This window comes from Cucumis melo, chromosome 5 (assembly GCF_025177605.1).
Source record: "Cucumis melo cultivar AY chromosome 5, USDA_Cmelo_AY_1.0, whole genome shotgun sequence".
Classification (NCBI taxonomy): Eukaryota; Viridiplantae; Streptophyta; class Magnoliopsida; order Cucurbitales; family Cucurbitaceae; genus Cucumis; species Cucumis melo.
In genome coordinates, this window is record NC_066861.1 from 18,944,221 (window position 1) to 19,016,309 (window position 72,089).

At 37.1% G+C, this 72,089-nt stretch overlaps 2 protein-coding genes across 2 annotated transcripts; one reads left to right on the top strand and one right to left on the bottom strand.

Annotated features, from left to right (window-relative positions):
• The first annotated feature begins 1,131 nt into the window (after positions 1-1,131).
• On the top strand, positions 1,132-1,566 carry LOC103485948 (uncharacterized). The gene has a single exon (XM_008443727.2). It carries the CDS (start codon positions 1,132-1,134, stop codon positions 1,564-1,566), a length of 435 nt encoding a protein of 144 aa, XP_008441949.2.
• Positions 1,567-23,538: 21,972 nt separating this feature from the next.
• Positions 23,539-42,031, bottom strand: LOC103485879 (uncharacterized). Its single transcript, XM_008443611.3, has 10 exons — positions 41,872-42,031; positions 41,146-41,502; positions 29,049-29,159; positions 28,465-28,555; positions 26,231-26,299; positions 25,598-25,675; positions 25,421-25,504; positions 24,853-24,903; positions 24,126-24,350; positions 23,539-24,021 (listed from the first exon to the last, which is right to left on the bottom strand). Exons 1-10 carry the CDS (start codon positions 41,958-41,960, stop codon positions 23,893-23,895), a joined length of 1,284 nt encoding a protein of 427 aa, XP_008441833.2. The 5' UTR covers positions 41,961-42,031; the 3' UTR covers positions 23,539-23,892.
• Between the last annotated feature and the right edge of the window lie 30,058 nt (positions 42,032-72,089).

Below are 72,089 nucleotides of genomic sequence, written 5' to 3' on the forward strand. Positions count from 1 at the left end.
TGGGAAGTGACGACGAAGAATTACCTCCATCAATTAGTAAGAAAAAGCAAAAGCATGTGAAAAAGTTGTTGGAAAACACTGTTTCGTATCAGTCAAGTCAAACCTAGAAGATATACAGGTCAGTTATATGTTTTTGAATAAGAAAGATTTGGTAAAGAAGCTTGTGGTGTTTTCCACACACATAACTTTCAATTTCGTGTGCATAGATTGAACAAGAAGTTGTATGTCCTTAGGTGCTCTGATTCTGCTTGTTCGTGGCAACTAATGACTATCAAACTAGATCTTCATATGTTTAAGGTTTTCAAGTATGAGAGTCTGCACACGTGTCAAAAAGTCCTGAGGAAACAAGATCATAAACAAGCTAAGAGTTAGGTTATAGCAAAATTGGATCAATCAAAGTACGAAGATGTTAGTCATGGTTATAGGCCAAAAGAAATAATTCAAGATTTTCGAAAGGTGTTTGGCATCAATCTGTCGTATGAGAGGTCTTAGAGGGCTTGAGAGGTCGTAATTTTAGTGGTAAGGGGGTCCCCTAGAAAATTTGATGCTTTATTGGCTTGTATGAAGAAGCATTGAAGATTCCAATCTAGGGACTCATTATGATTTAGAGGTGGATCCCGACGGATATTTCAGGTATGTGTATATGGCACTTGGGGCATCCATCCAAGGTTTTTTTAAATTGTATAAGGCCAGTTTTAGTGGTTTATACAGCTCATTGCAAGGGGAAGTATAAGGGTATTATGCTAATGTGGGTGTCAATTAACACTAATAAGCAAGTGTATCTGGTCGCATTTTGGTTGGGTGACAAAGAGAAGGATGAATCATGGACCTGGTTCATGACAAGGTTATGAACAACTATTGGTAATGTGAATGGGCTAGTGTTCGTATTCGATCGACAGAAGAGTATCGCCAAATCCATTACACAAGTCTTCTTTGATAAGTTTCACGTACTGCATCCATCATTTGAGTTTGAACCTTACAACGAAGTTTAATAATGATAACATTGTGTGAATTTTATGTTTGTTGCTAAAGCATGATGGGAGTTCATATTTTAGTATTATTGGAATAAGTTTGCACTCTACTCGAAAATGAAAGAGTATCAAATTAAAGTGGGTTTGTCGAGCTGTGCTCATGTACTTAAAGGGCATGGGATATGATCAGATGACGACAAATATTGTAAAATACATCAACGTAGTTTTGAAGGATGCACGGGCACTGTCGATGACCGCTTTCTTGGACCATATAAGATCTACGCACGAGGCATGGTTTGTCGAACGTAAGGAGATAGCATTGAACCGAGAAACTGTATTATCTGATCACAGTGAGTCCCTATTGAAGTTGGTTGATTTGAGGTCCAAAAGGTACGTAGTACGACCAATAGACCACTATGAGTTGGATATTGTGGACGATCATATAAATCCTTGCATCAATTTACATGATAAAACTCGCATGTGCGGCAAGTTTAGTTACTATGAAATTCCATGTTCGCATGCACTTGCTGCTTGTAGGGTGTGGGACATCGAGCTGTACACGCTATGCTTTCGTGCCTACTACGTCACATCCTAGTTAGCCAATTATACCGAATTTGTCTTATGTCATGTCTTTGAATGGAAAACTACACAAGAGTTTGTCAATAGAGTCATCTTACCACCACGAATAGTTGGTCAAGTTGATCGTTGGCAATAAGGATGTAAGAATAATTCGAGTAACCCGACAACCCAAACTACCCAACCCATATTATATGGATTAGGTTGGATCTCGGGTTGGAGGGATGAAAAATTTGGGTCAACCCAACCCAACTCGAATTAATATAATATATATATATATGTGTGTGTATATATATATATATATATACATATATTTTATTTTATTATTATCTATTTATTTAATAAAAGTTAAACAATCTTATGAGTTGAAAGATTTTTTTTGGCTTAACTTAATGCAAAACATATTTGATTTATGTTTAATGATTTCCATTTACAAACATTAAAATTTAGAAACGAAAGAAAAACAATAATAATACAATCCGACAACCCAACTAACCCAAATTATATTTTATGGGTTGGGTTGGGTTGGAAACGTAATTCGGGTTATTCGAGCTAGCAACCTTACCAACCCAAAAATATGGGTTGGGTTGAGAATGTCTCCCAATGCACAACCCGTTTACACCCCTAGTTGGCAAACGATGCGTATCCCGTCAAGCAGTGAAATAAAGAAGAAGATTCACTGGTTTTCTCGATGCAAACTGTAGGTCACACTAGGAAGATATGTATAGTCAAACTTGTTGAGCAATAATACATTTTTGTTGTTGTATTTTGTTATATTTTGAATTTATGAATGAAGTTAATATAAGACTTATGTAACACCCCGAATTTTCGAGGTAAACTTTTATCGTTTTGCGTAAATTTTTCGGAAATTTTAAATTTTTGAGTAATTTCTGAAATTCCTAAATTAACATTTGTAAATTTATATAATAATAATATAATATTAATTATATTATTATTATTATTATTTATTTTAATCTTTATATATAATTTAATATTAATATTAGTTATTATTATTATTATTATTATTATTATTTATAATTATTATAAGTTAATATATATATATATATATATATATATAATAATATTTAAAAAAAAAACCCTAAGGCGCGCGCGGCACCCCCCTTTCATCCATTTTCGTTTTCTCTTCCTTGCGCCGCCCCCCCCAGTTCTTCTTCTTCCTTTCCCCGACGGTCTTCTCCTTCTTCTTCATTCTCTTCTCCATCCGACGCCACCACCATTCTCTTCAATCTTCTCCTTCTTTTCCGACAGCGCCAGCACCGCCTCCTTCGTCTTCGTCGTCGTTGCCTCGCAATGTTGTCCGTGCACGGCTAGCTGTCGACGGGTCCTCCCAGATCGGTCCGACGCTTTCTCTCCCTTCATCTCCGTCATCTCCGATGCTCTCTCTCTCTCTTCATCTCGTGCACTTGAACAAGCTGCCCTTCCATTTTCGTCGTGCTTCCCCCTTCCGGCCGTCGTCGAGTGAAATAGAGGGAAAACAGCCGTCGCGTGTGCGCCGACTGTAAACGATCGAGTCGAGCCAAATCAAGCAAGCCGAGCCGATCGAGCCGATGCGTGCAATAGCTGAACCGAACCGAGCCGAGAGCCACAAGCCGTGAGCCGAGCCGCGAGCCACAAGCCGAGCCACAAGCCGAGCCATAAGCCGAGTTGAGCCGAGCCGCGAGTCACAAGCCGCGAGCCGAGCCGTGAGCCAAGCCGCGAGCCACAAGCCGAGTTGAGCCGAGCCGCGAGCCGAGCCGCGAGCCGAGCCGTGAGTCACAAGCCGAGCCGAGCCAAGTCATAAGCTGAGTTGAGCCGAGCCGCGAGCCGAGCTGCAAGCCAAGCCAAGCCGAGCCGAGCCGAGCCGTGAGCCGAGCCGTGAGCCAAGGCCGAGCCGAGGGTGAGCCAAGCCGAGCCGAGCCACCTAAGCCATATTTTCCTCCCTCCACTTCGGGTCACGATGAGTCTTCGGTAAGGATTATTTTGATGAATTTCCTAATGTTGCTACGTCCGATTCGAATTTGAATATTGGAATAAGATTTGGTCCCACCTTTTCTCCCTTGAAGGTATTAAGGAGTTGACGTTTAAGTTCTCGGGTTCCGCGGCAGGCTTGTTTGGAGATAGCTTTCCTTTCCTTGGGTAAGTCAACGGATGTTGCTTAGGACCATTTAAAATGACTTCTACTAGTATCATCAATTAAAACCTTTGTGTTTTCGTTTAGGTGGATCCGTTGAGCGTGGACTCGATCGAGGGGCATAACCAAGTTTCAGGTAAGGGTTTTCCTACTACTGGACCTCGGAGCGAGGCTGGAAACGTAGTAGTCCATAGAGGATTACACGTTAGTAACTGTACCGAATAAATATATGTGTGTTTGACTTTTAAGCATTGTTATTATACTCGTGTCTGATGTAAAGGTAACGGGACTGCTAGTTGTAGCTTGTGTGCTATCGGGTATAAGGAGTTACTTGCTAGTAGACCCCGATGCTGGATGTTCGGTATAGTGTGGTTATGTTATTGGGCTACGTTGTAAATTGGAATTGTATGTCGATGGACCTTGAAGTTTTGGTTAGGTACGTGGTAGTCATTGGTCTGGACAATGATCATGGAGTTTGGACGGGGAAGGACAGTGAGTCCGATTTTTGATTGATTAGTTGATTGGGTCTAGGGGTTACCATAATTGTGTGCGAGTTGGAAACGCGTATAGCAACTGAGGGTGTAGTTGTTTAAACCGATACTATCTGACTGGCGAAGCCTATGGCGAAATTGTAATATGAGTGTTGATGGGGTATGACTGTGGTAGACGGTTTAGTATGGACTGAGGGGTAACGGTTAGCTTTATCTATGGGGTAGTGTACCTTATGGATATGTGTATCCTGCGGGAGCACTAGACTGATATGTGCATCCTCCGGGAGCACTAGACTGATATGTGCATCCTTTGGGAGCACTAGACTGATATGTGCATCCTTCGGGAGCACTAGACTGATATGTGCATCCTTCGGGAGCACTAGACTGATACGTGCATCCTTCGGGATCACTAGACTAATAGGTGTATCCTTCGGGATCACGAGACTGATATGTGCGTTCTACGGAACCACTAGACTGTTATGTAGGGTACCCCTGAATAGGAAGTTAACTGTTGTTCCCTAACGGGCCCAATAGTGGGTCTCTTACTGGATATGTTTATACTCACCCTTTTCTCTTCTTAAACTTTTCAGGTAAGGGCACAGCTAGGGGCAGACCGACGAGAGGCAGGAAGGATGCGTGAAGGCCATATGGACGCGTCTGATTTTTCTTATTGCTTCCGCTGATGTATTTTGTTAGAATATTTGGTTTTGTGATTTTGAGTTGATGACCTGAGTTTTTATTTGAAACTTTTGTGACTGTGATTTAAAATAGGGCCCGATACTGTTTTTGAAATATTTCTAACGTTTTAAGAAATCGTAACCGGTCCGTTATGAATTTTGTTTTGTGTGGTCGAGTCTTAGTACTGAGTAGTGACCTCAGCTTAGTCCGGAAAGTTGGGTCGTTACAGTTGGTATCAGAGCCTAAGTTTTAGGTTCTGTAGACTGACTTATAATGTAAGTCTGTGTTTTGTGTCCTTATGGCTAAAACGATCCTTGCCACTCGTCGGGTACGCTCTCATGAAATTATATGTATAACTCTATATGCATTACCTTACCTAAGTTAAACTGCGAAGTTAATTACCATTTATGACTAAAGGGATCATTGGTGGTTGTTAGGGAAATGCCGCCAAGGAGAGGTGCACGTAGGGGTGGCCGAGGAGGTCGAGGAAGGGGAGCAGGACGTGTTCAACCTGAGGTGCAGCCTGTAGCCCAAGCCACTGACCCGGCTGCGCCAGTTACTCATGCGGATCTAGCTGCCATGGAGCAGAGGTTTAGGGATTTGATTATGCAGATGCGGGAGCAGCAGCAGCCTGCCCCGCCAGCTCCAGCACCAGCTCCTGCTCCAGCTCCGGCTCCAATACCAGTTGCGCCCCAGGTTGTGCCGGATCAGTTGTCAGCAGAGGCTAAGCACCTGAGGGATTTCAGGAAGTATAATCCCACGACATTCGATGGGTCTTTGGAGGACCCCACCAGGGCTCAGCTGTGGTTATCGTCTTTGGAGACCATATTCTGATACATGAAGTGCCCTGAGGATCAGAAAGTTCAGTGTGCTGTTTTCATGTTGACTGACAGAGGTACTGCATGGTGGGAGACTACAGAGAGAATGCTAGGTGGTGATGTGAGTCAGATCACGTGGCAACAGTTCAAGGAGAGTTTCTATGCGAAATTCTTCTCTGCTAGTTTGAGAGATGCCAAACGACGAGAGGCAGGAAGGATGCGTGAAGGCCATATGGACGCGTCTGATTTTTCTTATTGCTTCCGCTGATGTATTTTGTTAGAATATTTGGTTTTGTGATTTTGAGTTGATGACCTGAGTTTTTATTTGAAACTTTTGTGACTGTGATTTAAAATAGGGCCCGATACTGTTTTTGAAATATTTCTAACATTTTAAGAAATCGTAACCGGTCCGTTATGAATTTTGTTTTGTGTGGTCGAGTCTTAGTACTGAGTAGTGACCTCAGCTTAGTCCGGAAAGTTGGGTCGTTACAACTTATGTATTTCTTTTTCACACACGAGAATTCATCAAAACCTCATTTCCTTTTCAATTCATTCTCATACACGAGAATGCAACGAAGCTATTATTCAATATGCTTTACATTTGTACATAAACAATAAAGAAATTAAATTAAGAAAATTAAATTGGGGGTCTATACATCTACAATAAGGAAAATAAATTGGGACCTATACATGATTGATAAAGAAAATTATATTGGGTGTCTCGGTGCAACTTAAAGAGGATTTGGCTCGAGATTTAAAAATTAATAATTCTGTTTTTCAACTCAAGAATATCTCGAGACAACTGTGGCCCGAGATTTTTAACATAATGCTTCTCTTTTTCAACTCAGGGACATCTCGAGGCATTTGTGGCCCAAGATCATTGACATATTAAACTCGGGGCTCTTAAGGCAACCTTGTCTTGAGATCATTTCACCTAATGTGTCTGTTTTTAGTTCGAGACCATCTCAGGACAACTTTGGCTCGAGATCATTGACATAAGTGCTTATGTTTTTTAGCTCGATGCATCTTGAGGCTACGATGTTCTGGGAACAGTTAATCTAAATGCTTATGTTTCTCAACTTAAGGACTCTCATGTCAAATTTGGCCTAAGAATAGTTAACCTTAATATCTAAATCATTTAAGTTACATGATTTCAATATATAAATTATTTTTGACAATCTCATTAGAAGTTCTTTAAGCATATCACAAAGATTGAGACAATATTCGACTAACAATACGTAAATCATTTAACCTAAATGACTTCAATTTCTAAATCATCTAACTCACATGATTTCAATATATTTTTTTTTCTGCGAATCTCATTACAATTTCTCTAAGCACACCACAAAGATAGACAAAAATAAAAAATCAATTAATTATATTTTTAATTACACGAAGGCTTTATTTACCCATAATTGTATTGTTAGTTGTCAAAGAAATAGGTGGATGTTTTCTGAGTTTAGGGTTAGGAAGGAGGAGCGGGTTATATCATATTCAAAAAATTTACAACAATGAATCTCACAATCACCTGTCATTGTTTGTTGGGGTATATCTCATACACGATATATTGACCATGGTGTCGGAGGTAAATTGAGCTTCACCGTGAACACGCCATCGTGGTGCAACAAAGCCGAGCCAACTCACCTCATGTTGTTGAGTTCTTTATCAAGATTTGCTTCCGAATGTAAAATTAATAAACGAATCCCAAACATTGATTCGTCCCAAGACCATGTTAAGCACAATCAAAACCCAGTGGCATCCCTCGATGTTGTAAGACATGTATATGAAGTCGACGTCCATCTATGCCTTGTCATAATTCGACAACTTTCCTATCACGTGTTTTAATATGGAACCATCTCTAACCTAGACGTACTCAACATCAAGCGTACGAGTGCCCCTCTAAATCTCCTCATACAGATCTGGGCTATGCGTTAAGAAATTCTACAATGTAGGGTAAACCATAACACACAGTACTAACAAGTTGAGAATAACAATTGAATTGGAAGTTGTTTAAACATACCGCGATGACTCGATCAGCTGTAGTGAATCGTTTCTTCACGTTCGAGGGATCGACATTGACCTGTAACTTCTTTTGGGTGAACAGGAACAATGTGTCGATCGTCTGCAAATGGTGAGAAGCAACTAATTAATGTCCGGTGATGACATACATAATGGAAAGCGTACCAAAATTGAAGTACATACATCTTCGTTTGTGAATGTGTACGAGGTTAGGAGTTTCAAGAATCGTGGAAATGCCCTCGATCTGCTAGATTATTTTTATGTTCTTCTCTTTGTAGATCGAATGCGAGATGGGCTAAGCGATTTGGTCATCACGCCTTGCATCAGTTCAATAATAATTTCGTTTATTTCTCATTTAAGGTTCTATATCTATGACTAGGCTATGTGAGGAGACTTGGTTATGCGATAGAAGGTGCTAACTATGCCTCTAGGCGAGGATCATGCTATAAAAGGTACATATCCTACCTAAGCGTTGCTACTTCTTCTAAGTCTATGTTGAGTACAAATTTTCCTCTCGCTTGCCAAAGTGTAAGCAAAACGAGAGGTTTCCTAGGTAAGCCAAGATCGAATACAGGGAATTTCTTATCAATCTTAGTTATAACACCTACTTCCAATTTCAAGCGATATAAACCTATACAATATAAATGTAAATGTATGCTAATCCTATTGTTTACATTAAAGGGTTATGCAAAAGTTGGAATGGAATAAAATGATTATGGAATATGAACTAACTTGCATTAAAGAAAGGTGTAGGAAAGACTGCGCTTTATAGGTGATTTAAGCCATGCGAGATGTCTTCATGCGATATAGATCATTTAACCTCTCGACGCCTAAACACCACAATTATTTTCCTTTCGGGGCACAAATGATGGAGATGTTTTACGTGACATATCTCTAGGTTTCCTGACTTATAAGCATCACACATTTCCTCTCTAATTAAGGTGAGTAACATCTCGATGCCTAAACGCTACACTTATTCTCCTTTCGAGACACAAATGATGGAGACAAAACGCTAGAACTAAGTTTATTTCCAAACTCTTTTCTACACATGTTTAACGAGATCTTTGCTACTTATTCTCTCGAGTAGTTGATGACTAGTGTTTTAATTCCTTCTTTTGAAGAGAATCAGACATTAGTATTAAGCTCATTTTAAACACAATGAGCCTTATAACTAAAGAACTTTTATCAAGTACATAACACATACTTAAACTAATTATAACACTTCAAAAATATGCACAGTATAGAGATAAGAGAATGACAGTGATAATAAACATACATTGCATTGATTAATGTAGGCCTCTCGGCCGTGGTAATAATAACATTCAAACAATACATTAGAACGATACAAAAATGGAAGGGGTCTTTTCAAAAATATAAAAAAGCGGCAAAGTATTTACATTGTATAGAACAATTCCGAAAATGGAAAAAGCGTAGAGGTCCACCGTGTAAAATACAAAAAATGTCGCATCAACAATATGCGTAATATATTTGGTAACGCGATTTGGTACACGATTGTTTAACTAATTGGGTACACCTTTAAATTTGTTTACACGATCGTTTAGATTTGGCTACCCTAAATCTAAACCATTTTTTTTCAAATTTTGGTATACGATCGTTTAGATTTGGCTACACGATCTTTTAGATTTGGGACCAAATCTAAAAAAAATTTCAAAATTTGGTATACGATCGTTTGGATTTGGTCGTTTAGATTTGGGGTTCCAAATCTATTTTTTTTTCAAAATTTGGTATACGATTGTTTAGATTTGGCTACCCTAAATCTAAACGATTTTTTTTTTAAATTTGGTATAAATGATTTTTTTCAATATTCTTTATACACGATTTTTTAATTTTGGTTACTCTAATTTAAATGCCTAACCAATTTTTTCAAGATTCTTTATACACCATCTGTTTAAAAAAGAAAAGAAGAAAGACGATACAATGCATGCAGTGAATGAAAAAAAAGAAAAACAAAAAGAAGAAACAGGAATAAAAAGAAATAGATTTGGTTACCCAAATCTAAAAAAAATGAAAGATGGAAGAAATCGCATACAAAGGAAGAAGACGATAAAAAATCGTAGGGAGGAGAAAATGATGGAAAGGAAAATCTGGAATATTTAAAAAATGAATAAAATTATGGGCTTTGTTACACGGGCCGTAAATATTTTAGTAGTTTATTATATTGAGGAAAGTTTCCCAAAATGGAATATAAAGAAGGGTATCAAGCTGCAGAATGCATTGTTGTGGGTTCCTTGGCTCTTTTACAAGTTAGGAGAATGGTTTGTGAGCTTCTTTCTCTAATCTCTCTTTAAGCTCTCACCCAGAAGTTGATCGGAGAAGATGTGAAGGTAGGAAAACTTCTATGAATTGGGGAAGAGTTATAAAACTTTCCTTCTACCAACCCCTGGGGAGAGAGCTTTACATGGCGAAGTTGAAGATATTTATAGGCATATTTGGGCAAAATACCCATCCTCTGCTACACAACTTGTCCTTATCCTCTATAATTGTTAGGAAAGAAAGCAGTCGTTTCACGTCACATTAACTCTAACTACCACTTTTGTGTTTTAGCAAATCACCAAAATTGTTGTCTGAATGCCTCACGATTTGGAGCGTGAGGTAGTTACTCATTGCTAGGTCTTTGAACGCATTCTTTTATGATTTGCTTCATTTCTTCTTTTCATCATCCTACGTTTAAAAACACTTAAAAGCATAGTTAATCAGGCATTGTGACTTATTAAGAATCACTCTTATATTTATAAATTTGCAACAAAAGCTATGTGTTTTGGTCTTTTATCTCGCATTCTAACTCCATTGTTTTACCTACAAGGCCAATAATAACTTGTATTTCTAAAATTTATCAGGATCTAACTGTCTTCCATAACTACATGTCTCTCTGAGGGTCAGAGAGGTATGTCGAGAATTGTTTATCGAACTTCATAGGGATCTTACAGACGGGATTGTAGGGGCCAAATTCCCCCTTTCTTTTCTTAGCCCTTTATCCTTGTTTGATAATTGGGGGCCGAAATTTTCAGGTATACCTTTCTTCCTTGTCATCCTTTCCTTAGGTACGACATCCAGAAAAATAGAAGGCAAGATGACCTCCACATCAAACTTGATGAGCTGCTCAATTCGTAATTCAGTTTGTTAGTTAGTTTTATTATTACTAAAATCACCATATAAAGGAATGCAAATTGTTTGAACCATTTGCCTCATCCTTCGACTCTAGCATGAGTTGTAAATATGGTGGTGGCACATCCTCACCCTCTAATGGTATGTCGATCAGTATGATACCATCTTCGAGGCTATAACTGACGGATGTTTCTGTCTCCACATTAGTGGACTGGTCATCGATGATCAAAGCACGAACAACCACGAATACTTACAGAAGGGATAATCTTACACTTAAAGCGACCATTAATAACGATCGAAAAATTAACATTAAAGATGCAACCACGAATCCAAGATCGCCAAATATTATTAAAACCTTTTATATAAAGAATGACATCTAGAAAACCTCAATTCATCGTATCAAAGGCTTTTTCCAAATCAAATTTAAGAACCACATCATCCTTCTCGTTTCTAGACCAATCATTAATCAATTCATTAATCATATAGAGGCATCTAAATTCTATTTTCAACAAAAGCGAGTTGGTTAGGAGCAATAGTGTTAGGGAGAACCCTTTTAAAGCGATCAAATAAATCACAGGCAATGATTTTGTGCGCACATCATATAAGACTAATGAGATGATATCCGAAACACACTTTGCATCAAATTTCTTAGGGATAAAACAAATAAAAGTCTTGTTTAGAGAGACATTCATAGTACCAGACAAATGGATATCGATAAGCATTCTCATAATGTCAATCTTTAATGTAGACCAAAAAAGCCTAAAAAATTGAACAATGAAGTCGTCAGAACCAAAGGACTTACTAACACCTAAAGAGGAAACAACACGGTAATTAACTTTATCTTTAATGAAAGGGCATTCAAGGTTTGCAGATTATTCAGTAGTAATAGGGCTCCATAATTATCATGAGTAGGGATAAAATGTCAGTCACTTTAATGTATAAATTAGAGTAGAAATCACAAAATTTATATTCAACACCATCAATATTTAAAAGATCGTGACTACTTTGAAAGAGGATTTTAGAAATAGAACTCTTGCGCTTGCTGGCAACCACAATACGATGGAAAAATCGTATTGTGTTTTCATCTCCTTCAGTTAACCATTTAAACTTGCAACATTAACGGCAATGCATACGTTCACAAACAGTTTAGTTCTCAATTCGTTCTCTAATCTCATGTTGAGTAGAAAGTTGTTCATTCGAGAGTGGTCCAAGATCCATCAAATTATTCATATTGCATAGATTAGATAAATTGGACAATCAATAAGATATTGGATGCTGATTTTTTTGCCAAGAACGAAGAAAAAACTTAAGTTGATTTAGCTTCATCGTTAAATTATGTCTTGGTTGGCCATTCACATGTATAGTAGACCACCAAGATTCCACCAATTGGCGAAAACTTTTGACTTGCAGCCATGAGTTTTCAAGGCCAAAAGGACAAGGTCCCCATTAGATGTTTCTAGAAGTGAGAGCCAAAGGGTAGTGATCAGAGGTAAAATGGTTAATCGTTGATAATTTGAAGAGCCTAACTTGTCAATCACAACCTTAGTAATAAGGAATCTATCAAGAAGGGAAGAATACTGAGATTGTCCACCACTAGACCAGGTAAAAGTTCCATTGCTCACAGAAATATCCCGCAAGTGATAATCATTAATCCATTGGTTGAAAGTACACATACTCGGAAAGATAGAGTGATCATGGAATTTCTCTCGAGACCAATGAGTTACATTAAAATCATAAATAATAATTCAAGAGTCGCCTCTTACATCAACTAAATTATAAAGTTCTTGTCAATAATCAACATGATAACCATGAATAGAGGGCCTATGCAACATAGAAACCCATAAAGATAAACCATCAGCTAGGATGACATTAATAGAAATAGTATAGCTACCTAAAAAACCTCTTGTATAGTTCGGAGCCTGCCAAAGGATAATGAGAAATGAACGATTCTTAGTTACGTACAGTAGTTGTAAACATAGTTGTGCGCAATCAATGAAACTAAAGTAACATGAAGGAAAACAAATAACACATAAACATTTGTTAACCCAGTTCAATGATTACACATCTACATCTAGAGGTTGTTTGCCCATGATAAAAGATTTTATATATTGCGCATGTAATAATCGTTGAATACATAGTTACGACTGGAGGTACAACACTCTACACATTTATCACTATGCTATCTTAGAACTGATTCATGAGAACTAAATATGTGATAACATAATAATCATAACTCATAAGAAGAACATAATATCTCTCCCTTAATCTCAGAACTATGGATGATGTATTCAACTCAAGCCCAAATAAATTGGTGTTTCTTCTATCGGTTTTCTTATTATTTTCCATAAAGAACTGCTTAAGAAAAACTTACCGTCATAAGCTTATATGCTTTTTCTTCCTTGCTTCAAACCACACGCCATCTTACACATGATTTAACCAATAGATAAGGAACAAATCACAACCACTTGAGGGACCATACTTGAAAAGAAAATCTTAATTGATTCTTTAACAACTCCATAACCAATCAATCAATAATGAATTAATTTGAACGTGATGAAATAAAGTAGGTGGGACCATTTACTAACAAACTCCCCCTTGAGGCTACCTATTTTTATTTCTACAGATAACTCATTAAAGATATAAGTAGAAAAACCAGACAACTATGCTGCCAAAAACACAACACTCAAAAAGCCACCAGCAGAGATCATGACAGCAAGAATTATCACATCAAAACACACAGCCCATGTAGCTATCAAAACGTTGGCTTCATTGCAATAAACACAGAGGTAAACAAAACCGAACCATCTACCAACAAATCATGAAAGCAACTGAAAACCAAAAAACAAAAACAAAGATAATTAATAAAAGACTAACACCCCAACAATAGAAGTCCAGATCAAAAAACAAAAACAACTCCTCCTTGCTTGTTGCAAAAATAAAGCTAAGCCTGAGGATCAGAAGATGAAGTAGTAGACTCCAAAGCCACCTGACAAAGATCATGCAGAACATTCTCTAACACCGTACACCGATTAGAGAGTTCATTAATTTGGTGAGTCAGAGAGCAGGACTCAACAACTAGTGCCTACAAGGCGATTTACCAAGGCCACGAGCACCACAAGAGATTGGTCTACAATAGAGCTGGCAGCAGATGAACCCTATAACCTTCAGACGTTGTATTAAAGTCAATTATAACATTAGGTATATGAAAGCCTTGAAATAATCACATGCTCAGGGAGATAACTCTAGGTGTAGTACCAACAACATGAATGGGGGTCAGAATGGTTGGGTGTTGAGATAGAAGAGAGCTACTCAGGAGCCTTGGAAAGCAGATGGAAATGTGAATAACAAACGTATCTACATGGTGTAACAGACGATTGAAGACAAATTCCCCTACATTTACCTTCATCCCAGTTCCAAAAATATAGATAATATTACCCAGAGAAGTAGAAGTTGTAGAAGCATGAGTTGAAGGGACCCAATTGGAGATACCTATCTTGTGCAAGATGACATATTTGATGGTCAACGATGCAACAGAAAGTTGTCCACCCACTGGCCATATAGGCATCGTTCCATCAGTAAGTTCTTCAGCCAGATGCTCGAGAGTAGGAAAGGAAACTAAGTAATCAACAGGCAGAGTGATCCCCAAAAACTGATTGAAAAACTTCGACGAAATAGTAAAGCACATACCCTTGATATGTACCTTGTGAAATTCATCTACACTCAAATCATTGAAGTCGGAGGGCAGGTTCACAACCAATTCCTGGATCAATCGTGGGTACAATGGACCAACCTCGAAGATGGTTCTAATCAACCCAACATTACGAATCAATTCAATAATGGTAGAACAAGATTGATACTGGTTAGATATGTTGGATTCATTTGTAATTCGATGTTTGAATACATACTTCCATTTGTGAGCCCTCTCTTCATAATGAAAGGGCGACACCGAGGGCACATTAAGAGGTATCTTTTTACGGCTGACCTTGGTGGTCACACCCACTGCCCTTGGACAAAGGTTTTTTAGGTCTCTGGGATGAAGAGCCGACATAACCTGGAGGCAAAATAGAAGTGGTCAGGTCTCTGAGAACCTCAATCGAAAGAGGCTCTAGCGTTTTATTGGCAGGAGATAGAGTAAGGGTAATGTTTGGAACATGGGTTTCTTCTGGAACATGTGTTTCTTTAGGAGCGGGAATGTAGTCATCATCAATATCCTCACTCGACTCAACCTCATCAGTTTTAAATGAATCTTCTGAAGATTAAGGAGACGATGGAATAAGAGGAAAGGAAGCTTAAGGAATAGGAGGCTTACCACTATCTGTAGTGTGATGAGTGACATTTAGAGGAGAAGCTGCACGAGTCGGTGAACTTGTACCCTGGGCAGTCGGGGCTGGAGTGGATGATTGACCAGACCAATCCCCTATCTTAAACCGACTGAGTAATTTCAAGAGAACAACAGAGTCATCACCATCCGAGGAATCAGAATTTGAATCCAGAATGACCGTTTTAATGAAAATCTTAGATCCTGAAATGGACGAGAAAGCAGATGGCTGGGTGAATCTAGGAGGAGAGACATTGGGTTCCTCAATTTTGATGGTGACGAGAGGTGCACAACTAAAGGAAGTACCTGCATGTGAACTCTAAACATGACTAGCTGAGGGAATGTTGAGATTTGATTCGTTAGTTGCATCAGAACGATGAACTCTCTTGAATGGTCGACCCAGCAGAATACTCTTGTATCGTTTGCCCTTATAGAAGATGCATTTTTGGGAGGAGATAGAGCCATGAGAGATGATTCAATAGACACGAAAGAATGACGAATAGGCGGAGAAGAAGTCGACTGATAGAACTTGAAGCAAATGGCCACCATTGTGTGTACAGACTCGAGTGATTATACTTGTGCAACAATGGAAGATGAAACAATAGTAAGAGATGCCAACTAACCAAAGATGATTGCGGGATACGAAGAGTTTCACGACTGACGATACGAAAACCAACTAGATTCAAATTTATTATTTGAGTGATAGGTAACTATATTGGGCTTGGATCACGACAATTGGGCCTAATAACATAAGACATGCCGCTTGAAGCATCATACGACCAACCCATTAATTGTTATTCTAGGCATTAACAAACACCTATTCCAGCCCTTAAACCCTCGAAGATCGAAGCTTCTAATGGTTTCGTAAATATATCAGTTAATTGTAAAGAACTTCGAACATGTTCTAGATAAATAACCTTATCTTTAACTAGGTCTCGAAAGAAATGATGACGAATATTGATGTGGTTGGTATGGCTGTGTTGAACTGGATTTTTAGAGATGTTTATGGCACTCATGTTGTCACAATAGAGAACCATGGAGGATTGAGATATACCATACTCTTTCAACATTTGTTTCATCCAGAGAAGTTACAGGTAGTTGCTACCAATAGCAATATACTTAGCCTCTGCAGTAGACAAAGACACACTATTTTGTTTCTTATTGAACCATGCGATTAAGTTGTTGCCAAGAAAAAATAGCCTCCAGAAGTACTCTTACGATCATCAGAGCACTCTGCCGAGTCTGCATCACGGTACTTTACAAGAACAACAATTGTATCAAAGGTATACCAGAGACCATAATCAAAAGTACCAGTTATATATTTTAAGATGGGCTTGGCACTATGAAGATGTAATGTTCGTGGATCCACTTGATAACGAACACATACCCCTACAACAAAAGCAATGTTTGGCCTACTGACCATTAGATAGAGTAGATTGCCTATAATGCTTCGATACAAACTTGGATCAACTTTTCTCCAGAAGTATCCTTCGACATTTTAAGATGAGCAGTTGTTGGTGAGTGTTTTGCCTTGGCCTTGTCCACTTCAAATTTAGAGATCAAATTTCGAGCATATTTCTCTTGAGAAGAGAAGATACCTGTTGCCCCTTTAACGTATTTGAAAACCCAAAAAAATGCAAGTTCTCCGACTGTACTATTTTCAAATTTTGTCTTCATTAGATTAACAAAGTTTTCAACATATGCAGAGGACATGCCATCGAAGATATTGTTATCAACATAGATTTGAACGATCAGAAACTCTGAGCCTTGTCAATAGATAAACATAGTTTGATATATACCATCTATACTGTATCCTTGTTGTGATAGATAGGTAGAGAGCCTCTTGTACCAAGCCGTGGGAGCTTGTTTGAGACCGTACAAAGCCTTTCATAGTTTATATACATGGTCACGGTGAACAAGATCAATGAAACATTTGGGTTGTGTAACATAGACTTTTTCTAACAAATACCCTTTCAGAAAAGCACTTTTTACATCCATCTGAAAGATTTTAAATCTTCTAAAACAAGCAAAACTCAAGAGTCGTCGTATGGCTTCAAGTCTAGCAATGGGTGTAAGTGTCTAGCCAAAATCAAGGCCTTCAATTTGAACATATCCCTGAGCGACTAACCGAGTGTTGTTGCGAGTCACTCGTCCTTGTTCATTAGTTTTATTTTTTAAGATCCACTTAGTCCCTATGATGTTCACATGAGCTGGTTTAGGAACAAGATTCTAGACTTGATTTCTCTCAAATTGCAGAAGTTTTTGTTGCATGGCCAGGATCCATTGATCATCCTTGAGGGCATCAGTGACTGTAGTAGGTTCCATGGTGGAAGTAAAACACACATTTGCAACCATTTTTGCATAGTCACTTTGTTCCTTCTTTTGCGTGGTAATGTCGCTTCTGGCATCCCCAATAATAGCATTGGGAGGATGATTTTTAGCTACATGGGTGGAGGACATCAAGTTCTGCATGGAAGACTCAGTAGAGTTATTTACATCTGTAGGATCATTCTGAGAGGAATGTGCTGGTGTCTGTTGATAGTCGGATATAGAACATTCACTTAAGCTGATCTCAAGGATGACCAACTGGAGTGACAGTCGCTGGAACCGATACACTATAATCGCGAGTCAACGTAATGAATTTTCTTTAGTTAAGGAGGAATCTTCAGATACAGTAAGTCTGATAACTTGAGACTTGTCTGCCTAGAAGAATCCATCTTCTTCATCTAAACGACTCTTAGTTGTTTGGCTGTAATCATCAACAATAACATTGATTGATTCCATTACCATCTTGGTACACTGATTGTACACTTTGTAGGCTTTATTGTTCGTTGAGTAGCCCAAAAATATTCCTCTGTCAGACTTTGAATCCCACTTGCGATGTTGATCACTATCACTTAAGATAAACACAAATGCTGCCAAAGATATGGAAGTACTTGACATTTGGCTTTCTCCCTTTCCATAGCTCATAAGTGGTGCATGACATCCCAAGTCGAAGAGTGACTCGGTTGTGTATGTGATAGGCTGTGTTTAAGGCTTATGCCCAGAAGTATACTGGCAAGGCTTTAGCATGAATCATTCCACGAGCCATTTCCTATAGCATTCTGTTCTTTTGTTCAACCACGCCATTTTGTTGAGGAGTCAAGAGTGCTGAGAATTCATGAAAAATTCCTTCAATTTCACAGAATTCATTAAGTTTATATTTTCAAACTCCCTACCATGATAACTTTGTATACGTACGATGTCACTGTTCTTTTCTCATTGAAGTTGTAGGCATAAGGCCCAACAGACTTTGAAAGTTTCAGTTTATCACGAATAAACCTTATCCAAGTGTAACGAGAAAAATCATCTACAAATACCGTTGCATACCGCTTGCCACCCAGACTTTCAGTTTGTATTGGTCCTATTAGATCTATATGGAGAAAGTCTAGAGTGCGTGATGTAGTATGATGAGTTGTAGATTTATGCAATGACTTGATTTGTTTCCCAATTGGATAGTTAGAGCAACATCCCTGAGCATCAAAGGTCAAGGCTGGTAGACGCAGAATGACATCAACATTTATGATCTTAAAGATAGTTGCTCCACTAATGTGCCTAGTCTTTTGTAGCACAAATTTTCTTTCTTAGTCTTCGTCAGGTTGCATATATTTACTTTAGAGTCCCAATGATAACAATTATCCAAAAATCTTGTTCCATTGAGAATTACATTATATCTACCTTGCTAAAACTGACGATGTACCCTTGATCACATAGTATGCTAATCAGATTGGCTGACAGTCCCTTTACTAGGCGAACGTCAAGCAAATAAGGGTACCCTAGTTAATCTATAATGTCTTTACCAATTAGTCTTGAGGTTCAAATTGATCCTATGTTACACTATCTGAGTTTAGAGAAGAACGATGCGTTCCCCGTCATGTGCCTTGAACATCCACTATCAAAGTACCAGTCAGTAGAGTTAGGATTATGAACAGAAGTGAGGGTTACCTACAGCTTTCTAGAGACTTTAGGTCTCCATTCTATCTTACACCTTTTCATCTGTTTGTTGTATTTGCTAATGTGTTTATTGTTGTATGAGATCTTGCAACAAATAGTAAAACGGACGTATATGACCAATCTTTCCACAAAAGTAGCAGATCCACTTTTTTCGTCTATCATCAATCCTGATCGCGGAATGGTACCTTTGGTTTTTTTCCCTTTGTCAGTGCTTGCTTGATCCTCATTATTGTGCACGCACGAATACAGTTTTGCTCTTGTTTCTATTCAGATCCCCTTTCTGAAAAATCAAATCCCCTTTTCTCATCGCATCTTTTTCCTTGACTGAGCATGACATCTAGTCTCTGAGTTTCATTTGTTAGCATTTTTACAGATTTGGAGAGCTCGTCAAAATGATTTCTGGCTTCTTTCAATTTAGCTTTCAAGGTAGCTATTGAAGATAGAAAACTGAGGTTTTCTTCCATGAGTCACTGTATCCTGTCGTGCTGACGTTTAATTGTGTTTTGATCTTCTTCCCATTTTCTTTTCAGTTCAATTTCATTTAGTGGTTCTTTTGGGGCTAATGCTTGCTATTCAAGCACCTGATCATCCGCACTTTCAACTTCCCTTTTGTTTGTTGTTATGGAGATACTGATTAATGCTCTTCCAACTTCTTCTTCATCACTTTCTAAAGAGTCTTCATCATCTGAAAGCACCACTATTAAGCTTTTCTTCTTTCGTTTGAGATAGGTTGGACATTCAGTTTGAAAGGGTTCAAACCCCTCAAATTCATGACATCTAATCACTTTACTATTCCTTTCAAACTTTGATGACCCGTAGTCATTCTCACCCCATTCGTAATCTTTTCTTCTAAACAAACCGGATGAAGAGGTTGAATTAGAAGATCTTGGATGGTACGCCAAACTAAAGTTGTGACTACTCTTTTGACTGTCAACATGCTTATGGAATTGACTTTTAAGCTTGGCTACCTGCTTTGTCAGTAACACAGTTGATTTAGCCAAGGATTCTTCATTAGCAGATACCTTGGGCTCTGCCATCACTTCTTCTTTCATAGAGGTTAGAGCAATGCAAGTCTTCCTTTTGCTCTCACCTTCTCCTAAATGTAGTTTGAATGTTCATAAAGATCCAAATAGTTCATCCAACTTCATCTTTCACACGTCATTTACCTCTTCAATTGCAGTAACTTTTATGTTGAATGTGGGTGGAAGAGACCTCAAAACTTTTATGACAAATTTCGCATCAAACATCTTTTCTCCTAACACATCAGATTCATTCGCAATGTCCAATACTCGGACATTGAATTCAACAATTGTCTCTTCTTCTGACATTTTAAGGGCTTCGGATCGTGAAGTTAGAATATGCAAACGAGACATTTTTAATTTTGAGGTTCCTTCATATGCCACTTCGAGGATATCCTAAGCTCTGATACCAATTGAGAAATGAACGGTTCTTAGTTATGTACAGTAGCTGTAAACACAGTTGTGCGCAACCAATGAAACTAAAATAACAGAAAGGAAAAAAATAACACATAAACATTTGTTAACCCAGTTCAATGATTAGACATCTATATTTGGGGGCTGTTTGTCCAGGATAGAATATTTTATATATTGTGCATGCAATAGTCGTTGAATACATAACTATGATTGGAGTACAACATTCTACATATTTATCACTATGTTATCCTAGAACTGTTTCATCAGAACTAAATATGTGATAACATAACAATCATAACTCATAAGAAGGACAGAATATCTCCCCCTTAATCTCTGAACTATGGATGATGTATTGAACTCAATCTCGAAAAACTTACCATCAAAAGCTTATATGCTTTTTCTTCCTTGCTTCAAACCACACGCCATCTCACACATGATTTTACCAATATATAAGGAACAAATCATAACCACCTGTGGGACCATACTTGGAAAGAAAATCTTAACTGATTCTTTAACAACTCCATAACCAATCAATCAATAATGAATCAATTTACATGTGATGAAATAAAGTAGGTGGGACCATTTACTAACAGATAAGAATGCCCCCTGAGGAATCAACTGCATCAAGAGTTGTCCAGCCAATAAAAGAGGAACTTCAAATGGATTTAATCATAAGAGAATCAATGCCAAATAACTTTGTTTCATGTAAAAGAACAAAATCTGGGTTATGTTGTTGAAGCAAACATTTAACTAAGGCCCATTTTTTCTAGGAATCAGGTCTACGAACGTTCCATGAGATAGTTTTCATTGATCGCCATCTTCTCCCTCCAAAATGGCAAGAGTTGTCGATTTGTCATAATGAGTCAAACACTTAATATTTTGTAATTCTCTTTGAAGTTTAGCATGCTTGCTTGCAGTGGATATCATTTTCTTGGTTTTAGGTGGGGGTAGCGAAGGAACAACAATAATGTAAAGGCCATGATGTGCAAGGATAGTAGCCAATCCTTGAAGATTTAAGGATTTGGGTGGGGAGGGTGGTATAATCAATGAGATTGTTGAGGATGATGGGTGAGGACTTGGTGAGCTAGAAACTAGCTAGTTTATGTCCTTAGGGATAGAAGGAAGAATGGAAAGGGGTAGATAAGCTTTAGAAGGGTCATCCCCAAAAATAGCTATGCCAAAAGATTGAGTCTCAAGATCAAAAGTTGGGTTAGTGAGGTAGGCTTCTAAATCAGATTCAAAATGGGTTAGATTATGTAAATAAGTAAAATGCTTGGAGGTTTCTTTTAAGTTGGTGGACTCATCTGGGAAGGTGACAACCTTAAAAAAAAGGTTAGGAGAAAGAGAGGAGGGTGAATTTGTGGGGATGGAAGTAGAATTGAAAGAGTTAGTGGGTAGGGCTGCTGGATGATGTGGGTTGTGTGATCTTTTCCACAAAATCAGAGGCTAATTCAACAAATGTTGACTTTTCAAATTTAAGTTGTTCCTTGATTTTAGAATTGACAACCAAATTATTGTGCAGTAAAGGCAGATTTTAAGAAGGCATCTGGTTAAGGAAATTCGTAGCTTCAACAAGGGCTGACTTTCCATTGTTAATTTTCTCCTTTATTTTTGGATTAATAGCCGTACTTGTGTGGATTAATGCTAGATTTAGAGAAGGCATATGTGTAAGGGAATCGGTGTTGGAATGTATGTCTCAAAACTCGTAGTTTGTAGTTTTCTTTATATTCTATTCAATAAAGTAGTTACAGAAGACTTAAATTGAATACTATAATCTTGAATCCAATAAACTAAAAATCCCGAGATTATCTACTGTAGACTTGAACTTTAGGTAGAGACTTAAGCGTGGATCAAGTTCGAGTACATAACCCAAACAGTCAATAGTATATGAATACGGTTGGCCACCTTATTTTAACGATACTATAGATACAGCTCACTTTGCAGTTAGTACGAATGATGTGATCCTAAATTGTTCATGTGGAGACATTCCATGTAAAGAATTAACATAAAACTAAAACCATGAAATAGTCACTTTTTCATTGATTGTATACAACTGACTATTTCAATTATTCGTGACCTAAGTAACATAATTTTTTTAAAATAAAAAGTATTTAAATAAAAACGAGTCTTTTGAGAAACACTTTTTCCTATAGTCAATACAAACGAACCTTTCTATTCTCTAATTTTCCTCTCTATCATTCGAGTGTTCTTTGATCTGTATGATAGTTAACCAGCCTACTATCAAAGAGCTTTTCAAATCAAAAGCAAGATTATGAATGTATTTGATTTAGTTTTTCAAGTGTTTAGTTATAAAAATAAATCTTTCTTATAAAAAGAAAAAAAAAATAGTGTTATTAACAATTACTCATAACCGATGTGTTTGATAGTGATTTTAAGATGGTCAAATTTTTTTTTCTTTCAAATGATGATGTTTGACATGAACTAAAAGTGATTTTAGAAAAATATAAAATCATTTCAAATTTATTTTAGAAGAATTAGGTGATGATTTTTGTACAGTGATCGATCAAGATTCACTCCAAAAATGGTTAGCGGTTGTGGCAAATTAACTTTTGATATTTATAGAACAATCAACATAAGCAAAAAAAAGGGTTCAATTTGCATAAGGGACAGACTGGTAAATAAAAGAAATAGAGATACAAATCACTCCACCTAAATTGTTGTTCTAAAAACACTTTTTACTTAAGGCCATTTCACTACAAATATTGTCTTGGTTTTTCAAAACATGGAGGTATCCAATCAAGAGAATTAGAAGTGGAAAATGTGTTTATAGGCTTGATTTTCAAAAACAAAAAATAAAGTGAAATAGTTACCGGACCTGCAAAAAAAAAATATCCACTTCCAAAATCAATACATGGAAATATGAAGATCTAATGGAAGGAGAGAAGTCATAAAGGTGCAAAACGAAAATAGAAGGGTGGGGAAAGAAAAAATGGTCAACACACTGAAGGGACGACATGGGAAAATGGTCAAAAAGAGAGCAAAACTCAAACTTTTAATAAAAAAACAAGAGCCCATACCTTATATTTATCATCGTCTATTTATTTCTGGAGAGAATGAAATTTTTAGTTCATCCAACAAAGAAAATCAACAGCTAAGTTTACAGAAACAACATTTCTCCCAGAATGATGCTCTCTTAGTCTATCCATCTCAAACCTTTATTTTCCAAAGTGTACATGGTTTTGCTTCTTCGATATCTACAGCGATATCATTCAAACCAATCCGCCATATCATGGCAGTTTATAAGTTAACATTGCAGCAAGAATTACTATAGTTGGGAAAGGAATGAAGTCAAAGTTGAGATCGAGCTTTCAAACGTATCAGTCAGAGCTTTCGATGGAGTCAGTTAAGGAGTCCCAAAGGAGATACCTTTCTGGGCATGCCTTTTTAAGCAGAGTATTCAAATTGTATGTTCTAAGCTTGTCATCAACTTTTAAATTTGGACAATTCTGAAGCATAAAAAATGGAGGAATCAGTCAAAGTAATTTGGCTAAAAAATCCAGGATTAATAAAAAGAAAATGAATACGTTGATTCAGAATTATTCAGTTTCACCTTGATCAACCATAAGAGATATGCACCAGAACATGTTGCTTGTGCTTGAAAATCCTCAAAGTCTTCATTTGAGATAAACGAACAGGAGTTCACGAGATTTAATTCATTTTCTATAAAGAAAGGGAAGTCAAGTTTTATTCCCCCCTCTTTATTAAATTTTTTGTGATCGGTTGTGAAATGTCTCATCCAACACACCGAAAGGAATCGACGGTGAATCCACAAAGCCTGCCAGAACAGATATCATTCAAGGAAAAACAAGAGGATCAAAACTGCTACCAGCAAAGTTTACTCTTTTTAACTTGAAGACGAACACACTGGGAAGAATAAAATGCTAGCTACCATTCATTAACCATCTAGCCAAGGTGCAAATCAAATGTAAAAGGATAATTGCAATGGGTAACACTATTGGGATAGTAATTAAGAGTATAACAATATTTTTTTAAAAAAATTGCAAATATAGCAAAATATATCGGTGATACTCTGTTTAAGGACATCTATTAGTAATAAGTAATAGACTCCTACCAAATCTGTCATAGATAGATTCATAAAGCTGGATCTAAACTTGGCTACATTTGCAATTCTCTTGCGTTGTGCTATATATTCTAATACTATAGGCCTAACTGTTATATTTGCAACTATCCTTTTGTAAAGAGTGTACCTAGATTGATCTAGATACTACACCAAGTAGGATTAGAGAGAGGAGAGAGAGAATGAGAGAAGGGTGTACCTCTCTTCCAATATATCGTTTTATCAGCATTTCATCCCAATCAAGCTCTTCCTTTCAGTATACAATAAGCAAGATATTACAAGGCAATTATAGACGGATAAGTCAGCTAAAAATCATCTCAAACGCAGCAAAAAGAGGCACTTGTTTATGGAGAACTTCCTATTACAGGCTTATTAGTTATTTCTTTTCTGCTTCGGTAAGCTCACAGATCTCAAGAACATTCAAGCGTCCAACTTTAACGAGCACACATTTACTCCTAGAGAGACAGAACAAAGAAGTGTTCGGGAAAATAGAATAAACAGATTCATGTGTGCTAGCTAGCGTCGATGAAAAAGTTCGTGCAAGAGTAATGTAAATATCAAAAACATGATTTCAAGAAACTCCTGACACTCAACAGCATTAGAATTCTATACAAAAGAAAGTATCGGATTTCAAGTCTAATCATTATAGTAAAATTTAAAATGCTGAAAATGACCCATTTAATAATGATACTGGATGAACACAGAGCATTGACTGACAGAGAGCTGGATTTTGGCATCACTAAAATAACATCAATAGACAAATTTACCTTCCACACTTGATAAATGCGGAGAGTGAGACTAGAATTTATTTCTGCGCAACTTGACTCTGCTAAAATTATGAGCAAAAGCCGCTGAAAAAAAAAAAGAAACTCAGTCATTGGAACTTTCCGACATCTTGAAACAACTGAGCATTTTAAGATCATTCAGCAGTTTACAGAACTCACTCGACGATAGTGGAAGCAACAATTGTCAGCAACATGCAACGCTGCCCATTTTCTGGTTTCGTTTAACTCATACAACACCTGAAGATAGATGTTTTTGGAGACTCCCATTAGAACAATGGGATTGAGCTCAGAAAACATTTTTCCCAAACAGAAGGAGCATGTTGTTCCTCACTATATACTAAAGGCATGATTGAGATTGATTCTAAAATTGTTAAAATTACTTTCGTTATTTTTAAAATCATAATGAAACAGGCTTTCAATGTTTCAAAACCAATTTTAATGATGAAATTGCATTTGAAAGTGTAAAATTAAATACAAAATTAGTTGAGTGATTAATGATGTTTTTTAGAGTGATTTTAACAATTCAAAATCTAGATGCGTGAAGAATTGAGAATCTTGACATGTGCTAATAGATTGGCAATTCTAGGAATTCGCATGCAGATTCTTTTTTGCTATCCAATAATTACTTGCCATTTTTAATTTTGAAGTAGTCAATTAATTAAAATTTTGGCCAAGGGGGCAGCATAACCCATGGATAAAGGACCACCCTCAAGTCTATGCAAATGCATCAAATTAACAAACTGTATACCCCAGAATCAGAGATGTCAACAAGAAAAAAGAAGAAAAGCCCACCTGTTCTCTTGACATGTAAGAAACTAACCAATGTCGATGATTCCATGCACGATAGTTCATTTTTGACATCTACACCAAAATGAAATTGACTTAGATAAGACAAAGTTCCAACTGTTATAGCAAGGTAGTAACAAAGGTTCAATTACAATCCATTGTTTGAAATCATAACAGCAGCATGTACCAAGAGTTCAAAATAAATTACAACCTAATGGGAAGTCAAGGAAGCAGCTCAAAGAGATGTTTTCTTTTCACCAAAGCCTAACTAGTCAAAATTTCATCAAGAACATCCCAATCAATCTTTTTGTATCCTTTTCAAGATCATATTTGAAAATAAACTTCTCTTTTGTTATCAACTAATTTCTTAGTTAGAAGGCATCAGTGAAAAATTTGTCTTCCTAATACAAGCACACACTGATTGAGGATATGAAATGGTAGAGAGCATCATGACTTATAATGCCTTTCGACAATAATTTCACAAGGTTTACAGATTTAAAATCTCTAGAAGGCACGAGCAGCAGACTTCCTCAAAATTCTAGCTTAGACATTTAAAAGCCAACCACTTAGCATCTCTAGAAGCCACTCAACTAGGTGTCTGGGCAAGCCAAAGGACAACGCAAAGTCCTCCAGGATGAAGCCCCAACCCCTCAAAGCAAACTGAGAGTAGAGGAAAAATCATCCAAGAATTCCCCATCCAATAAACAGAGCTTACTCCTACTGGGATCTCAGTAACATGCTAAATTGGGGATCATTCAATAACACTTCTACTCCTACAGTTCCACTGGGATTGGGACCTGTGAGAGAGACAAAAATTTCTAAATGCTTCTAGTTGCCTCCAAAAAAATATTTAGCATATAGGGAAATTCATGAAAAAGATGGTTAGTGTATCTGTCTGTCTTATGGATTGCTCCTACAAGAGCGATGAGCAGAAGTGGGTTTCTAAACCTCTATTTATCTCAGGATTTTATCCTCCATGGGCACCTGCTCCTAGTTTTATTTTTTAAATAGGAAACCAAGCTTTCATTAAGAGAAATAAAAGAATGTACAATGATATAAAAAATTACAAAAAAACAAGCCCAATTCAAAAGAATGATGCCAAGCTGGTAATTACATGTGAGATCTCCAATTATATGGACCTATGCAAAAACGGGCAAAAGGGAACATTCACACAATACAGTTGGTTAGTGGAATGAGTGGTTATGCATGAACTGTAATGTAGGGACCAAAATGAGGGTTTATGTGTGGTTATTGAAGCTGGCTAGAGGTATGTGAATTGTGTAGTCGCCGATTGCCCTTTGGGAGGAAAGGAATGGACTCTCTCGAATAGTTGGGGAGTATCTTTGTTTTCATTGTCATTCTTCTACTTTTCATTGTGTTTCCTACTGTTTGGCTGATATTGTACTGTGGAACTTTGTTGACATTATTGATTTGCAATAGACCAGTTCACTTCTCTCCAGTTTTCTGTTTGTTGTGAGGATTTTTAGTCTAACTGCAGGTGAAATCTGAGTGGATGCCTTACATTACAAAAAGTTTGATCAGAGAACACTCACAAAAAGACGAATTAAATCTAATTGCCTCCCAAAACTCCTCTCTGGATCTCTCAACCCCTCTAAAGATTCTAGTATTCCTTTCAAATGTCCAACATGATAGCAAAGAATCTGCCACGAGACTCTTTCTTCATCGATAAGGCAGCTATTCCGAAATAAACTTTGCATTTCCCATTATTGAGTAGGGATTGACAGGAAAAGCTAATATTCCATGCCAATCAATTTCCAAGTTCTAGCATTTAGGGTTTAGGGTTTCTTTTAAGAAACAACTACTTCCATTAAGAAAGAATGAAAAAATACAAGGGTATACGAAAAACCGAGACCACAAAAACTCTATAAAAGAAGGATTCCAATTAAGTAAAATATTACCTAGAGAACAATTACAGAAAAGTCTTTGAAACTAAAGCCCAACAAAAAACAAGCTTCCAGTGGGAGCTCTTTAGTTGAGTTTTAACCAGCCTATGTTGTGTGAGATCTCTTACAGCCCTTGTTCCATGTTCGTTTAAAATTAAAAGTCAAGAGAAAAAGAAAGTAATGACTCAATCTTAAATTGGAGGTCAATGTGAAGTCTATGAAAAATCCTTCAGACTTCAGAGAAATAGCAATAAACAGAATGCATATCATACAAATTCTATTTACAAAGAAAGCTTAGTGAACCTCCAAATTTTAACAATATGCAGGTCCTTGAACCTCAGCTATTCTTTCTACTAGCTCAGATTCTTTCTTCAAAATTTCTTCTACAGAATGACCTTTTTCAACAAGCAGCTTGATCACCCACCGCCTGCCAAGAATTGATGTGCTTAATATATTTAAAAAATTAGGGAATTCTTTTTTGTTTTTTGATAGAGATTGAAAAAGAAATGCACAAAACATCGACCCTACATAAACTTGCAAAAATATTAACTATTTCGAACTAATTACAAAAGTGGGATAGTAACAGAACAAATTAGACACAGTAACACCCCAAGGAATAATAAAGTTTGGTCATCTCAAAAACCTTGTCCCTCTCAATTTGTATCTCATTCAACAGTAGGAGTAAAAACTTTTTGAAAAAACAAAAACCCTACAACATATCAATGCAGCAGCTACTTTGAAGGACAAAGAAAATTGTTTATCTTTAAGGAAATGAAACCTATATTTTAAAAATGAAGCCATGAAGAAAAGGATTTGGGTTTCTTAACAATAATGCAATCCTCAATTAGGGTAATAATACCCTGTCCTCTAACTGTAACACGTCAGCATTAACGAACTTGCACCAATTACTGAATTCTTACCTATGGCTCCATGCTTGTTCACTCTTGGGGAAAAATGAAAGTACAAGCTTTGATAAGAGAAGTTCATCCAAATATATCGAGAGATTTTGTTTCTTTGACAGTATGAATTTCCTGTAGGTCATATGCATGGCACAATGAGAATGATTCTGTTAGGATTTCACCCTTAAAAACATAAATAATCCCAACAATAGGCAGAAACAGAAGCAGCACTCTGTGATCTTGATAATATTCAATCAACCAAAAGTTCATACAAGGAAAATAACAAGAGAAATAGTAAAGAAAACACACCAAAATAGCCCAGCACCTTAGAGAAGGTTGGCAACTTCTCCCTAAAGACACACAGCAGCCTTTTTCTATAATAAAACCTACCTACAACAATCCTTAAAGCATTCTATTTATATTCCTCATCATTTGCGGGCCCCACCAGCAATATTCTTTTCTCCAGTCATCTTTCCTAGGTCTGTCTCTGTGTAATGGCCTTCTTGTCCCTCCTTTTATATTTGTGAATGATTGGTGGTCTTACAATACCTTGGGGTTCCAGATTCACCTTGTCCTCAAGATGAAAAGAGGAAAACGGTTGGTTCATCTGGTAGACTGACTCCCATGTGGCTTCACTCTCTGGTAAGGTCTTCCACTTGACCAACCATTCATTCGCACCCAATTCCTTGCTCCAACGTATTCCCAACATGGTTTCCGACCATAATTGTAGTTCAAATTCTACGGTCAACATAGGTGGCATATGTTGAAGTTGCTGCTATTGTCCCAATTTGCGTTTCAATTGAGATACATGAAACACGTTTTGGATAACTGCTTTAGGTGGGAGTTGCAAACTGGCTACGTCTCCAATCTTTTCCACTATCTTCTAGGGTCCATAGAATTTTGGTGCTAGTTTTCACTTCTTTTCCTTGCAAGTGAGAGCTACCTATAGGGCCTTAGTTTCATGTAGACTTCATCTCCACGGTAAACTTCACCTCTCTTCTTTTTAAATCAGCCAGCTTCTTCATTCTATTTTGTGCCACATTCAAATTCTCTTTCAAGGCACTCTAATGGTTAGGTCTCTTTCTTTAAGCATCTATTCCACATCATTTTTTGGTTTATCTCTTTTCTCCATACGAAATCAAAGGTTGTGGGTTTCCGCCAAACACTAATTGGAATGGAGTAGCTTTTGCCGATGCATGGAATGTGGTATTGTACCATAATTCTACCAAGGAATAAACTTACGCCACTTGTTGGGTTGTTCATTGCAAAAACATCTTAGATGTGTTTCTAGGCATCAATTGACTATTTCAATTGTTTGAGGACGGAAAGTTATGCTCTTTTTCAAAGTAGTGCCCATAGTTGTAAACAACTCCTTACAAAAATTGCTTCAAAAGATCTTGTCTTGACCAGTGATAATAGATTTAGGAACCCCATGCTTTCTTACCACTCTGTCTATAAAGGTTTATGCTACTTGTTTTGCTGAGAAAGGGTGCTTCAGAGTAACAAAGTAAGCATACTTACTTAGCCTATCCACAACCAACACAATTACATTCACGTTCCCAAACATAGGCAAACCTTCCACAAAGTCCATAGACCAGTCTTCTAATATGAGCTCTAGCAATGGAATGGGTTGTAATAGACCTGCTGGTAGAGTCAATTCAGTCTTGTTTCTTTGGCATTTGTCGCGTTGTTCCAAATAGTTATTTATATCAGTCTTCATCCCTTTCCAATGAAGCTCCCCATTTATTGGTTTGTCTGTTCTTAAGAACCTAGAATGTCCTCCCAATATGGAGTCATGGAAAGTATGCAATAGTGTAGGTATCAACGATGACTGTTCAGAAATCACCAATCTGCCCTCATAAAGCAGCCTATCATTCACCCATTGGTACTTGGTGTTTTCTTCCAGATTCTTCTTGATAGTTTCAATGATTTTCTGTAGTTCAAGATCCTTTCCTACTTCCTTTAGCACCACTTCTATATCAATGATCCCTGGGGTAGTCATTACAACTAATTCCACTTATTGCTCCTCGGTTTGTTCTAGTCTTAAGAGTCCATCTGCAGCCTTGTTTTATAGAGGCCTGGTTGGTATAGGATTTCAAAATCATATCCTAACAGCTTAGCGAGCCATCTTTGGAATTAAGGTTGTACCTCTCTATGCTCTAACAGAAACTTGAGTGCTTTTTTATCCGAGATGATGGTGAATCTCCTCCCTAAAACATAATGTCTGCATTTCTCGTTAACTCCCTTTCATATACAGATCTTTCCTGGGCTTGAGGGGATAGTTTCTGCTAAAGAAGGCTATGGGATGTCCATTATGTGACAAAATTGCTCCCAACCCTATCCTAGATGCATCAGTCTCAATAACAAAGGGCAATGACCAATCCGGTAGTGCCAAAACAGGGACGAAAATCATGGCTTTTTTCAACTGCTCAAAAGCTTTGGTTGCTTCATCATTCCACTTAAAGGCATTCTTTTATAAGAGCTTTGTCAGTGGTGCTTCAATCTCCCCATAGCTCCTCACAAATCGTCTATGATAACCAGTTAGACCAAGGAAACCCCTCAGCCCTGTCACATTCTTTGATTGTGGTCAATTCATCGTTATTTGGATCTCCTCTTCATCTGCCTCAACCCTTTGCTAGATATCCAATGGCTGAGGTATTGTATCCTCGAATGGGCTATGACACACTTCTTTCAATTTGCAAATAGTCGGTTATCCTTAGAATTGCAAAGACCATTCTTAAGTGTTTCTCATGCTCTTTTACAGCCGAGCTATATACCAAAATTAATAAATAAATAAATAAATAAACTAATATAAAACGCCTCAAGAAAGGACGAAATACCTAGTTCATCAAGGATTGGAAGGTTGCTAGTGCATTAGTTAACCCAAAGGGCATCACCAAGAATTCATAGTGTCCTTCATGTGTTCTAAAGGGAGTCTTCTTCACATCCTCTTCTTTTATTCTGATCTGATGATATCCTGAGCATAGGTCCAATTTAGAAAAGATAGTTGCCCCATGTAATTCATCTAGGAGTTCTTCTATCACTGGAATTGGGAATTTATCTGAGATGGTGGCTTGGTTTAGTCTCCTGTAGTCAAACAAGATCGCCATCCTCCATCCTTTGTCTTCACTAACAGAACTGGGCTTGAATAAGGTTGACTTGGTCTAATGACCCCGGCTTGAAAGATCTCAGCCACCAATCTTTCAATCTCTTCTTTTTGGAGGTGTCCATATTTATAAGGCCTTACATTAATATGTCTCTGACCTGCTACAATTAAAATGTGGTGATCTACTTCCTTCTTTGGTGGTAGGCTATGGTGGGAGGGTATAAAAATATCCTCATACTATTGGAAATCATCGGAAGATCTTCTTCTTCCCCTTTTTCAACTTGCTCTTTATCCCAATTTGGCTCTTCCTCCGCTTCGAGGTTTTGGAATTCTAAGAGGAAGCCTTGGTCTTCTTCCTCCCATGTTTTTGTGATGGTTTTAAGTGAGCACTCTGCCTTGACCAGTGATGGATCCCCTCTCAATATAATAGGTCTGTTTCCTACCATAAATGTCATTGTCAATGATGGCCAATGTATTCCCATAAAGCCCGTGGTGAATGGCCATTGCATTCCTAGAATGATGTCCACCCTTCCCAGAATGATGTCCACCCTTCCCAACTCTACTGCCAAGAAGTCAGCAATGATGGTCAATTCAAGCAACCTCACTTCCACCCTTTTACGTAATCCTCTTCCTCTTCGATTTGATCCATCCCCAATAGTCACCTTGAAAGCAGTACCTTCAACAATTGCGAGCCCCAACTCGCTAAGGTTTGGTGGATAAAATTATGAGTGACACCACTGTCAATCAATACTATCACTTCCCTATCCTTCACTAATCCCCTTAGTTTCATAGTCCCCTTAGTTAAGAATCCCATAATGGTTCTCAATTCAATCTCTGCTCCGGTTGGCACCTCTAAGTTTTTCAGCTCAACCACCTCTTCCTCCCTTTCTATGATTAAGCCTTCTACTTCCTCCCCTTCCTCTTCATTCATTATAAACAGCATTAGTTTCCTCTTTCCTTGACTTTGCAGCGATGTCCATGGAATATTTTTCATTGCACCTAAAACGCAGCCCCTTATCCTACCCAGCTCTAAATTCTGCATCAGAGAATCTCTTCACCAGTGGTTCCCCTTTGATGTAATTACCCTTAACGGGGATGGTTATTTGTTTCATCTGGAATTCATTTATGCTTGGGTTCCCTTTTCAATTCCTCCCATCTTCTTTGAGGGTTGAGTTACAACACTTCCTGAACCCTGATTACCCCACTCTACTTCGGCCAATTTCGAAGCTACAACACTTCCTGAACCCTGATTACCCCACTCTACTTCGGCCAATTTCGAAGCTAAGTTTCTATCATTTACTAATTGGGCTTCTCCGATACAAGCATCCAAGGTATGTGGATATCTACTAACCACTTCCGCTTGTAGAGATGGTTCTAACCCGGTTGCAAATGCATCCATTAGTATACTTTCAGCCATGTCAGATAGAGGGGCAAAATAGTTTTAAATAGTCATTGTTAGATCCATCCTAAATGATTCGAATTAGCCTTGCTCCTAAGCTCCCTTGTCTTGTGTCTCTAAAATGCTCGAACATTCTCTCCCTCAAATCTTCCCATGATTCCACTTTTTTCCGATTGTTGCTCCACCTAAACCAATTCACTTCATCTTGGCCAAAACTCACCACAGCCACCTTAACTTTCTCTGTTTCAGGCAAGTCATTAACTTCAAAAAACAATGCTCAGCACAATAGACCCAAGATTCTAGGTTTTCACCGACGAAGAGAGGTATTTCGAGTTTCTTATATTTCCTCTTGTTGACCGTCCCTGTTCTAATCTCCGTTGAAGTTTCCGACTCGCCCATTTTGCCTTTTAGTTTCATCGTTGACCCATCAGAAGTGCCTGATTCATCCCTTAGCTAGTAAGAGTTATTTTCCCTCATGTCTTCGGCTATTCTATCAACCGCTTTCTTCAGCTCGAGCATACTTCATTCTCAGTACCTTCCAACCTTTCTTCCATCTGCTTATGAGCCATCAATCTTGTCACTACTCCCAGATTTTTGGGCTCTGATATCAATTTGTTAGGTTTTCACTCTTAAAAACATAAATAATCCCAACAAAAGGCAGAAACAGAGGCAGCACAATGTGATCTTGATAATATTCAATCAACCAAAAGTTCATACAAGGAAAATAACAAGAGAAATAGTAAAGAAAACACACCAAAATAGCCCAGCACCTTAGAGAAGGCTGGCAACTTCTCCCTAAAGACATAGAAGCCTTTTTCTATAATAAAACCTACCTTCGCCAATTCCTAAAACATTCTATTTATATTCTTTATCATTAGTGGGCCCCACCAACAATATTCTTTCCTCCAATCATCTCTCCTAGGTGTGTCTCGTATGTAATGACCTTCTGTAAGACCTCCCATTATTAATGTGTATAAGAGGAAGGGCAAGAAAGGAATTACACAAGACAGCATGGAGGAAAGAGAGAATGGAAAGGGAGCAGTGGGTTAGTGGAACAGCAAGTGGGCCCTACAGGATAATATTGTTTGTCCTATTCGGACAATTGTCTTATAAATAGCAAGGGGAGGGTAGTATTCTAGGTATGAGAAATATATTGAGAATGTTTTGGTAAAGAGAAGGGGTTGGCGGCTGAGGGAGTCTACCTTAGCCTACAGAAATAGGTTGGTTTGTTCTTTGTTGTTTTCCTTGTGTTTTTTCCTAGTTATTTCTATTCTATATCTTGTATCTCCTGTTTTGGCAATATAAATATATAAATACAGAGTGCTGCCTCTGTTTTTGCCACTGAATTAGTACAAATAGTGTAAGAAAAGGGTGAGTATTCTCACAATTGGTATCAGAGCCTTGTCAAACTGGGAGTGATAACAAGACTAATGGCACAGCGACAAATGGAAGAGAGGTTAGAAGGAACGGAAAAGGAGGTGTTGAGCCTCAAGGAAATGATGCTGGAGATGAAGAAAAGTATGGACAGACTGGCCGATGAGTTGAGGGACCAATCTTATAAGAAAAAGGAAGAATCAGGCACATCCGACGGGTCCATTATGAAAATGAAAGGAAAAATGGAAGAGAGATTTAACCGGGGAAGTACACACTCACCAGGTCGATCAAAGCAAGTATAAAAAGCTGGAAATGCCCATGTTTCTGGGAGAAAATCCAGAATCTTGGGTTTACCGTGCAGAGCATTTTTTTGAGGTCAACAACTTACCAGAAGCAAAGAAGGTTAAGGTGGCTGTGGTGAGCTTTGGACAAGATGAAGTGGACTGGTACAGGTGGAGCCACAATAGAAGAAAGGTAGAATCGTGGGAAGATTTGAAGACCTGAATGTTTGAATTCTTTAGAGACACCGGACAGAAAAGCTTGGGGGCCAGGCTAATACGCATTCAGCAAGAAGGTTCCTACAATGATTATGTTAAGAAGTTCGTGAACTACTCGGCACCTCTCCCACACATGGCCGAAAGCGTGCTCAGTGATGCTTTCTTAACTGGCTTAGAACCGGCGCTGCAAGCTGAAGTGATGAGTCGTCACCCTCAAACGCTAGAAGAATGTATGATGGCAGCCCAGCTGGTTAATGACCGTAACTTAGCCCTCAAATTAACACAAGCAGAGATGGGTATTATTGAACCAAAAAGAAGCGAAGCCACAAGTACTAAGGTGCCATGGAACAACGATAAAGGTACTATGAGGAAAAATGAGTTCCAAATGAAACAAATAACTATACCACTCAAAGGAAGTTATCAAAAAGGAGAGCCCCCTGTTAAAAGACTTTCCGACGCCGAGTTTAGAGCACGTTTAGACAAGGGTCTCTGTTTTAGGTGTAATGAGAAATATTCTCATGGACATCGCTGCAAAATCAAAGAAAAGAGGGAGCTCATGCTCTTTATCTTGAAAGAAGAAGAGAGTACCGAGGAAGGGGAAAGTTCAGAGGCGCCAAACACAGGGCCAGTAGAGATAAACCAGTTGGAAGGGCCAGAAGAAACTATGATAGAATACAGAGCCATTACCAGTTTGACAACCAAGGGAACTATGAAACTAAGAGGAATAGTCAAAGGGAAAGAGATTATTGTCTTAATTGACAGTGGGGCAACCCACAATTTCATTCACCATGAGCTGGCCACGGAGAGAAAAATCCTATAGATAGAAACACTCAATTTGGGATTACTATTGGGGATGGCACAAGTCGTAAGGGAGAGGGCATTTGCAGCAAAGTGGAAATCCAGCTTGAAGGGCTAAGAGTGGTAACGGACCTGTTGGTAGTGGGTCTGGGAACAGTAGACGTGGTATTGGAAATGCAATGGTTGGATACAACAGGTACCATGAAGATTCATGGGCCATCCTTGACAATGGTCACTCAAGACTTTAGAGAAAACATGGGAAGCGGAAGATCAAGGCTTTCTGCTTGACTGGCAAGGGTATGAGATCGAAAATGATGGCAAAGAAAGCAAGAACACGGGTCAACCAGGCGATGAAGAGGGATTACCAATGATTCAGTTCTTACTCAATCAATACTCGAATGTGTTTAACATCCCTACCACTTTGCCCCCAAAGAGAACTGTCGATCATCGCATATTCACCATACCAGGGCAGAAGCCAATCAATGTCAGGCCTTATAAATACGGCCATCAACAGAAAGAAGAGATAGAAAAGTTAGTCACCGAAATGCTACAGACCAGAATCATTAGACCAAGTCACAGCCCTTTCTCAAGTCCAGTGCTGTTAGTCAAGAAAAAGGATAGGGGCTGGAGGTTTTGCGTGGATTACAGGAAGCTGAACAAGATTACAATAGGTGATAAATTCCCCATTCCGGTTATTGAAGAACTTTTGGATGAATAACATGGGGCCACGGTGTTCTCCAAACTAGATTTAAAATCAGGCTACCATCAAATCCGAATGAAAGAAGAAGATATTGAGAAAACTGCGTTTAGGACGCATGAAGGCCATTACGAATTCATGGTGATGCCATTTGGACTAACCAACGCACCTGCCACTTTTCAATCCCTCATGAATCAGGTTTTCTTTGATGATATACTGGTCTATAGTTCGGACATAACGGAGCATGAGAAACACTTAGGGATGGTGTTTGCAACACTAAGAGATAACCAATTGTACGCTAATCGCAAGAAATGTGTTTTCGCTCACTCACAAATACATTACTTGGGCCATATTATTTCAAAACAAGGAGTAGAAGCAGATCAAGATAAGGTTAGATGTATGCTCCAGTGGCCACACCCAAAGATGTAACAGGTTTAAGGGGAATTTTGGGGCTGACAGGCTATTATAGACGCTTTGTCAAAAGTTATGGTGAGATTGCAGCACCCTTGACCAAACTACTGCAGAAGAATGCCTTCAAATGGGATGAGAACGCCACCCTTGCATTTGAAAGCCTGAAATCCGCTATGTCTACCATACCCGTACTCGCATTACCCGATTGGTCTTTGCCTTTTATGATAGAAACTGATGCCTCAGGTAGTGGATTGGGAGCAGTACTGTCTCAGAACGGCCACCCCATCGCATTCTTCAGTCAGAAATTGTCTACAAAGGCCCAATCCAAGTCCATCTACGAGAGAGAATTGATGGCTGTAGTACTATCAGTGCAGAAGTGGCGGCATTATCTCTTAGGAAGGAGATTCACCATTATATCGGACCAAAAAGCTCTAAAGTTTTTATTGGAGCAGAGGGAGGTGCAACCACAGTTCCAAAAGTGGTTAACCAAGTTGTTGGGATATGACTTTGAAATTTTGTATCAACCAGGACTCCAAAATAAGGCAGTTGATGCACTTTCAAGAATGGATCACTCGTTAGAATTAAAGGCAATGTCAACGGCAGGCATTGTAGACATGGAAGTAGTTACAAAGGAAGTCGAGAAGGATGAAGAACTCCAACTCATAACACAACAGTTACAGACTGACCCAGCACTGGAGGGAAAATACTCCTTATCGAATGGCAAGCTAATGTATAAAGGAAGAGTAGTGCTGTCCAAATCGTCTTCACTTATACCCAGCCTCTTACACACTTTTCACGATTCTATATTTGGAGGACATTCAGGATTTTTGAGAACTTACAAGCGGATGAGTGGTGAGCTGTTTTGGAAAGGTATGAAGGCAGATATTAAGAAGTATGTTGAACAGTGTGGAATCTGCCAAAGAAATAAGAGTGAAGCAACCAAACCGGCAGGGGTTCTTCAACCATTACCCATACCCGACCGCATATTGGAAGATTGGACTATGGACTTCATTGAAGGGTTGCCTAAAGCAGGAGGTATGAATGTGATTATGGTGGTAGTTGACCGGCTGAGTAAATATGCTTACTTTGTCACCATGAAGCACCCGTTCTCAGCAAAGCAGGTAGCCATCGAATTCATTGATAAGATAGTTCGGAGACACGGCATTCCTAAGTCAATCATATCAGACAGAGACAAAATCTTTTTAAGCAACTTTTGGAAGGAATTATTTTATGCCATGGATACCATCCTTAAACGAAGCACCGCTTTTCACCCCCAAACCGACGGCCAAACAGAACGGGTCAATCAGTGTTTAGAAACCTACTTAAGATGTTTTTGTAATGAGCAACCGAACAAATGGCATCAGTTCATACCATGGGCAGAGTTATGGTACAATACCACCTTCCATTCTTCAACACGCACGACCCCCTTCCAAGCCGTGTATGGTAGACCCCCACCACCCCTGATATCCTATGGAGATAAGAAGACGCCTAATGATGAAGTTGAAACAATGCTGAAAGAGAGAAATTTGGCTATTAGTGCGCTCAAGGAAAACCTCACGATTGCTCAAAACAGAATGAAGAAATTTGCTGACTCAAAGAGGAGAGAACTTAAGTTTAAGGTGGGAGATGAAGTCTATCTCAAGTTGAGACCCTACCGTCAGCGTTCCTTAGCAAGGAAAAGGGCAGAAAAACTAGCTCCTAAGTATTATGGCCCATATCGCATCACTAAGACCATAGGGGAAGTAGCATACCGACTTGATCTGCCTCCAGAAGCATCAATTCATAATGTTTTTCACATTTCACAGCTCAAACTTAAACTAGGCAAACAGTACACCATTCAAGCCCAACAACCAAAGCTCACAGCAGAATTTGAATTGCAACTGTGGGCGGAGACAGTCTTAGGCATCCGTTGGAGTCCTGAATTGGGAGCAAATGAATGGCTGGTGAAATGGAAAGGATTACCCGACAGTGAAGCCACCTGGGAATCCGTTTACTCAATGAACCAACAGTTTCCTTCATTCCACCTTGAGGACAAGGTGATTTTGGAACCCCGGGGTATTGTAAGACCTCCCATTATTAATGTGTATAAGAGGAAGGGCAAGAAAGGAATTACACAAGACAGCATGGAGGAAAGAGAGAATGGAAATGGAGCAGTGGGTTAGTGGAACAGCAAGTGGGCCCTACAGGATAATATTGTTTGTCCTATTCGGACAATTGTCTTATAAATAGCAAGGGGAGGGTAGTATTCTAGGTATGAGAAATATATTGAGAATGTTTTGGTAAAGAGAAGGGATTGGCGGCTGAGGGAGTCTACCTTAGCCTAGAGAAATAGGTTGGTTTGTTCTTTGTTGTTTTCCTTGTGTTTTTTCCTAGTTATTTCTATTCTATATCTTGTATCTACTGTTTTGGCAATATAAATATATAAATACAGAGTGCTGCCTTTGTTTTTGCCACTGATTTAGTACAAATAGTGTAAGAAAAGGGTGAGTATTCTCACACCTTCTTGCCCCTCCTTTTATATTTGTGAATGATTGGTGGTCTTACAGATTCCTATTTCAATTTACGAGATTGTAAGTCAACAGTAAAAGTTGAGTAATCGAAAGGAAGCTAGGCTCTTTGGTTTAATCTTCTTCCTATCTATTTCTTTTTCCTTCTGAAAAAAACCATTTTCATTGAGAAAAAAATGAAAGAATACAAGAACATACGAAAAACCAAGCCCACTAATAAAAATGTGAACAATCACAATCAAGCAAAATAGTACCTATAAAATAGTTACTGCCAATTTTTGAAGTCTAATCTTTTTATGTTTCTTATTCCATTATAAAATAAGTTCAATGTTCTTTGGTTTAATCTTGGAATAACCACTGTTGTTAATACGAATTCGATGTTTCTTATTCCATTCTAAAATAGATCATGGTCCTACCACGTAAATAAGTAACAAATATTTTTAACAATAGACTTCCAGCAGCTTAGTGCCCTTTGAATGCAGATTTCAAGGATTATTCTATTCAGGATATATGTCTAAACTGGACAGCTTTCATTCATCAACCACTTTAATGGGGCCAATCTTATGCAATCCACAGAAGACTTCAGACTGTAGGATTTTACATGTTTGGGGCCCTTTGGGAGTTTTATGTCCCCTATACATTTCTTCTGTAGTTGGGGGCCTTTTTTGATACTGTGTTATTTTCCCTGGGTTCTTTCTTTACTCTCTGTTTGTTTCTATGGGATATAATGATCGCGTTAAGGGGGTGTCGACCTAGTTGAGATGTCCAGGTGCGCCTCTTGATCTTCTATTTTCAGGCTTCTCTATTATTCTCATTGTAAAATTTTCTTGTACTTTGAGTTATATTTTAATAAAAAAGTGTCTCCGTTTCAAAAAATATATATTTACCAATAGATAAGGAGATACTATGTTTTGCTTCTTAAGTTAATTGCTTGTAACAAACTAATAGTTGAATACTTGAATTGAATTGACACTTCCAAGTTTAGAACTAAATTCTTTTTTTTTTCATTTTATATTAATGTGTTTGGGGCTAGTTTATTCTCCCGAGTAATCTTACAGGACAACCTATCTGACCCTATAATATTTAGGTATTAAGAAAACTCATAGAAAATTAATTTCTATATAAGTAGCACCATAGATTGAACCCTTGATCTCTTAGTTATTTATTGAGATTGTCTCCATTTTACCAATTACCACACGGCAACCCACGTTGGTTAAAACTAAACTCTTAGGGAAGTAGGATATGGTGATAGAAAATAAAATAATAAAAATAAATAATTGGCATTTCAACATTGGGAAAAGGCACACCAAACAAGAAACAAGCCAAAACCTTGAATTCCAAGCGGTGCCAAAATCGCAGCTCAGCAACAAAAGAGCCCTGCTATGCTTCATGACGTCGCTTTCAACAACGTTCAATGAATTTGATAATCCACATAAAGAATTTCCAGCCATAGTTTGATCATCTTGGTTGCAAGAGCTCCTATATTTCCTAGTAGCAGCCATAAATGTGTTTCTAGCAGCTATATACAAAGGATGAAGGATTTGCGTTGATATGCCCAGCTTGTGGTCTTGTAGCCAAAATTCTGAAATTTCGTTTCCCGTAATTTCAGAGGTAGCACTTTTAGAGCTGCCTAGCTCTTCATTCAGTTTGACAAACTGGGATGGATGTACAAATCCAATCTCATCGCTGAATTCATGCAATAGTAGGACAGAAAGACAGTCAATCAACTACCAAATATTACAAGACACGAACAACACAAATTTTGTACTAGTCTTCAAAGAAATGTTATCCCCATAATCAAACAAATATGGTGTCGAATCTGGGGAGTATCAGAACTTGCCAGTAACATAATTTCCCAATTTCAACAAAACGAAAGTTCCCTAGAACTAGAACTGTAACTAGACGTAATTTTTATTCCACTACGACGATCTTAAAACCATAACTATTAAAGGTTTTATTTTTTCCTTACCAAACTGAGACGATAAATTACATGAATTTTCGGGGAAATCAAACTCGAACAACGGAGAATCTAACGTTTTGTAAATGGAGACTTACATCAGTGGGTCAGATTGTAAAATTCGTTCGAATTGGCTCAGCAAATCCGCGGCTTTCGCTTGAAAATCAGTATTTTCAGTTTCAGCCATTTTGGTGTTCCTTTGTCTGCGCGAGAGTGGGATTGAAAGCAAATGGCGTGTATATATATGGTCTATGTGTACATATACGTTTTCCTTCCCTCGACATTTTTTTTACTTCATATACTTTTTATTTTTATTGTACTCTTTGTTTAGGATCATTTCGAAATATAGCAAAGTAATAAAATTATTTCGATTCGGTTATCTAAACTATGTAAAAAACATTTGTTCCTTTTTCTTTTGTCTCTTTTAGTGATTGCCTAAATTTACATTTAGATGTTTTTTCGAAAAAATAATAAAGCACCAAAAATATTTATATCCCATTGAAAATTTTCAAAAAAGGAAAAAGCAAAAAGATCTGATTTAATAAAATCTAAATGATTCTTTTCTAATATTTTTATATACATTTAATTTAGTTACAACTAAAATTTATATTTGATACACAATCATTTAGATTTGACAATTTCTAAACGATTTAATAAAATCTAAATGACAATTTCTAAAAAGCAAAAAGATTTGACAATTTTTTTTCAAGATTTTTTGGTACACGATCGTTTAAATTTGGATCGTTTAGTAGCTAAACGATTTCTTTCAAGATTATTTTGTACATCGTTTAGATTTGGCTACACAATCGTTTATTTCTTTATGGGATCGTTTAGATTTGACTATTTTTGTACTAGATTTGGCTACTCGTTTAGATTTGCCTTTATTTTTTTAGGCGATAGTTTACATTTTGCTCTTTTGTTCTCCCCAAATCTAAACAAGGTTTTTTATTAGATTTTTATATTAAGTCCACAATCTTGAACAAGCAAACAACAATTTGAAAAAAAAATAAAAATAGATATTTTATAGGGGTCTTTTCAAATATATAAAAAAGCGACAAAATATTTACAATCTGTAGAACAATTCCAAAAACGGAAAAAGCCTAGACGCCTACTGTGAAAATATCAAAAATGCACCGTCAACTACGCCGACAATGTTGCGCGCATAATATATTTGCGATCGTTAGATATGACTACAATTTATACGCGATCGTTTAGATATGGTTCCATATATACGTCATTCTAAGAAATCTAAACTATACAAAAGAGGTTAAGGGAAAACATTATTTTTTTAATTTGATTAATTTGGAATACAATTGTTTTTACTTTTTTCTCTTTCTTGACTGTGGTTGAGATAAACACGTTTTTCTTTTAAAAATTTTGATTAAGGTTAAAAAATTATTTATACATTACAAAATTGGATAGATATTTTCTGTTTTAAAAATATTTATACAAAAAATGTAGTTTTAATTTATCTTCAATTTAAAAATCTTTTTTATTATAAATATAATGATATATTATAAATGTAGATATCCATAACCCACCTAGATTACAATTTTCATATAACTTTCATTCAATTTCATATTGTAACATCCATCCCATTAAATTCCATAATGTAACATATACCATGATATGTCCTATAAATAAATATATGTGATACTTTTGTAATACACACCACATTGAGTTCAATTGCCCTCTATTTTCTCTCTTCTTTATTTTTCTTTTGTGTTGTTGCATTGTTCTTATTTAATTTCTTGGTTCTTTATTTTATAACACGTTATCAGCACAAGTCTCTATAATTTTATCATTTGCAGAAGGTGGGTTATAATATTAGTTTTTTTTTTTTTTTGTATTTGTGAACATTGCATGCAATAATCCATGTATACATTATGCATAGTTTAAATATTTGAGAATGTAATCTTTTATAACTATCGCATGTTGTAATTTTACATATTTACATGATTATTTTTTGTTAAAAATATTATTAATTCATAATAAGATTATGGTTTAATTCATCTTAATTCTTTATGATTTATGTGATTGTTTATGTTTGGTTCTTATTTTAATTATTTTTAGATCTATATATAGTTTATGGGTTTTTTATGATTTGTGTTTATAATTTGGTTGTTTGCTTTCTATTAGTATAAGTTTTGTAATTGTTTTTATGATCTAAATGTTTTCATCAATTTACCTAAGTATGTTGTTTTAATATATTATGTATAAGTATGTTGTAAAATTAACGCTTTTGGTGTGTATTGTTGTTAATTTTTCATAATATGTATATGTAATTTTTATTTGTAATTTTAATTATTGTACATTAACATGCATGTTTTGAATTATTATATATGGGTCCAATTGATCTTTGTATCATGTGAATAGTATGATATTTATCTAAGTTGTTTTAGAATGCATGTTTGACATGTTTATTAAATTTTTAATATAAGTTAGTTGCTTTGTTTTTTGTTATAGTTTTACCATGTCAAGTCTACCAAATTAGAATTTCTAGCTCTTGATATCAATGGTGATAATTATTTATCATGGGTGTTTAATGCTGAAATTCATTTAAATGTCATGAATCTTGGAGAAACGATTAAAGAAGGAAACACGGCTTCAAGTCAAGAAAAGGTGAAAGCCATGATTTTTCTTCGACATTATCTTCATGAGGGACTAAAAATTGAATATGTTACGGTAAAAGATCCCTATGAACTATGACAAAGTTTAAAAGAAAGATATGATCATCAAAAAATGTGAATTTTCCTAAAGCTCTATATGATTGGATGCACTTAAGATTGCAGGATTTTAAATCAATAAGTGATTATAATTCTGCATTATTTAAAATTTGTTCAAAATTATTGTTATGCGAAGAAAAAGTTACTAATGAAGATATGTTAGAGAAAAGATTTTCAACATTTCATGTCTCGAATATGCTCTTACAACAGCAATATCGAGAAAGAGGTTTTAAAAAGTATTATGAACTCATATCATGCCTTCTTGTGGCTGGACAAAATAATGAGTTATTAATGAAAAACCATGAATCTCGACTAATTGAAGCAACATGATTCCCTAAAGCGAATGTTGTATTTTCAAATAGTATTAATGGTCGAGGGCGTGGTCATAGTCGTGACCGTGGTAAAGGAAGAAGTAACTATACTTTACGTGGTAATAATCATTTAGATTTCAAGAAAACCACAAATGATGATCATAGAAGGAAGACTCCACAAAATAAGAAATTTAAAAGTGGTGAAAATCAATGCTTCCGTTGTGGTATGAATGGTCATTGGACTCGTACTTGTCGTCCATCCAAGCACTTAGTCGACCTTTATCATGCTTCATTAAAGGAAAAAAGGAAGAATGTGGAGGTAAACTTTGTCTATCAAGATGATGTATTTGACCCTTCTAACATGACCCATTTGGATGTGGCAGACTTTTTTAAGTCTCCTGAAGAGAAAAATGATGTTAACGAATAAGTAGAATGTTCATTTAATTATGACAATATCCAAAACTAATATTTGCATTATGTTTTAGTGTTTTCTCTATTTAACATTTACCAATTTATTTACATTATTTACATTTCAAAGTTAGTTTTTTTCTTTTTACCAAGAGACTTATTGTAATCGTTTTTTTTTTAATGAAGAGCTATGGACATTTCTCATATTTTGGTTGACTCAAAGATGAATAATGAATACTTATGTTTGATAAATAGTGCAACTACGCACACAATACTTAAAAAGTAAAAAATATCTTTTTTACATTGACAATGCTTTAAACAAATGTCAATACAATATCAGGTTCTACAGACTTGATTGAAAATTTTGGTAAAGAAAACCTTATTTTGCCTAAAGAAACAAAATTCACAATTAGTAATGCTTTGTTCTCTTGTAAGTCAAAAAAGAAATTTATTGAGTTTCAAAGATATACGTCAAAATGGTTATCATGTTGAAACTAATAATAAAAATAATATAGAATATCTTTATATTACATTTATTGTTTCACATGAGAAGCGTCTATTGGAAACATTGCTTGCCTTTTCTTCTAGATTATATTATACTTATATACGAGTAATTGAAACATAAGCAACCATAAATCCAAAGTTCATGAATTTAAATATGTTTATTGTTTGGCATGATTGGTTGGGTCATCCTGGGTCAATAATGATGAGAAAAATTATTGAAAATTCTCATGGACATCCACTTAAGAACCAAAAGATTCTTCAATCCAATGAATTATCATGTATTGCTTGCTCTCAAAGAAAATTAATTATTAGGCCATCACCAGCCAAAGTGGGAGTTAAGTCATCTATATATTTGGAACGGATTCATGGTGACATATGTGGACCTATCAATTCACCAAGTGGATCATTTAGATACTTCATGGTTTTAATTGACACATCAAGTAGATGATCATATGTGTGCTTATTATCAAGTTGAAACCTTGCATTTGCAAGATTACTTGCTCAAATAATCAAATTAAGAGCATAGTTTCCTGATTATACAATAAAAACATTTGACTTAATAATGTTGGTGAATTTACGTCCCAAGCATTTAATAATTATAGCATGTCAATTGGGATAAATATTGAATATCCTGTAGCTCATGTTCATACACAAAATGGTTTGGTAGAATCATTTATCAAACGTTTACAATTAATTGCCAGACCATTACTTATGACAGCAAAACTTCAGGATTTATGATTATAACTGTATATGTTGATGTAAATTCTTCCAAGATGCGTATAAGTGACGCTGCATGCAAAACTTAAGTAAATATTTATTGAAAGAAGGTTATCAAAATAATCCAATTTGTCCATGTGCTTTTATTAAGAAATCACAGTCAGAATTTATGATTATAACTGTATATGTTGATGATTTAAATATAATTGGAACTCCCGAAGAGCTTTCAAAGACAATAGAATATCTCAAAAAGGAATTTGAAATGAAAGATCTAGGCAAAACAAATTTTTTCCTTGGCTTGCAAATCGAGCATTTAGCCGATGAAATTTTTATTCATCAATTGACATATACATAAAAGATTTTAAAAGATTCTACATGGACAAAGCATACCTATTGAACATTCCAATGGTGGTTCGATCACTAGATATAAAAAGTGGTATCTTTCGACCTCGAGAAGATAATGAAGAATTACTTGTTCCTGAAATACCATACCTTAGTGCAATAGGTGCACTAATGTATCTTGTTAATAACACGAGATGAGATATAGCATTTTTAGTAAATTTATTAGCAAAATATAGTTCTTCTCCAACAAAAAGACATTGAAATGGAGTTAAGCATATACTTTGTTAACTTTGAGGGACAATTGATATGAGTTTGTTTTATTCAAATAAATCAAACTTTGATCTAGTTGTGTAACGCCCCGAAGCTCGAGGTAAAAATTTTAGCATTTTAAGTGAATTTTAATAATATAATATTAATTATATTATTAGTATTGGGTATTATTGTCATTTCAATTTTAATGTTAATATTTTTCCTTTTACTATTTACTTAATATAAATAATAATATTATTATTTAATATTACTATAACTAATTAGTATTAATGTTTTATTATAAATTATTATTTTTTTTAATATATATATAATATTATTTTTTAAAAAAAAAACCCTAAGAACGTGCGCCTCCTTCTCCATCCATTTTCGTTTTCTTCCTCGCGTCGCTGCAGCCCGACTTTTCCTTCCTTTCGTTTCAGCTCCGTCGCCACCATCTCTCTTCCGCTCACGCCGCCGCCTCCATCCCCGTCTCCGACTTCATCTCCGTTTCCATCTATGGGGTTGTCGCCCGTCGTCGTCTCCGTCTCCGCAATCGAACAGCCATCGCGACGCCCCATTTCCGATATCCCTCTCGGCCTCACGTAACCGGACGCCGCCGTGCGTCCTTCATCCGACCACGTCTGCCGACGTCAAGCCGCCATCCGCCGCGTCGTTCGTCGAGCAACCGACGGCGAACCTCCATCAGTCGCGGATTTTTCCCATCAAGCCGACCCGACCCGAGAACCCTCATTCAAACCGACCCGAGCCGTGAATCCAAGCTGAAGATCGAGCCGAGTGTGAGCCGCGAGTCGTGAATCCCAGTCGAGCCGCGAGCCGTACCCGAGCCAAAAACCGAACCGAGCCGAGGACCGAACCGAGGACCGAGCCGAGCCGAGGACCGAGCCGAGGACTGAGCCGAGCCGAGCAATGAGCCGAACTGAGCCGAGCCGAGCCGCGAGCCGGCCAACCCAAGCCGCGAGCCGAGCCGAGCCAAGCCGATCACCTCCAAGCCAAGCCGAGCTCCCTGTTCACCGAGCCACCTAAGCCTTCCTTCCTCCACTCCGGGTCACGGTGAGTCTTCGGTAAGTATCATTTTGGTAATTTACCCAGTGTTGCCATAACCGTGTCGAGTTTGAATATTAGAGTAAGACTGGGCCCTATCTTTCGTTCCTTGAAGGTAATAGGGGTTGACGCTCAAGTTTACGGTCCCACGGCAAGTTAAATTGGAGATAGCTTTCCTTTCCTCGGGTAAGTCAACGGATGTGCTTAGGACCATTTTAAAATGACTTCTGCTAGTGTCATCGATTAAAACCTTCGTGTTTTCGTTTAGGTGGATCCGTTGAGCGCGGACTAGATCGAGGGGCATAACCGAGTATCAGGTAAGGGTTTTCCTACTACTGGATCTCGGATCGAGGCTGGAAACGTAGTAATCCACAGGGGATTACACGTTAGTGACTGTACTGAATAACTGTATGTGTGTTGACTGTTAAGCACTGTTATTATATTTTGTCTGATGTAAAGGTACTGTGACTGCTAATTGTAGATTGGGATTTTATGTTGATGGACCTTGAAGTTACGGTTCAGTATGTAGTAATCATTGGTCTGGATGTTGATCATGGAGTTTGGACGGGGAAGGACAGTGAGTCCGGTTTTGGTTGGTTAGTTGATTGGGTCTAGGGTTTTCCCTAATGGTGTGCAAATTGGTGACGCGTATAGCAACTGAGGGTGTAGTTGTTTAAACCTATACTATCTGACTGACAAAGCTTATGGCGGAACTGTAATATGAATGTCGTTGGGGTGTGACTGTTGTAGACGGTTTAGTATGGACTGAGGGGTAACGGTTAGCTTCATCTATGGGGTAGTGTGCCTTACGGATATGTGCATCCTTCGGGAGCACTAGACTGATATGTGCATCCTTCGGGAGCACTAGACTGATATGTGCATCCTTCGGGAGCACTAGACTGATAGGTGCATCCTTCGGGAGCACTAGACTGATGTGTGCATCCTTCGGGAGCACTAGACTGATATGTGCGTTCTATGGAACCACTAGACTGTTATGTAGGGTACCCCCGAATAGGAAGTTAACTGTTGTCCCCTAACGGGCCCAGTAGTGGGTCCCTTACTGGGTATGTTTATACTCACCCTTTTCTCTTCTTTAACTTTTCAGGTAAGGGCACAGCGAGGGGCAGACCGACGAGACGCAGGAAGGATGCGTGAAGGCCATATGGACGCGTCTGATTTTGTTATTGCTTCCGCTGATGTTTTTTTTTTGTTAGAATATGTGGTTTTGTGATGTTGAGTTGATGACCTGAGTTTTTATTTGAAACTTTTGTGACTGTAATTTAAAATAGGGCCCGATACTGTTTTTTTGTAATATTTCTAACGTTTTAAGAAATCGTAACCGGTCCGTTATGAATTTTATGTTGTGTGGTCGAGTTTTGGTATTGAGTAGTGACCTCAGCTTAGTCCAGAAAGTTGGGTCGTTACAGTTGGTATCAGAGCCTAAGTTTTAGGTTCTGTAGACTGACTTATAATGTGAGTCTGTGTTTTGTGTCCTTATGGCTAAAACGATCCTTGCCACTCGTCAGGTACGCTCTCATGAAAGTATATGTATAACTCTATATGCATTACCTTACCTAAGTTAACTTGCAAAGTTAATTACCATTTATGACTAAAGGGATCACTGGTGGTTGTTAGGGAAATGCCGCCAAGGAGAGGTGCACGTAGGGGTGGCCGAGGAGGCCGAGGAAGAGGAGCAGGACGCGTCCAGCCTGAGGTGCAGACCGTAGCCAAAGCCACTGACCCGACTGCGCCAGTTACTCATGCGGATCTAGCTGCCATGGAGCAGAGGTTTAGAGATTTGATTATGCAGATGCGGGAGCAGCAGCAGCCTGCCCCGCCAGCTCCAGCACCAGCTCCTGCTCCAGCTCCAGTACCAGTTGCGCCCCAGGTTGTGCCGGATCAGTTGTCAGCAGAGGCTAAGCACCTCAGGGATTTCAGGAAGTATAATCCCACGACATTCGATGGGTCTTTGGAGGACCCCACCGGGGCTCAGCTGTGGTTATCGTCTTTGGAGACCATATTCCGATACATGAAATGCCCTGAGGATCAGAAAGTTCAGTGTGCTGTTTTGATGTTGACTGACAGAGGTACTGCATGGTGGGAGACTACAGAGAGAATGCTAGGTGGTAATGTGAGTCAGATCACGTGGCAACAGTTTAAGGAGAGTTTCTATGCGAAATTCTTCTCTGTTAGTTTGAGAGATTCCAAGCGGCAGGAGTTCCTGAACTTAGAGCAGGGTGACATGACAGTGGAGCAGTATGATGTGAAGTTCGACATGTTATCCCGCTTCGCTCCCGAGATGATAGCGACCGAGGCGGCCTGAGCTGATAAGTTTGTTAGAGGCCTCCGACTGGACATTCAGGGTTTGGTCCGAGCTTTCCGACCCGCTACTCATGCCGATGCACTGCGCCTGGCAGTGGATCTCAGTTTACAGGAGAGGGCTAACTCGTCTAAGACCGCTGGTAGAGGTTCAACATCGGGACAGAAGAGGAAGGCTGAGCAGCAGCCTGTTCCAGTGCCACAGCGGAACTTCAGGTCAGGTGGCGAGTTTCGCCGCTTCCAGCAGAAACCTTTTGAGGTAGGGGAAGCTGCCAGAGGGAAGCCGTTGTGTACCACTTGTGGAAAGCACCATCTGGGTCGTTGCTTATTCGGGACCAGGACTTGCTTTAAGTGTAGGCAAGAGGGTCATACAGCTGATAGATGCCCGTTGAGACTTACGGGGAACACGCAGAATCAGGGAGCAGGTGCTCCACATCAGGGTAGGGTATTTGCTACCAACAAGACTGAGGCTGAGAGGGCAGGCACGGTGGTGACAGGTACGCTTCCAGTATTGGGGCATTACGCCTTAGTTTTGTTTGATTCGGGATCGTCACATTCTTTTATCTTTTCCGCATCTGTGTTGCATGCCCGCTTAGAGGTAGAGCCCTTACACCATGTTCTATCAGTATCTACTCCTTCCGGGGAGTGTATGTTGTCGAAGGAAAGGGTGAAAGCATGCCAGATTGAGATAGCAGGCCATGTGATTGAAGTAACGCTGTTAGTCCTGGATATGCTCAACTTTGATGTAATCCTGGGTATGGATTGGTTGGCCGCTAACCACGCCAGCATAGATTGTTCCCGTAAGGAGGTAACGTTTAACCCTCCCTCGATGGCCAGTTTTAAATTTAAGGGAGGAGGGTCAAGGTCGTTGCCTCAGGTAATCTCAGCCATCAGGGCCAGTAAACTGCTCAGTCAGGGTACTTGGGGTATCTTAGCGAGCGTGGTGGATACTAGAGAGGTCGATGTATCCCTGTCATCAGAACCGGTGGTGAGGGATTATCCGGATGTCTTTCCTGAAGAACTTCCAGGGTTACCTCCTCACAGAGAGGTTGAGTTTGCCATAGAGTTGGAGCCGGGCACGGTTCCTATATCCAGAGCCCCTTACAGAATGGCCCCCGCAGAGCTGAAAGAACTGAAGGTGCAGTTGCAAGAATTGCTTGATAAGGGATTCATTCGACCGAGCGTGTCACCTTGGGGTGCGCCAGTTTTATTTGTTAAGAAGAAGGATGGATCGATGCGTCTATGCATTGACTATAGGGAGTTGAACAAGGTAACCGTAAATAACAGATATCCCTTGCCCAGGATCGACGATCTATTTGACCAGTTACAGGGAGCCACAGTGTTCTCTAAGATTGATCTTCGGTCGGAATACCATCAGCTGAGGATTAAGGATGGGGATGTACCGAAGACAGCATTTCGTTCCAGATATGGACACTACGAGTTTATTGTGATGTCTTTTGGTTTGACGAATGCTCCGGCAGTGTTTATGGACTTGATGAACAGAGTGTTTAGGGAGTTCCTAGATACTTTTGTGATCGTGTTTATCGACGATATCTTGATATACTCCAAGACGGAGGCCGAACATGAGGAGCATTTACGTATAGTTCTGCAAACACTTCGGGATAATAAGTTGTATGCAAAGTTCTCGAAATGCGAGTTTTGGCTGAAGCAGGTGTCTTTTCTGGGCCACGTGGTTTCTAAGGCTGGAGTCTCTGTGGATCCAGCTAAGATAGAGGCAGTCACCGGTTGGACCCGACCTTCCACAGTCAGTGAGGTTCGTAGCTTTCTGGGTTTAGCAGGTTATTATCGATGGTTTGTGGAGAACTTTTCTCGTATAGCTACTCCTCTCACTCAGTTGACCAGGAAGGGAGCTCCTTTTGTTTGGAGCAAGGCGTGTGAGGATAGTTTCCAGAACCTTAAATAGAAGCTAGTTACCGCACCGGTTCTTACTGTACCTGATGGTTCTGGCAGTTTCGTGATTTATAGTGATGCTTCCAAGAAGGGTTTGGGTTGTGTTTTGATGCAACAGGGTAAGGTGGTCGCTTATGCGTCTCGTCAGTTGAAGAGTCATGAGCAGAACTACCCTACACATGATTTAGAGTTGGCAGCGGTGGTTTTTGCTTTAAAAATATGGAGGCATTATTTATATGGTGAAAAGATACAGATATTCACGGATCATAAGAGCTTGAAATACTTCTTTACTCAGAAAGAATTGAATATGAGACAGCGAAGGTGGCTTGAGTTAGTGAAGGATTACGATTGTGAGATACTGTATCATCCAGGCAAGACAAATGTGGTAGCTGATGCTCTTAGTAGAAAGGTATCACATTCAGCAGCACTTATTACCCGACAGGCCCCATTGCATCGGGATCTCGAGCGGGCCGAGATTGCAGTGTCAGTGGGGGCAGTCACTATGCAGTTAGCCCAGTTAACGGTACAGCCGACTTTGAGGCAAAGGATCATTGGTGCTCAGAGTAACGATCCTTATTTGGTTGAGAAACGTGGCCTAGCAGAGGCAGGGCAAGCGGAGGGGTTCTCCATATCCTCTGATGGTGGACTTGTGTTTGAGAGACGCCTCTGTGTGCCGTCAGATAGTGCGATTAAGACAGAATTATTATCTGAGGCTCACAGTTCCCCATTTTCCATGCACCCGGGTAGTACGAAAATGTATCAGGACCTGAAGCGGGTTTATTGGTGGCGTAACATGAAGAGGGAGGTAGCAGAATTTGTTAGTAGATGCTTGGTGTGTCAGCAGGTTAAGGCACCAAGGCAGAAACCAGCGGGTTTATTACAACCCTTGAGCATACCGGAATGGAAGTGGGAAAACGTATCCATGGATTTCATTACAGGACTGCCGAGAACTCTGAGGGGTTTTACAGTGATTTGGGTTGTGGTGGACAGGCTTACCAAATCAGCGCACTTCGTTCTGGGTAAATCCACCTATACTGCTAGTAAGTGGGCACAGCTGTACATGTCGGAGATAGTGAGATTACATGGAGTGCCAGTGTCGATTGTTTCTGATAGAGATGCCCGTTTCACTTCCAAATTCTGGAAGGGTTTGCAGACGGCTATGGGAACGAGGTTAGACTTTAGTACAGCTTTCCATCCATAGACTGACGGTCAGACTGAGCGTCTGAACCAAGTTTTAGAGGATATGTTGCGGGCGTGTGCATTGGAATTTCCAGGTAGCTGGGACTCCCATTTGCATTTGATGGAATTTGCTTATAATAACAGTTATCAGGCTACTATTGGCATGGCACCATTTGAGGCCTTGTACAGCAAATGTTGTAGATCCCCGGTTTGCTGGGGTGAGGTGGGTGAGCAGAGATTGATGGGTCCTGAGTTAGTTCAGTCTACTAACGAAGCGATATTGAAGATTAGATCACGCATGCATACCGCTCAGAGTAGGCAGAAGAGTTATGCAGATGTGAGGCGGAAGGACCTTGAGTTTGAGGTAGGGGACAAGGTGTTCTTAAAGGTAGCACCTATGAGAGGTGTCTTGCGATTCGAAAGGAGGGGAAAGCTGAGTCCCCGTTTTGTTGGGCCGTTTGAGATTCTGGAGCGGATTGGCCCTGTGGCTTATCGCTTGGCGTTGCCACCATCACTCTCGACAGTTCACGATGTGTTTCATGTCTCTATGTTGAGGAAGTACGTGCCAGATCCATCCCATGTAGTGGATTACGAGCCACTAGAGATTGATGAAAACATGAGCTATACTGAACAACCCGTTGAGGTGCTGGCTAGAGAGGTGAAAACGTTGAGGAATAAAGAAATTCCTTTGGTTAAAGTCTTATGGCGGAATCACCGGATGGAAGAGGCTACATGGGAGCGAGAAGATGACATGAGGTCTCGTTATCCCAAGCTGTTCGAGGGGCAAAACTTTCGAGGACGAAAGTTCCCTAAGGAGGGAAGAATGTAACGCCCCGAAGCTCGAGGTAAAAATTTTAGCATTTTAAGTGAATTTTAATAATATAATATTAATTATATTATTAGTATTGAGTATTATTGTCATTTCAATTTTAATGTTAATATTTTTCCTTTTACTATTTACTTAATATAAATATTAATATTATTATTTAATATTATTATAACTAATTAGTATTAATGTTTTATTATAAATTATTTTTTTTATTTTTATTTAATATATATATATAATATTATTTTTTTAAAAAAAAAAACCCTAAGAACGTGCGCCTCCTTCCCCATCCATTTTCGTTTTCTTCCTCGCGCCGCTGCAGCCCGACTTTTCCTTCCTTTCGTTTCAGCTCCGTCGCCACCATCTCTCTTCCGCTCACGCCGCCGCCTCCATCCCCGTCTCCGACTTCATCTCCGTTTCCATCTCTTGGGTTGTCGCCCGTCGTCGTCTCCGTCTCCGCAATCGAACAGCCATCGCGACGCCCCATTTCCGATATCCCTCTCGGCCTCACGTAACCGGACGCCGCCGTGCGTCCTTCATCCGACCACGTCTGCCGACGTCAAGCCGCCATCCGCCGCGTCGTTCGTCGAGCAACCGACGGCGAACCTCCATCAGTCGCGGATTTTTCCCATCAAGCCGACCCGACCCGAGAACCCTCATTCAAACCGACCCGAGCCGTGAATCCAAGCTGATGATCGAGCCGAATGTGAGCCGCGAGTCGTGAATCCCAGTCGAGCCGCGAGCCGTACCCGAGCCAAAAACCGAACCGAGCCGAGGACCGAACCGAGGACCGAGCCGAGCAATGAGCCGAACCGAGCCGAGCCGAGCCGCGAGCTGGCCAACCCAAGCCGCGAGCCGAGCCGAGCCAAGCCGATCACCTCCAAGCCAAGCCGAGCTCCCTGTTCACCGAGCCACCTAAGCCTTCCTTCCTCCACTCCGGGTCACGGTGAGTCTTCGGTAAGTATCATTTTGGTAATTTACCCAGTGTTGCCATAACCGTGTCGAGTTTGAATATTAGAGTAAGACTGGGCCCTATCTTTCGTTCCTTGAAGGTAATAGGGGTTGACGCTCAAGTTTACGGTCCCACGGCAAGTTAAATTGGAGATAGCTTTCCTTTCCTCGGGTAAGTCAACGGATGTGCTTAGGACCATTTTAAAATGACTTCTGCTAGTGTCATCGATTAAAACCTTCGTGTTTTCGTTTAGGTGGATCCGTTGAGCGCGGACTCGATCGAGGGGCATAACCGAGTATCAGGTAAGGGTTTTCCTACTACTGGATCTCGGATCGAGGCTGGAAACGTAGTAATCCACAGGGGATTACACGTTAGTGACTGTACTGAATAACTGTATGTGTGTTGACTGTTAAGCACTGTTATTATATTTTGTCTGATGTAAAGGTACTGTGACTGCTAATTGTAGATTGGGATTTTATGTTGATGGACCTTGAAGTTACGGTTCAGTATGTAGTAATCATTGGTCTGGATGTTGATCATGGAGTTTGGACGGGGAAGGACAGTGAGTCCGGTTTTGGTTGGTTAGTTGATTGGGTCTAGGGTTTTCCCTAATGGTGTGCGAATTGGTGACGCGTATAGCAACTGAGGGTGTAGTTGTTTAAACCTATACTATCTGACTGACAAAGCCTATGACGGAACTGTAATATGAATGCCGTTGGGGTGTGACTGTTGTAGACGGTTTAGTATGGACTGAGGGGTAATGGTTAGCTTCATCTATGGGGTAGTGTGCCTTACGGATATGTGCATCCTTCGGGAGCACTAGACTGATATGTGCATCCTTCGGGAGTACTAGACTGATGTGTGCATCCTTCGGGAGCACTAGACTGATGTGTGCATCCTTCGGGAGCACTAGACTGATAGGTGCATCCTTCGGGAGCACTAGACTGATGTGTGCATCCTTCGGGAGCACTAGACTGATGTGTGCATCCTTCGGGAGCACTAGACTGATATGTGCGTTCTACGGAACCACTAGACTGTTATGTAGGGTACCCCCGAATAGGAAGTTAACTGTTGTCCCCTAACGGGCCCAGTAGTGGGTCCCTTACTGGGTATGTTTATACTCACCCTTTTCTCTTCTTTAACTTTTCAGGTTAGGGCACAGCGAGGGGCAGACCGACGAGAGGCAGGAAGGATGCGTGAAGGCCATATGGACGCGTCTGGTTTTCTTATTGCTTCCGCTGATGTTTTTTTTTTTTGTTAGAATATGTGGTTTTGTGATGTTGAGTTGATGACCTGAGTTTTTATTTGAAACTTTTGTGACTGTGATTTAAAATAGGGCCCGATACTGTTTTTTTGTAATATTTCTAACGTTTTAAGAAATCGTAACCGGTCCGTTATGAATTTTATGTTGTGTGGTCGAGTTTTGGTATTGAGTAGTGACCTCAGCTTAGTCCGGAAAGTTGGGTCGTTACAAGTTGGTTATGCGAATGCTGAATATTTATCTACCTACACAAAACAAGATCTCAACCAGGTTATCTGTTTACATGTGGAGGAACTACTATATTTTGGTGGTCTGTAAAGCAAACCATTACGGCCACTTCATTGAATCATGCAGAAATTCTTGCAATTCGTGAAGCTAGTAGAGAATGTGTATGGTTGAGGCCAATGACGCATCATATTTGAGAAACATATGGTTTGTCTTTGAGTAAAAATTTACCAACAATATTATTTGAAGATAATACCGCATGTATAGAACAAATCAAATGAGGGTATATAAAAGGAGATAGAACAAAGCATATCTCACCAAAACTCTTCTATACACATGACCTTAAAGAAAATTGTTATATCAGTATTCAACAAATTTCTTCAAAAAGACAACTTGGTGGACTTATTCACAAAGACATTACCCACATCAACATATGAAAAGCCGGTGCACAACATTGGAATGCGACGACTTAGAAAACTCAAGTGATTTATTCAGGGGAGTAGAAATATTACCTTTAAGGAATAAGAATACTGCACTTTTTTTCCCTTTACTATGATTTTTCCCATTGGATTTTTCTAGCAAGGTTTTTAATGAGGCAATTATTAATGTATAAAAATGATGTACTATTTTTCCTTTACTAGGATTTTTCTTATCAGGTTTTTTCCTAGTAAGGTTTTAACGAGGCATTTATTTTTATATAATACGGATATTTAAGGGGGAGTTTTGTAAATATAATGATATATTATAAATGTAGATACTCATAACCTACATAGGTTACAATTTTCATATAACTTTCATTCAATTCCATATTGTAACATTCATCCCATTGAATTCCATAATGTAACCGATATCTTAATATGTCCTATAAATAGAGGTGTGTGGTACCTTTGTAATACACACCACAATTGAGTTTAATTGTCCTCTACTTCCTCTCTTTCTCTATTCTTCTTTTGTGTCGTTACATTGTTCTTATTTAGTTTCTTGGTTCTTTATTTTATAACATTTTTAATCATTTTAGATTTATCTTTTAATTTTCAAGCAAATTTTAAAATTCTTTTATCAACCACCACATCAATCAATAGAAAATAATATTTTGTCCCTTTTTGCAATAATTAAATGAATTGTATTTGAATTCATATTTGATTTTAAAATCTTGATTTTTATGGCTTTTTATAATTAATTTTAGATTTATTTTTTTAAAAAAAATTCAAACTTCAAAGAAAAGGTGTATTATTAAACTTTTATAATTTAGTTCACTTTTTTAAAACTTCTTATAACATGTGCAACACACATAGTAACAAACTAGTATCACTAGTAGGTACTAATAGAAGACTATCAATATCTATTTGAATGTATCATAGAATTTGAAATTTTGGTATATTTTGCAAATATTCTACAGTTTTGTTATTTACAATAATTTTTCTTCTTCCTCTTTTTACTTCTTTTTAGGAATTTTATTCTTTATGTTTTGCTAATAAGAACCCGATATTCGTTATTTTTCTAATGCATTATTTTAGGAAAATAGTAAAAAATTGACAAAATATTTACAAAATATATCAAAATTTATATTTATCAATGATAGACATCGATAGACACTGAAAGACTTCTATCAATTCTAACAGTGTCTATCAGGGACATTGAAATACTGATAGAAGTCTATCAATGTCTATCAGTGTCTATCATTGATAAAATCTAAATTTTTGCTATATTGTATAAATATTTTGGTTCATTTTGCTATATTTGAAAATTCCCGTTTTTATAATTTTGAAATTATTTTTAAATGATATTTTGTTTCTACTTTATTATATTTGAACGTTAAATTTGTAAGAACTAAATATTAATCATTGTTTGGTCGTGGAAAATTCATTATCTGGAAAGCAAAATGCAGCACAACCTCAATGTTAAATTGCATATGTCGAATTTGTTCCAAGGTTAACACAATGTCTCAACTCAAGCATGCAGTACCTAGATAAAGAAAGGAAAGCAACGTAAATGATCGATAGAAGAGGAAAACAGAGAAGAGTTATCAATTTTTTCTTTTCATTCTTTCCGAATAACTAAGAATCTTTTAAAGAAAAGTGATTCATGGCATAAAAGGCATGAATATAAGGTTGAATATGCTAGTAAATTAATCAAATATTGAAATATAATTCTTAAAGTTTCTACTTTATTTTTATGCTTTTTTTTTTTTTTTTTGTATCAATGAGGCTACAAATTAAGAAGTTGTTTTGGAGGTAATTTTGTGCTTTATTGCAAAAAGTGTTGTTTGATGTGGTTGCAAGGGATTTGATGTGTTAGCAATTTCTGAAGCCTAAGTATATTGTTAAGCATGATCTATTCCATCAAAGGAACAATTGAGCCTCGAAAATCTCTTCTACTAAACTAATCTCGACCCAATTTAAATGTCGACTATTCTATTGAGAAACAAGACACGAAACACAACCAATCCTCTTCTATATTTTTTGATTCAAGTTACCACGATGGAATTTTATCTTTTACTAACATCTTGTTAGTCTCCTCACGAATAAAAATTCTGTTGAAATAAATCAGCTTTAGGCAACCAAGTTCCACTTTGGAAAAGGGGACTCTACACTTAGGGAAAGAGGTAGTCGGGGGCTATAAGAACTAATAATAACTAAAAAGACTAAGACTCAACTACTCATGGAAACATATATAGTAATTGCTTAGACGTCTTAAAGGTTTGAATCAACTTGGATATTAGTAGTATTTTACCCAAGAGTAGTTTGTTGTTGTGGTGTTGTGTCCACATCATTTTGTTGCACAACTAAAAGGATGAAGCATTATCGGCCATTGTTTATTTTCTGGTTATTTAATATTCAAGTCAACTTTATTCTCAATTAGCTAAATTTGGTTACCTTTAGTCTCATTTAGTGTCACTGTTTTAATAAATTAATCTTCAACTTAGTCTCGTTGGGTTGATACTCGAATATTTGATAATATGATTTCTTTGATAGTGTGCACTTGCACTTGACCTTAATTCTACATCTATCATACGCATTTGGCCAATCAAGTTTTTTATGTCATTGTTGGGGACTAGAAAAGTTTTTTTTTTGTTTTTTTCTATGTCGTTAGTTAATACGACAACATCAATTTTATCTCAAGGAATAATCTAGCTCTTTTTTTGCTACCTATTTTGCAAGGAAATGTCGGTGCATGCAAAAAAGGCATTGCCTTTTTAAATTTGACCATGAGATAGAAAAAATCTTTAGCCACAGAGGACAAGGGGAAAGGTAGAAGGGTCGAGAGACAAAGGAAATGACCGCACAAGAGACTTTGAAGCAGCCGCATTCATGCACCATATTCCAATAGACCTTTTGTAAACGACCCTCTAAGAAACAACGTTCAACAAAATGAAAATGATCTTCGCAGTAGCAGCAGCAGCAACGTAGAGCACATTAGTAGAATCCTATTTACATTGTCGATGGTAGGGATTGAGCAATCAAATATTATGCAGCTCATGTATTTCAAACTTTGGACACAAGCATTCTGAAGCAAATAATTGATGATCCTACCATTGTTGTTTTCTAATGTTACAATCATTTAGGCAATTAGCGGGTTTATCCAATAAGGACCCCTTAAACTTTTTATATGTGTTTGTTGTTGTTTTATAGTTAACATTATTTCTCATGATGTACTAAAACTCAAGTTATTTCCTTATTCATTGTAGAGAGGCATGAAAGCATGGCTAGACTCGTTGCCACTCAACTCTATCACAACATGGGATGACTTGGTGAATAAATTCTTAGGAAAGTATTTTTCATTAGACAAAAATGCCAAGTATAGAGATAATATTGTTGCATTTCAACAATACTCGTCTGAATAAGTAGACAGCGCACGGTTGAGATTTTAGAAGCTGGTTAGAGAGTGTCTACATCACAAACTCCCAACAACCATTGTAATGGAACAATTTTACAATGAACTAAACAAGCTCAAAGACCTTGGTCAATGTGTTAGCAAGAGGATCCTTGTTAAAAAGATTCATGAACAAAGCTTGGAGATTTTGGACTCCATAGCAAATAATAATTGAAATTGGGCTTTCAATGACTCAAGCTACAACAACAACAATTCTCATGAAGACAATACATGTCAATGATGCATTAGCAGTGAACCAGTAGTTGACCATGATTAACACAATTTTGCAAAAACTTGTGACTTTTGTACTATAATCATTTGACCAATAATGGCATGTATAACCATTAATTTGTTTGGTTAATTAGGCAGGGTATCAAAAAACACAAGAACATTGAGATCCATATTCGAATAGCCACAACCGTGGTTGGAGAGCACACATGAATTGGTAGACGTATTTAAATAATACGTATAATTAAAGTGTGTGTTATGTATGTAAATTAATAATTTATCACATTGGGTTATTTTATTTAATTGAGCCTATGTGATCTATTTAATTAAGGCTCAAGAATTCCTAATTGAGTATGGACTAAATGGGTAGAAGCCTATTTTTAGGTTGATTAGTATTTAATGGAATCCTAATTGAACAAGTATATAAAGAACCTTATGGCTATGGTCCCCAACATACCAAAACAATAAGCACTCAGTCTTTCTTCTATCTCATCAAGACAAAGGTCCCATTAGGGCATTCAAGATTTTGGTTGTGGCAGACAATAGTCATTTATAGCCATCAGTTTATATCCATAATCAATTCAAGGATATGGAATCTGGTATGTAACTTATTCTTGATAATTTGACATGAATGATCTTGGGTTAATGTATTATATAGATTCAAAATATTTATTCTAACAAGTGGTATCAAAGACAGATTTTTCATATTAAATTGTTGGAATATGTTTGTTTTCTATTGGTTTCTTGATTCAAGATTTGACTAAACATATAATGGTTTTAAGTTTAATTGATCTTGATTCAAGATTTGATTAATCATATTGTGATTTTAAGTTTAATTGATCCAGATTCAAGATTTGATTAATCATGTTGTAGATTAAATATTTAATTAATCATGTTGTGAATTCAAGATTAATTGATCATGTTGTAGATTTAAATTTTGATTGATCATATTGTGGTTTTAAGTTTAATTAATCTAGATTCAAGATTTGATTAATCATAGGTTGTGAATTCAAGATTAATTGATCATGTTGTAGATTCAAGATTTGATTAATCATGTTGTGAATTCAAGTTTAATTGATCATGTTGTTGATTCAAGATTTGATTAATCATGTTGTGAATTCAAGTTTAATTGATCATCTTGTTGATTCAAGATTAATAGATTCAAGATTAATTGATTGTCCTGTTCACACGAGATTTTCAGAGAAATTTGGTTCGTGGAGTTGAACTTGTATTGATGTTGTATTTACGTTGATTTGATGTGATGTGGTTCGATCTGTAGAATTTGATCCTCTGATTCTGTCTCAGCTGGATGCTTACGCTTGATTTGAGGAAGCGAAGCACGTGATATTCTTGAAGTTGGAGTTTTGGAAGAAAGCTTGTATCTTTAAAGGAGCTTCAATCTTTGAGGATGTTTTTGAAGTTGGAGTCTTGGAAGAAATCTTGTATCTTCAAAAGAGTTTCAATCTTCGAGAGTGTTCTTGAAGTTGGATTCTTGGAAGAAAGCTTGTATCTTCAAAAGAGTTTCAATCTTCGAGGGTGTTCTTGAAGTTGGAATCTTGGAAGAAAGCTTGTATTTTCAAAGGAGCTTCAATCTTCGAGGGTGGTCGACTTTAGGAGTTGAGGAGTCTTCTATCTCTTAAGAGAATTCTCTCTAGACCTTCTGGAGTCAAAAATTTCCAATGTGCACAAATGAAGAGAACTTCAATACGCATGGGCTCAATCACATGGATTTGGGTGATATTTAATTTTGGGCTAAATTAAGCTTATTTTTTGGCTTAATTGAATTTTAGCCTAAATAATATTTAATTGAACCAACATAATTAATTTGATCCAATTGTCATAATAAAGACATGTGACATCATTAGAATTGTCCAACTTGTCTTTAAATTTAATTTGGGACACATGTCAAACTTTAGTTAATCTCAAATACAATTATTTTAGTAAATGACATGACAATTTGTAATTGGTTCCAAAATTTGTTATTTAATACGTCTGTGGATTAAACTTGAATGATAAATGTTTGGGGATATTCACTTATTTATGTTGCATTAATTGTAATTTAATGCACCCAATTATTGCGGTGAACTTTGGTAAATATTATTTGGTGTTCTCCATTATTTTTTTACAATAATAAAATTATTATTATTGAGTCTTATATTTTAGATTGAATTGATCAAAATGACATGTGCCAAAGTAGCCTCTGTTGTCTAGATTAGTTTAATTCTAAAATATAGGCTGTGCATATTCATTGATTTATACAAATAATTATCGACCCAAAGGAAGATAATTATTTGGCTAAATTATGAGTATGGGTGTGGTAATGAGTAGGTGACAGTTATAAGAATTGCTCATGTGAAAAATAATCATTCTAAAGAAAGACTAATTTTTATGACAGAGTTTACCATTTTGATTACTACGTTGAAAGTACCATTTACATTGATGTCTCTACCCAAAGGTTGGACATTAATGTTGTGTTAGGTATCTTGTAAAAGGGGTCCACTATATATGTAAAATTATTTTGTCATATTTCATTTTATGGCACCTATTAATTGTGAGTATATAATTTATTTGTTTGTTCTTTGTTTAGCTAGTCTTGCTCAAATATCTGGTAATCGGAGTTCAATCCCTAAGTTGAATGGATCGAATTTCAAGATTTGGAAGGAAAGCCTACAGATACTTCTCGGATGTATGGATCTGGACCTTGCATTAGGGATCAATAAACCTGCTTCTACGAAGGAACAGTCGAATACGGCTAATATTAAGAAGTGAGAAGGGTCACATCGCATGTGTCTGGTGATTATTAGGCACTCCATTCTAAAGTCTTTTCGAGGTTCTATTACTGAAAGTGAAAGTGCCAAAAAGTTCCTTGTCGAAATTGAAAAATAGTTTGCTAATGAAAGGGGAAGCAAGTAGTCTTTTGGCTACTTTAACTTCATGAGGTATAAGGACAATGGAAACATAAGGGAGTACATTATGGAAATGTCCAATCTCGCTGATAAATTAAAGGCACTTGATATCGAGATAAATGTAAATTTACTCGTACATTCGGTACTTATCTCTCTTCCTGCACAATTCACTTAGTTTAAGATAAGTTATAATATTCAGGAGGATAAATTGAGTATTTGAGCTTATCTCACAATGTGTATAAGAAGAAGATAGGATTAAGAGAAAAATGACAGAAAGCACTCACTTGGCAACTAATTTTCATGTTAAGAAGAAAAGGAAACCTACTAATGCTGTAAAAGGGTTATCTCAGCAAAATAAGAAACAAGTTACAGAGAATCCTTGTTTCTTCTGCAAAAAGAAAGGTCATCTCAAGAAAGATTGTCACAAGTACACCAAATGGTGTGTAAAGAAGGGTAAACTTCTTACTTTGGTTTATTCTGAAGTTAATTTAGCTTCTGTACCTACAAATACTTAGTGGGTAGATTCTGGTGCTACTACTCGCATAAGTATATCCATGCAGGATTGCTTGTGGAGCCGACTGCCAAATGATGCTGAAAGATTCATCTATGTGGGCGATGGCAAAATAGTTGCGGTCGAAGCTATTGGAATTTGAGATTACTTTTAAAAACCGATTGTTTTTTGGATTTGAATGAGACTTTTATTGTACTAGTTTGGACAAATTTGGTTTTTCTTGTTCTTTAATTGATAACCTATATATGCTTGATTCTTATGCTTCATCTAATAGGGTCCTACTGTCTAAAGCATGTAGCACAAAGCGTAAATTAAATAAAAATTTTGCTATCTTATGGCATAAGTGTTTATATCACATCTCTAAACAGAGAATTCAGATACTTGTGTCAGATGGAATTCTTGATTCCCTTGATTTAAGCAAACTTGAAGTTCGTGTGAAATGTATTAAGGAAAAACAGACAAACATAAGAAAATTAGGTGCCAACAAATGTTCAAACATATTAGAACTAATACATACAGACATTTGTGGCCCATTCTTTACGACTTCTTGGAATGGACAACAATACTTTATTACATTCATGTTGGGGTTGATGCCCTAAATCTCGTGGTCTTGTAGTTTGTAATTGTATATATTATACAAACTTTTTTTATCTAATAAAATAAAGTGTTTTATTTTATTTGACATTTAGTTGCATTAACTCACAAAATCAATAAACTAACATCCAAGGTTATCTTCTGTAACCTAAACATGTATGTGGAGACATACAAGTGGATCATGTTTAAGTGATAACCTAAATGGTCTGTAGTAAATGGATAAGGCTGGATACCTTATCCTGGTGACACTACAAATATAGCCTGTTTTGTAGTTGTTACAATTGTTTTAAAGTGCTACAAATGATTTGATCCTAATCATTCATGTCGAGACATTAGAGCGGGGGTATTTTATACAAAGAGTTTGTATAAGACCGGACCATGAAATGAATAGTCTCTCTTATTAACACCGTTACTAGTTGAGACTACATTTCACCCAGGATGACTATAGGTGACTTAACCTGAATCCTGAGTGAGTTGTGAACTCCTGCCTATGAAGGCGATCCTTTTATTTGTATGGGTGAGAGTGGCCTATGTAGCCGACTCAATATGCCTACCATTTTGGGGATTCGTCTGATTGGGGAACTAGGAACACAACTACACAAGAAGGAATTCACTCATTCTCTATAGATAGAGTAAGTAGAGAATTTGCTCTCTTAAGGGTTGATTTCAGGGCTTGAACAATGTGGCGCCACACCCTCTCTTGGTTTGAGAGGAGTTCAGTTATAGTAGGACTATAATTATTGTTCATTAGAGGAACCAGTGGTACTTAAGGAGTTAGATGTAACTATAGGGGCAAAACGGTATTTTTTGGCCTAGCTGTACTTATGAGCAATTTGTGAAGGGTCATTACACTGTTGATTGGTTATATCTAATGGACACAAAAATATATCTACAGTAAGAAGAGTGCAACTATTAGTCTCTAGTGGAATGACTAATAGTTAATGAATATAGATTAATTTAATTAAATAGTTTAATTAATTAATCTCATTTCATTGGAGCTTCAATCTGTAGTCCATAAGGTCCCCTTGTTAGCTCAATAAGGATAAATGAGAATCAAATTTATTTTGGTTTAATTTGAATTGTTCAAATTGATTAAAAGGAATAAATTGTATACGATACAATTAATAATGTATTTGATACATTATAATGTAAAGTTTTTATGAGAGAAGTTAATATTTGAATATGATTCAAATAATAATAATAATATGAATAAGAATCATAATTAAACTATAGGTTAAAATTGAATTCGATTCATATTAGAACTATAGATTATATGAGGAGATCTAAACCATTGGTTATATTATATATGATATAATATAAAGTTTATATTATATGAGATATAATTAAATTTATATTGATTTTATATTATATAAGATATAATATATATTAATTAAATTTATATTGTTTTTATTTTATTTAATATATATATATATATATATATATATATATATATTTAAATAGAATGAATAACTCCCTTAGGAGTTATTCTACGTGGGAAAGAAGGGGAAGTTATTTTGATAACTTCCCCCTCCATGGTTAAGATTTGTTTTTAAAAAGAAAAAAAATACAATCTTACGATCTCTCTGTATTTCAAAAAAGGAAACAAAAATTCTCTCAAAAATTTTCTTCCCTCACCAAAATTACAGAAGCCCACAACTCTCTGTGATTCTTTACTTGGAGAATAACGAGGAAGATTTTGTGGTGTTTCGAAGCTTGGAAGAAGAATTGGTTCTACAAAGGTTAGTTTATTTTCACATTTTCCTCCATGAGAAGCATGTTTATTATTTTTCTTTGAATTTATTGGTTTCATAAATTGAATTTCACTTGCACGGCGTTCATACGCTTTCGCTTTAGGAATTCCATTCTTTCAATTCATAGATGATTATTCAAGATATGGGTACCTAGTGAATACTACGGTAAATATGATGGATCATGTGAACAATGTCCAAGACCCTTTGCCAAATACCTAGAGGAATGTGGAATCGTCCTGTAATATACAATGTCAAAAAAACTCAACATGAACGGTGTAGCGGAAAGGCGAAATAGAACACTTAATGATATGGTAAGAAGTATGATTAGTCATTCTTCTTTACCAGAATCCCTCTCTAGGGTGAGGCACTAAAGACTACAACATATATCCTCAATAGGGTACCTAGTAAAGCAGTAGCTAAAACCCTTTATGATTTGTGGACAGGAAAGAAGCCTAGTATTAGGCATTTTCACGTGTGGGGTTATCCAGCTGTGGCTAGACCTAACGAAAGAAAATCGAACCCAAGAACTATTAGTTGCTATTTTGTTGGGTATTCTAAGCATTCTTAGGGTTTCAAGTTTTATGATCCCATTTTAAAATAGTATTTTGAGATTGGAAATGTTAGATTCCTTGAGGATGTTGAGTTTGAAGGGGAAGATAACATAAAGAAAGTTGTCTTTGAAGATGAATTAGTTTCTCTTCCTAATGTGGGCATAGATGATGTTCAGACTCCATTTCCTGACTTCACTATGGAATGAATTATAGACCAAGACGACAATGAAGTTCAAACTCAACAATCTCAAGAAGCGCCATTAAGGAGATCTATTAAAGAAAAAAGAAGTGCAATTTCATATGATTATATTGTGTTTCTTCAAGAACATCAGGATGACATTGGCATAATGGAAGATGATCCAATCAACTTCCAACAAAGCTCTACAAAGTTCTAACTCTCGAAAGTGGATAAATGCTAGAAATAAAATCCATGAAATACAATGACGTCTACGAACTTGTCGAATTACCATCAGGAGTGAAACCTATAAGTTGTAAATGGATATTTAAAACCAAAAAATACTCACAAGGAAAATTTGAAAGATATAAAGCTCGACTTGTCCCAAAGGGTTTTACTCAAAATAAAGGCATTGGTTACAAAGAGACCTTCTCTCCAGTTTCATCGAAAGTTTCTTTAAAGATAATCATGACATTGGTAGCTCACTTTGATTTAAACCTATACCAAATGGATGTAAAAACTGTGTTTCTTAATGGAAACATTGATAAGACAATTTATATGGTACAACCAGAAAATTTTGTATCTAATAATTCGAAGTTTATAGTGTGTAAATTAAAGAAATCCATCTATTGTCTCAAACAAGCCTCTCGTTAATGGTATCAAAAATTTCATGAAGTAATTACCTCTTTTGGTTTTAAGGTGAATATAGTGGAAGATTGTGTATATCATAAGTTTAGTGGGAGTAAATCTATTTTACTAGTATTATATGTTGATGACATGCTCATAGCAAGTAATGATGTAGGCTTATTGCATGACACTAAGAGGTCTCTCAAAAGAAATTTTGAGATGAAGGATCTTGGTGATTCTTCTTTTGTATTAAGAATTGAAATACCGCGAGATCGCTCTCAAGGTATTTTGAGATTATCACAAAAGAACTACATTGAAAAAATTCTAAGTAGATTTGGCATGAAAGATTGTGCACCATGAGATACCCCTATTGCTAAAGGTGATAAATTTTATTCAGATTAATGTCCCAAGACCACACTCAAGATTAAGGAGATGCATAAGGCTCCCTATGCATCAGCTGTTGGAAGATTGATGTATGCTCAAATTTGCACACATCCAGATATTGAGTTCATAGTTGAACTGTTAGGCAGATCTTTAAGCAACCTGTGGATGGATCATTGAAAAACAGCCAAACGGGTTATGAGGTATTTATAGATAACAAAAAATTATATGCTCACTTATTAGAGATCAAAAGTTTTGGAGATCATTGGGCATTCTGATTTTGATTTTGTTGGATACCAAAACACTTTACGATCCACTTCAGGCTATATCCTCAAGTTGGCTGGAGGAGCTGTGTCTTGGAAAAGTGTTAAACAAACACTTATGACTTCTTCTACCATGGATACATAATTTATAGCATGTTATAAGGCGTCCAATCATGGAATATGGTTGCAAAATTTTTTCACTGGGCTGCGAATAGTGGTTGGCATAGAAAGACCACTAAAATTATTTTGTGGCAATAAGTTAGCAATAATTTATCCCAATAACAACAGAAGCAATACAAAGTCAAGACATGTAGATATAAAGTTTCTAGTTGTGAAAGAAAAAGTTCAGAATGGTCAAATTTTGATAGAACATATAGGAACAAAGTCCATGGTGCCATGTCCATTAACTATAGGTTTACTACCTAAAGTTTTTCATGAGCATGTTGCTCACATAGGTGTTAGTCAATTTTCTAATTCCATGCTTCAGTGGGAGTTTGTTATTGAGGATATATGTTCTTTGATCTTAATTTGTTTATTTTCTATATAAAATAAAGTTAATGGTGTATGTTTTATTATCTGAACTTGTTTATCATCATGCAGTTTTACAAATGTGGTTTAATAAAGTTTTTTAAGGATGATCTCATTAAAGAATTTGGATCAGTTGGAAACAGGCATGATCTAGATCACTTTGCATGTAGTTTTCATGTTATCCATCCATACTTGATCTATGTCATTGAATGTATTGGAATTGGTGATCAAGGAAGATTTAGTTACAAGGATAGTGACAAAGTCGTCTTGGTTTCATGTTGATACAAGAGATGAACCAGATTGAACTAAAGAGTAATTATATTATTAAAATAACTTGTTTATGTACGTTTAAGGTTTATGTGATTTAATTATATCAAAAATACAAAACATAGCCTAAGTGGGAGATTGTTAGACGTATTTAAATAATACATATAATTAAAGTGTGGGCTATGTATGTAAATTAATAATTTATAACATTGGGTTATTGTATTTAATTGGACCTATTATGTGATCTATTTAATTACGGTCCAGAATTCCTAATTGAGTATTGACTAAATGGGTAGAAGTCTATTCCTAGATTGATTAGGATTTAATGGAGATCCTAATTGAACTAGTATATAAAAAACCTTAGAACTATGGTCCCAACATACCAAAACAATAAGCACTCAATCTTTCTTTTATTCCATCAAGAGAAAAATCCCACTAAGGACATTTAGGTTTTTAGTTGAGGAAGACAATAGTCATTTTATAGCCATCACTTTATATCCATAATCAATTCAAGGAGATGAAAGGTGGTATGGCATATAACTTATTCTCGACAATTTGACATCATTCAAAATATTTATTCTAACACGAATTTCTCACGGAGAAAGCAAGGCGGTGGTGCTAACAAAGTTCATATGTGTGAATGAGATTTAAAAATAATTAGAATTTCAACGGTGGGGTGTGATATTGGAAGCAAATAGATCAAGCAGACACGTCAAGCAAGCTGCTCAATTTTCGTAAGTCTTAGGCGATTGAAGTTTCATAAGAAAAGATTAATTATTTCATAAAGTTTTAAGCGGTTGAAATTTCATAAGAAAAGATTAATGATTAAAGATTAATAAAATTCCGTAAGGAAAGATTTTGTTTGCTGAAATTAAATTGGGGATTCCTAATGAGTGTCGTTAATTTTATTCCTAATTCTTTGTTTCTTTTATTTAGTTGCTTTCCTTTCCTTTCCTTTTTTTTTTTTTTTTGGTTTATCTTACATAATGTTTGAATTTTTAATATTAGATGATTAATTCTAGATACCATAAATCTTCTTCGTTAGTTTGTTAAATCTTAAATGTTAGGTTCTTAATTTCTAGCTTTTTTATTAGGTTCTTGATTTCTCGTTTTTCTTCATTTTCGTTGAATTCAATCAGTTCTTTGCTTGAGTTTGTCATTTTAAAGTCATACTTGTTTGGTTTGTTGTTGCTTGCTCTTCTGATCTTAATTACAAAGTTGCTAAATTTTTATGAGTTTTAAACAATGGAATTAGTTCATAACATATTAGGTATCTCAAAGTAATGTTTCATTGGAGAAGAAGGTGGGTTGAATCTCAAGAAATAGATACAAAGCTTAAAGAGGCTATAGTGAAAATTTTCGCAAAACTATGCTATACGAAAATATATTTAAGAAGTAATCTAATTAGAACAAAGTTTGATGTACCAAGTCTTAAAGGAAGGAACAGAAACCAGAACATGATTAACCACCAAAAGAAGAAGAAGATGTAAATTTTCAAGAGCATAAGAAAAAGAATTAGATAGAAATATTTTTAGTTATGAAGAAGGAAAAACGAATGAGAGTACAAAGGTAAACAATTCTCACTCAAAATTAGAGAAAAAGAACAAGGAAACAAAGATTTGAGAACGTGAAAGAAGAATTTGACGGTGGTGTGCAATGTAATGAAAATGAATGAGAAATTAAGGGAATTAGTACAATTTGAAAGTACATGAAGATGAAATTAACTCCTCAAAGTCACTCACATCTGAGCCTATATATAAGAAAGCTCGGTATCACATAAGTGGACTTAATCTTAGAGTATTATCTAGTATTACTTCTTTTAAATTTTTGTAGAATTTTAAAACTTTGATTATGTAGCAAAACTCAACAATTGTGTCAAGTTTTTTTTTATTATTTTATTTTATTTTTATGGTCTCAAATTAAACTGAGATTGGAAAAGCCAAAATTATTTTAAAACTAGGAGGAATCCAAGGTGGTGTCTATTTTTGACATCTCATGATTACAAGGATGCTTTATAAGGGAAATCATCCAAGAGAAGTGTTAGGAAATTAACATCATTTTCTTCTCATGACTTTTAAACTGTTTTACAAGGCTTTGATTTTGAAAAATGAAAAAGGGATGATGATATGAACCGCCTAAACATCAAACTATTATTTATATTTTGTTTAATAGTTTTGATGTAATTTCAACATTTTTCAATTTTATCATTTTTAATAACATTTAAGTAGAGTTAATTGGAATTGGAAACTTTTTTGGATGAGAACCCCTAATTCTCAATCGCTAAAATCTATAAATCAATATAATTTCAATCCTAAGGATTGAGTTATACATGGATTACCTTAAGATCAATATCTTGAAACAAGAACACAAGTTCTTTGCCCTAAGATTCAAAACACTCCACAAATAGGATGATCAATCTCACTTGAGGGAGCGTTTGGGGTGAGGAGTAATTTATGATAGTTCTAGTACTATAATAATTCTAGTATTATAATAGTCCTAATATTATGATAATTTGCGTTTGGGGCGTAGACTATTATAATTTGCGTTATAATAACCTGTAATTGAGGTGCAGTAGACTATTATAGTCTGCGTTTGGGGTGTAGACTATGATTGTACTTTTTTTTTAATTATAAATTGTGTTTGTGGTGCAGCCTAATACAATATGAGTT

What these genes read in the sequence shown, in the direction of transcription:
- LOC103485948 (XM_008443727.2), top strand. Translation starts at nt 1,132, where the DNA reads ATGTACTTAAAGGGCATGGGATATGATCAGATGACGACAAATATTGTA.
- LOC103485879 (XM_008443611.3), bottom strand. Translation starts at nt 41,960, where the DNA reads ATGGCTGAAACTGAAAATACTGATTTTCAAGCGAAAGCCGCGGATTTG. An exon ending in TAGTAGAAAGAATAGCTGAG is followed by an intron (nt 26,300 to 28,464) that starts GTTCAAGGACCT and finishes ATTTTGGTGTAG; the next exon opens with ATGTCAAAAATGAACTATCG. An exon ending in GTTGCTTCCACTATCGTCGA is followed by an intron (nt 25,505 to 25,597) that starts GTGAGTTCTGTA and finishes TTTTTTTTTCAG; the next exon opens with CGGCTTTTGCTCATAATTTT.